The 70,990-nt window shown below is 38.1% G+C and overlaps 9 protein-coding genes across 12 annotated transcripts; 3 read left to right on the forward strand and 6 right to left on the reverse strand.

Moving 5' to 3' along the window:
- Positions 1–1,473: 1,473 nt before the first annotated feature.
- Positions 1,474–6,814, forward strand: LOC107792884 (uncharacterized). The gene is made up of 3 exons (XM_016615134.2): positions 1,474–2,290; positions 3,416–3,989; positions 6,455–6,814. Exons 1-3 carry the CDS (start codon positions 1,623–1,625, stop codon positions 6,599–6,601), a joined length of 1,389 nt encoding a protein of 462 aa, XP_016470620.1. The 5' UTR covers positions 1,474–1,622; the 3' UTR covers positions 6,602–6,814.
- A 1,284-nt stretch (positions 6,815–8,098) lies between these two features.
- LOC107792868 (RING-H2 finger protein ATL22-like) lies at positions 8,099–9,648 on the reverse strand. Its single transcript, XM_016615116.2, has 2 exons — positions 9,105–9,648; positions 8,099–8,703 (listed from the first exon to the last, which is right to left on the reverse strand). The coding sequence occupies exons 1-2, from the start codon at positions 9,601–9,603 to the stop codon at positions 8,282–8,284; spliced, it is 921 nt and encodes a 306-aa protein (XP_016470602.1). The 5' UTR covers positions 9,604–9,648; the 3' UTR covers positions 8,099–8,281.
- A 1,299-nt stretch (positions 9,649–10,947) lies between these two features.
- On the reverse strand, positions 10,948–11,388 carry LOC107792832 (RING-H2 finger protein ATL20-like). Its single transcript, XM_016615079.1, has one exon. The coding sequence runs from the start codon at positions 11,386–11,388 to the stop codon at positions 10,948–10,950; it is 441 nt and encodes a 146-aa protein (XP_016470565.1).
- Positions 11,389–20,088: 8,700 nt separating this feature from the next.
- LOC142173634 (uncharacterized) lies at positions 20,089–20,496 on the forward strand. The gene has a single exon (XM_075239260.1). It carries the CDS (start codon positions 20,089–20,091, stop codon positions 20,494–20,496), a length of 408 nt encoding a protein of 135 aa, XP_075095361.1.
- Positions 20,497–25,793: 5,297 nt separating this feature from the next.
- Positions 25,794–28,330, reverse strand: LOC107792876 (putative RING-H2 finger protein ATL21A). Its single transcript, XM_016615127.2, has 2 exons — positions 27,604–28,330; positions 25,794–26,308 (listed from the first exon to the last, which is right to left on the reverse strand). The coding sequence occupies exons 1-2, from the start codon at positions 28,295–28,297 to the stop codon at positions 25,872–25,874; spliced, it is 1,131 nt and encodes a 376-aa protein (XP_016470613.1). The 5' UTR covers positions 28,298–28,330; the 3' UTR covers positions 25,794–25,871.
- A 1,370-nt stretch (positions 28,331–29,700) lies between these two features.
- On the reverse strand, positions 29,701–32,221 carry LOC107792914 (putative RING-H2 finger protein ATL21A). The gene is made up of 2 exons (XM_016615175.2): positions 31,325–32,221; positions 29,701–30,275 (listed from the first exon to the last, which is right to left on the reverse strand). The coding sequence occupies exons 1-2, from the start codon at positions 32,013–32,015 to the stop codon at positions 29,821–29,823; spliced, it is 1,146 nt and encodes a 381-aa protein (XP_016470661.1). The 5' UTR covers positions 32,016–32,221; the 3' UTR covers positions 29,701–29,820.
- Positions 32,222–32,401: 180 nt separating this feature from the next.
- Positions 32,402–35,836, reverse strand: LOC107792838 (putative F-box protein At3g61730). The gene is made up of 8 exons (XM_016615091.2): positions 35,726–35,836; positions 34,219–34,418; positions 34,072–34,116; positions 33,782–33,946; positions 33,659–33,706; positions 33,200–33,370; positions 32,807–32,914; positions 32,402–32,717 (listed from the first exon to the last, which is right to left on the reverse strand). The coding sequence occupies exons 1-8, from the start codon at positions 35,812–35,814 to the stop codon at positions 32,635–32,637; spliced, it is 909 nt and encodes a 302-aa protein (XP_016470577.2). The 5' UTR covers positions 35,815–35,836; the 3' UTR covers positions 32,402–32,634.
- Positions 35,837–37,158: 1,322 nt separating this feature from the next.
- Positions 37,159–37,686, forward strand: LOC107792858 (putative B3 domain-containing protein At3g49610). Its single transcript, XM_016615110.1, has one exon. It carries the CDS (start codon positions 37,159–37,161, stop codon positions 37,684–37,686), a length of 528 nt encoding a protein of 175 aa, XP_016470596.1.
- Positions 37,687–38,441: 755 nt separating this feature from the next.
- On the reverse strand, positions 38,442–48,980 carry LOC107792888 (histone-lysine N-methyltransferase ATX4). Of its 4 annotated transcripts, none has more exons than XM_075238387.1 (23): positions 47,449–48,980; positions 47,174–47,229; positions 46,901–47,099; positions 46,463–46,591; positions 46,204–46,272; positions 46,033–46,101; positions 45,833–45,924; positions 45,596–45,685; positions 45,003–45,138; positions 44,278–44,365; positions 44,090–44,189; positions 43,854–43,978; positions 43,619–43,764; positions 43,294–43,398; positions 42,089–42,153; positions 41,618–41,837; positions 40,637–40,723; positions 40,483–40,539; positions 40,067–40,156; positions 39,877–39,963; positions 39,461–39,535; positions 39,192–39,292; positions 38,442–38,759 (listed from the first exon to the last, which is right to left on the reverse strand). In XM_075238387.1, the coding sequence occupies exons 1-23, from the start codon at positions 48,295–48,297 to the stop codon at positions 38,669–38,671; spliced, it is 3,126 nt and encodes a 1,041-aa protein (XP_075094488.1). In that variant the 5' UTR covers positions 48,298–48,980; the 3' UTR covers positions 38,442–38,668. The 4 variants fall into 4 exon arrangements, with proteins under 4 accessions (XP_075094488.1, XP_016470646.2, XP_016470654.2 ...); XM_016615160.2 differs by having other exon boundaries at positions 45,596–45,697; XM_016615168.2 differs by having other exon boundaries at positions 46,463–46,594.
- Positions 48,981–70,990: the final 22,010 nt, after the last annotated feature.

The following is a 70,990-nucleotide window of genomic DNA, read 5'->3' on the forward strand; positions in this document are numbered from 1 at the left end:
AACAGTTACAAAACAAAAACTTCAGCAAAAACTGTAACAGTCTTGGCATGGCTCTTAGAATGCTAAAGTTCAGCAAATACAAAATAAAACTCCAGCTCCTAGAATGCTGAAAGTTCACCAATTACAAAACAAAAACATCAGCATAAACTCGAAGTTCAGTAAACACAAAAACAAAAACTTCAGGACTATAATGTTAAAGTTCAACAGTTACAAAACAAAAACTTCAGCAAAAACTCGAAGTTCAACAAACACAAAATAAAACTTCAGCTCCTAGAAATGCTGAAGTTACAAATACAGACCACAAATTCAACTCCAAATAATGCTGAAGTTCATAAAATAATATAACAAAAATACAAAACACAAAACAAAACTTCAGCTCCTAGAATTAAGTTATCATTGAAGTATTATAAACTTCACACTTTAATAGCATCACCTATTTTACTCTCAAAATTGTTAAAAATATCAAAGTATCCAAAAATCACTAAAGAATTTATAGAATTTTCATCAAAAACACAAACACACGTTCAAAAAATCTAAAAACACAATCGTAAAAGTAAAACCTAGAAAACTAATGCACTAATCAAAGTTAATGCAGTGTACATATGATTAAACGTAATGTTATTGGGGAACAAACAGTTGAAAAATCAAGAAGAATCGAAAACCGTTTGATTTCAGAGGGAAACAAATCAAAAAATGCGAAGAACGGGAGAAGAGAGACAGAGACAGTAGAATGGCGTATATTTGGAGAGAAAGTAGTCTTTTAATAAAGAAGGGCAAAATCGTCTTTTTAAAAGATTTTTAACAAAAAAAAATAGGTACGGATGCAAACAGAAAAACAAAGCGGGTACATGTTAAAAAGGGGGCGACCAAATAGGGCGCCCCATGCAATGTTTACTAAAATATCTCATGTGTACAATATCTAAAGTTTAGTTTGCGAATTCAGGATTTCCTGTAAAATGAAGATATGTTAAGGTACTAGCAATAATGTTATGACATGAGAGTATAGATGAAATAAAATTGGTCAAAAATACTACTTTAAGGCATCATATTAAACGATTGATATTCGATACACGAAAAATATATAAAATTTATGTATTTTATATATATATATATATATATATATATATATATATATATATATATATATATTTATTTATTTTTAGTTAGTACCAGAAATTATTTATATTCGATACACGAAAAATATATAAAATTTATGTATTTTTTATATAATATATATATATATATATATATATATATATATATCTTTTAGAAGATTATTTTAGCGGATTTACAATGTCATTTTCTAATAAAATTACTAGTAGTATTTTACGGGAGGGAATGAATTGAGCCGAAAACGAGAAAATGAGACATCTTGGGCTTGTATAAAGGCCCAAACTTTGATGTACACTAATAAGAACCGACCCGGCTTCAAGTTATCCATAGTTTTTCTTTTTCTTTTTTTCCCTCGAAGTTATAACGAATTCGAGCTCTCCTATATATATTTTCCAGATATTTGGAATTCCCTCTTTCCTCAATCCCAATCCCAATCGCCCATCGGTTTAAAGCACGTTCCGGCGAACAAGCACAAAAGGGAAACTACCGATCAATCAATTAAACCGGCGATGGAGATGAAGGAAGGGTCTGTAATTCATCAAGTCCTCGTTAAACTTCTCGATGGGAAGCACAAAACCCTAAATTTCAGTACCCCATCCATCTCGACCCTAACCCTAAAGCAGAAAATCCAAGCCCTAACTTCAATCCCTTGTCACCTTCAGCTCCTGCTCCTTTCCAATTCATTCTACCCCCTACATGACGACCGCCAAACTCTAAATCTCTTTAACGGGTCTAATTTTCCAGTGGTGGTGAATTTGTTGGTGCGCCTGAGGGGAGGTAAAGGAGGATTCGGGTCATTGCTGAGAGGAGCGGCGACGAAGGCAGGGCAGAAGAAGACGAATAATTTCGACGCGTGCAGGGACATGAGTGGACGAAGGCTAAGGCATGTGAATGCGGAGAAGAGGCTGGAAGAGTGGAGGGCTGAAGCGGAGGAGAGGAAGTTGGAGAAGATGGCGGAGGATTTCCTTAAGAAAAATGCCAAGAAAGCAGCGAAAAAGGGTAATAAGAGTGGAGATAGTAACACGGATAAGTATGTGCAGAAGTATAGGGAGGATTCTGCTAAGTGTATGGAGGAAGTAGAGAGGTCTGTTAGGGAATCGCTTAAGGGGTTTGTTTCATCTAAAAGGAAAGGTGCTGCTGAGCTCAATGAATCTGATCCCAAGAAGCTCAAGATATTGTAAGGCCTGTCACTTTTCACTTGTTGCATTCATTTTTGCTCCATTTTGTTCAAGAACAACTATTTTGTTTGAAAGACTAAATATTTAGTATTGGAATGAAACCAGAGTGGATATTGAGGATTAGTAGCTGATGCCAACTACTTTGGGATTTTTTAGGTTTTGCTTTAGTGTTGTGTTGAATTGAGTTGCTATTTGGAAAGCCATTATCTTAGGTTGAACAGCTGAATATCATCTATAATTTTTCAGTGTCTGAAATGTATTTCAGTTTAATTTGGATGTGAGCACATGAACGCGTGCTTTGAGTTTTTCAAAGTGAAGTAGTTTTAAAAGGTAATACTCTTATGTTTAGTATGTTTTTGACTGATTTTGTATAGTTCTCCCCTTTTTATAGAGTTGTATTGCCTCAAGGCCACCTTCGACAACCATTGAAACTTGGTCAACAAGTGGAACACATTAGCTGATGGGCAATCAGGGACAGGGAAGGGTACAGTGGCGGAGCCAGAATTTTCACCAAGGGGTGTCAAAATATAAAAAATTAGATACATCGAAAAGTTTAGGGGAGTAACATATAGTAAATATACAGAAAACAAAAAAGAATTATCTAGCAATACAATGTAATTTTCCGGCGACCTTGATTGAATGTGGCTCCGCCACTGGAAGGGTAATGATTCATTCTTAAGATCAGCGTTCTAAGACCAAATAATCTGGCAGAAAGGAGGGAAAGCACTGTTTTCCTGGTTTTCCTGTTTCTTTCTTTCTTTCTTTTATTTATTTATTTATTTACTTATTTGGATAAAGGATGCTGGTTCTCTATAGTTGGACCATAAGAATCCTTAGCTAGATCTATTCAGTTTGTTCTTAGAAAGTGGTGCGCTTGAGTAATCAGTGTTCTGTATAATGATGTATTTATAAACACTCATAATTTTACGTGTTACCTGCCTGGTAGAAAACACATTAATTTATAAAATGGAAATGATTGAATGCTAGTTGGAGAGAATCACGCTTTTTCATGATGATTTTCCACTTTTTATACACATTTTGTATGCGGAAAATTCCCATTTTATTCAATAAAATTAGTACCTTGTAAAAGGGAATAATAACTTAAAGCTTGTGATTTTTGGTAGGTTGGGTAAGAGGATAATGGGCGACAGTGATAGCGAGGATCTAGATGATGATGACAGTGACAAAGACGAGGAAGAGAATGACAAATCCATTGTCATCGATAATGAGAATAATTCAGACTACAATGGAGAAGCAGAGGGAAGTTTGGATTCTGTGATTGGCAGGAAAGTTGATGGTGTTGCATCTGAGAGCGGCTCCGAGGAAGAAAAGGATACTCCTCTGAAGAATTCTGAATCTGGTAAAGATGTCAGTGTAGTTTCAGTTCAGCATGAAGGTGAAAGTCCGTCCTCACTCACTCCGGACAATCAAGAAAGACCTGGACAGAATTGTGTTGCCTCTATTGTTGGCACTGATATTGCATCTGCAACTGAAAGTATTCAAACAGAAAAGGAAGTTTCTGGTAGTTCTGAGCCAATTGTTGTGGAAGCTAGCTCTGGTGAGAAAGAAAATGATGTTGCTGAAGCCAGCGATAGTTTAAGCCCTAAACCAGTTCCTCTGGAAGATGCAACATCAAAGGATTCAGACTTGAAAAAGCCTTTCAATTTTGAGGAATTTAGTTCAGCAGCAGAACTGGAGGTATGTATGCAGATTCTCTGATATTGTTATGATATAGTAGACATCATATGATTCCATTACGTAGAACATGTGTGTGGTTCATCTGTCATTACATACATATCCTTTAGGCTGTCCCCTGCTTGCTACCAATTTGTTCTTAAACTAGCTGGTTTTTTATCACATTGAAAATAACATAGAGCTTGAGCTTCTCTTATTTGTGGACGTCCTATGGGTGACCCGCTCTCTGTTTTAGATAGCTAAAAATTCTCTAATGACCGCACAGTGTGGGTAACTGTTTTCTTGTTTACATTAGCCTAGCTGATGGGAGTAATACATAGGATTGAGTCTCAAACCTTTTACTGCAGGCTGCGCTGCAGGCCAACTTGAGACAATTGGGATAGAAATCTTTGAGAGAGTTGCTAAACATCTCTGTTAGATAGTTATGTGTAAATAGTCTTAGTCCCATATGTAGTAGGAATAGAATATGTCCTAGTCTCATATGTAGTAGGAGTAGAATATGTATTATATATAGGGCTGATTGTATCATTGTTAAAAAAATAGATTTTTCTCCCGTGCATTCTCACATGGTATCAAAGCTTCAGTGAGAAAATTATTGTTGTGCGTCATTCCAACGACATCCGGGAAGAAAGATCTCATCGCCATGCAATTTTCCGGCAACTTCGTCTTGTTCCCAGGGTTTATCACTGCTACAGTGATACTATGCATATATCAGTACCCCATTAGATCCGAAACCCTTGTGCGACCAAACCCCAGAAATTCCAGTCTCATCGGAACAGAAAAGTCAGTCACTCTTTCCAATTGACGACTCAAGATTGTTTGCGATCTCTCCTCATTGGTAAGTGTTGTGCGAAACCAACACTACCATCTTGTTCGGAAAAGTCAGGCGACAAAACCCCAGTCAATTGCTCCGGCAGAAAGCCACTCGTGCGCCTCCATGCGCCGTTGGAACTAGGGTTCCGACAGCTACAGTAACTTTTCCGGCACGTGTGAGCCATTCCGGCCACTTTTTGACAATACTTCTTCAGGACAACTTACTTGTCCCGTGATTCCAAGCCTACCCATATAAATTACATCAATTCTGACAACTTCTATTTTTTCTGCGTGAACAGTGCACTTTTTCCGGCTTGAACAGTAATTTCCGGAAAAGTTTCTGTTTTCTGGTGGTGTTTTAGAACCTATTTTGTAGTGTGGAATTAGGCTTAGTCTCACTATTTTCAAATTTTTCTGGCGTCCTTTCGGCCAACTTTTGTTTATCAGCAACCACTTGGTTTTGTTGCTCAGGGGAATTCTATTAGCCTTGTATGTCGAATGATCAGCTTGCAGATATTTTCAGCAAGTTCCTCAATTGTCCTCGTATTAGTTACATATGTAACAAGTTCTGTACATATGATTGATTTGTATGCACCGGCTTGAGGGGAGTGTTAGTTAGTTATGTGTAAATGAATAGAATATGTCCTAGTCCCAACATGTAGTAGGAGTAAAATATGTCCTAGTTCTATATGTAGTAGGAGTAGAATATGTATTATATATATATGGCTCATTGTATCATTTAAAAAAATAGATTTTTCTCCCGTGCATTCTCGCAATCTCATATGTCATGGTCCATCCTCTTTGTTATTACCTTTTAGATGTTAGCTGAATCAGTGACATCGCTCTTCAGTGACTATTATATACTTTGTTAGGACTCAATTGGATGTTAAAAAGGTTGCCGGGAAAATGTGTTCCTGAGAAAATTGCAGTAAAATCAGAAAAAGAGAAGGGAAGTTATTCTCTAGAATTCTTTGTTTGAAAGGAACTGAGTGTTAAATGATAAGAAGACCATTTTCACTTGCCACAAAAAACAAAAACAAAAAGGAGGGACTATTTTCCTTTTTTCTCATTTGTAGGACTTTGGAGGAAATCTTACGTGGGGGAATGTTTTAAGCGCTTTTCTAACAACTTTATTTCTATCAAAATGAATAAGAAATTGTACGTAATAATTATCTTCCGGTACTTTGCTGCTGTTTTCCACCCAATTGGATGCTACCTATGTCACTATGTGCCTTATTGCAAGTAAGTTTGTGTTTTAACTTTTAAGGGGAATAAGGTTGTGCGGATGTTGGGTGTCTGTTGTTTTGGGCAACTCGTGTTTTAAGGCATTGCTTGGTTTCTGACTTTCTGCCGTGAGTCTTTACTTAGACAAGAGTATGGAGGTGTCTGACACTAAGCATGTCCTATCAGTCTGACTTGAAGAGTGCAAGGGTTATCTGTTGTTTGACATGAATGCATTTGGCATATAATTAGTTGCTATATTAATGGAAAGTGTATCAAGAATTTGGTCATTGGAGATATTCTATTATCTGTATGGTTGCCTCATCACCAGTGATGCTTGTCTTGGTGTTAAATTGTAAACGTAGCAGTCGTGTTGCTCTCATTTATAGTTTTATTGTACCTTATTAATGTTTTTTTATTTGGTTTTATGTTAGGCCGTCGGTATGGAGAGGTTAAAATCAGAACTTCAAGTGCGTGGGTTGAAGTGTGGGGGCACTCTGCAAGAACGTGCAGCCAGGCTTTTCCTACTCAAAACCACACCTACGGAGATGCTTCCAAAGAAGTTGCTCGCTAAGAAATAATTGTGTGCTCGTTTGTTTTGCTTTTGAGGAGCTGGTTGTAACTTGTAAACCCAAATGTTTAAGGAAAGTGTCAGCTTTTTCTCTGTTAGACGTACCATGTAGAATTGTAGATATGAGTGTATTTACTGGGTTCCAGAACATGTTCCGAGAATGATGAATAGTAGTTCGCATTTTCAGAGTTATAAAAGGTTACTAATGTTGATTTTGTTTTGATATTTGTGAATTCAATGCCGTATTGCATGACTGCATGATTCGTTTTTACTAATACCAGAAGCTAACCAGTACTGTTTTTTAATACGAATACTACTATTAAAGCTACATTAAGTAGGCGTTTGGACATGAATTCCAAAAAAAAAAAATCAAATTTGGAATTTCATTAAAATTTGAATTGAAGATGAAATTGTGTTTGGTTATAATTTTTACAACATATTTGGAATGTCTTTTTTTCAACATATTTTGCAACTAAACACTAGTAAGTAATAACCTTCCCATTTTCAATTGAAAAATTTTCAAATTTGAAAATGCATTTTCAAGTGAGATTGGAAAAATTGTAAGATTTTGATAAACAAACATTGTTTTCAAAAAAAAATTGAAAAAAGGAATTATGTCCAAACGGGCCGTAAGAATCATGATAAGTTACGGTCTCCTATTGATAGTCTTTGGTTACATTCACAATTTTTCTTGTCCATCTTTAGAAAAGGTTTTTTTCCTCATTCGTTTGGAAATGGAAGTATTAACTAAAAACTTTGGAATAGATATTAAAAGGATACACAACCTAGGCAAATGCAATCATTGAAACAAAATCATTGTGATAAGATGTACGCAGGCAAGTTAGTTACATCAATTTCTCACTTGTCCATAGCTCTCATTACATTCATTAAAGTGGTAGTTAATATTGAAGTTATAGAGTTGTTAAGGCACTCAATATTGGAGAACCAGCTCTTCACTAGCTCCTGAGGACACCTAAGGAATGTGTAGATTTGGTAGTTTAAAGGTTGAAATGGTGAAGAGAAGTTGCTGATGTTTAAAAACCTTCTCGGAAGTCAATTTGGAGCATCATATAGTTGTAATCTTGAAGTGGTTGATTTCGCGCACAAAAAACTCTCCTGAAGCAGGGAGATGAAGAGCTGCTGCCGTGCTTTGGATTATCACACCAAAATCACCATAAAAGAAGTATACATTAATGCACTTCAAATCCAAATAAACTGGGTTGGTTTTTACTTATATGAATCCGTTGTATTCATTTTTCTTTACTGTTTTTCATAGTTCGACTATTTTTACACCCCTCCCCTTTTCCCTTCCTGTCTTCTTAAAGGCAGGGGTAAGGTCTGCTTACACTCTACCCTTCCCAAACTCCACTTGTGGGATTACACTGGGTGGTTGTTGTTGTTGATGACTATTTTTACACTAATCATCTGTCTATTACAAATCCCTTTACTCTAAAGTCTAAACTAGGGGCCAGGTATATGTTGTGAATCTAATATAGACAGAGTTCAGTATACATCAAATATGCTCTCACGTTTATCGAAACGCATCAATTAGAGAGAAAAGCTCACAACTTGGAGCGGACTGCAGGATTTGGGCTCAATAGTTCAGAGTAACTACCATATATATATATATATACACACATATATATGATTCGAGCTGAAAGCACTGAAGCTAAAGCAGAAGAGCACAAGATCATGAATGAAGAGAATTTCTACAAACAGGACAAGTGCTATTCATTTTCAACCATTTATCAACACATTCAGCATGGAAACAATGTTCACATTCAGGTATGCATCTCAGTGTTTCCCCAGCATTGTACTCAGCTAAGCATATTGAGCAAGTTACAGCATTAATTCCCGGAAGGCGCCGGCTTTCACCAAAAACCACTTTCGGGTAGGACTGAACCGTGGATTCATCAAGCCCTGCTATCACAATCATTGGCATTGGTGCTAACCTTGCCATAGCGGCTGCAGCAGCAGCGGCCGTCACTTGGCGGTGATGCCTTAGTTCGAGAAAAATTCGACATGTTACGCAGATTAAACAGAGGAGGGATGGTAGAATGAGGGACACACCCACGAAAATGATCAAGATTGCTTCTGAACGTGAAGTCCTATCTGTCAATTCATGAAATTGATCATATCCATGGTAAAATATATAATTAGTTATCACATAATTCAATATCAACTACATGTATACAAATTTTATATGTGTCTCTGTGTGTGTGTGTGTGAAAAATAGAAAAGCTAAGCACTAACGTTAGCCTAAACCTTACGACTTTTCATCTAATTGACATTTCGTATACGCAAATGCGTTAGCTGTGATATCTACACAACGCACATCAAAACATTTAGCTACGTTCTAGGCACTTGCACTTACGGTAGTAAAAAAAAACTTACATAGTTAGATCACTTAAGAGGTAATTGAAGGTAATTTTATATAATAAACATTGATTAGTGAGTTGAAATAAATAGGAGTACTAAATAACATGTTGTAAAAAGTCAAAAACTTCATTCACCTGTTCTTGGGACATTGAGATGGGTGGTTTCTCCACTTGTTGTCATGTTACTATCTCTATATTTGTCAAGATGAACATCCCATGATAGTCTAAGATCTCCATGAAAGCCAGATAACAAGAAGAAGGTGTAGTTCTGAGAAGAAGAAGCCGAAATCGGAGAAGAAGGAAGGTGAAAATGTAGGAGCTTTCTTGGAAGACAATTAGAGGGATGTTGGAGTTTTAGTTCTTTATTGGTGTAGTTGATTTCTAGTATAAGAAAATCTCCTGAAAAAGGAATATTGAGTAGTGCATTGCCTTGATCAGTACACCTTAAGGAAAAGCAATTGTTATAACCTGGATTTTGATCTTGATGTTTTTGGGATTGTAGTTGGAAAGGGTATCTAATGGTGATATTCCCACAAATGGAAATGTTTGAAGAGAAATATGTTGTAGAACCACTAAGGGCAAAATGATGGAGAAAAAGAAAGAAGAAGAGACTCAGAGTGCCCATAGGTCTCATCTATGAAGATTTTGACTTTTTGGTGAAGAGAGAAGGAATTAAGTTCACTAGTGATTTAACATTGTATATCTATAAAATAAAATAAAAAACATAGTATATCTCTCTAAAATATTATGTTTGGTCTTTTCATGGGTCATTAGGTAGAATCAAGAAAGATAAAATTCTTGATTATCTAAACTTACGTGCAAAGCATAAAGTGAAAAGACATGTCTCGTATAACTGAATATTTTTTGCCCCTTCAGCTACAATTAAGTATCAAGCTATGCAAGAAAAAGAAAGAATCAAGCTTATCATTTTGCAGAAGAGGAGGAGACTTTTGGCAATTTATTGTTTAAAGTAGGAAAATCAACTAAGAGTATATAATTTGAAGAAATGCAAGGGTCACTGTCCCTTTGAGCTTCAAGAAAAAACTCTACATTATCAAACTTAGCGAAGAATTAAAAAAAAAAGGAACAAAAAGACACTCCTAAAACCTGGCCTGATACATAATACATTGAGTGAGTCAGAGGGTAAATTAATTATTTCCGGCTTGAAAATGACTAATACTTGATTTTTCTTTCTTTTTCAAAGTTAACAAGTTGGAAAGGTTCAACTCAATAATAATAAAGAAACAGGTTACTGAGATGTGAACTAGCAAACACTATTATCTATCGGGACTGCACATATTAATATTTGATTAGAGTTGAAGAAACTAAAGCTAATAGAAGCATAATATGGATCACTGATTAACATCTGCTTTACAATATGATCCAACTATTAATGTTGGCTTTGCACTTGGAACTCTCGGGCTTGCTAAAGCTTGATTCTTTCAATCCTAACACATAACATTAAGGGGTAGCAAAACAAGAGGCGGTTAAGGCATTTAAGAATTTAGTCCAAATATAAAGTTATCCAATTAATATAAGTAATATATTCCTTCTAATATCGAGGACTATATTTACGGTTAACTTATGGTTTTTCGCTTTTTTCTACTTCTCATCTACTAGACGTGCATTTCCCAAAGATCAAAACTGATTATGCTCACAACTAATGTGGCAAAAAAGTCAACTGCTAACACTAATTCTGGTATCCTTCTCTGCCGTCATTAATCAATTGCATAGACACCTTGAACCAAGAGTATCATTCGTCAAACTTTGTCGGAAATTTTAATTAAAATTATTCTATCTTCCTAAACAAAAATACTCCAATATGTATACCATAGACGAAACTATTGAAAATAACAAAAAAGTAAACATCAATTTGGAACAGAAAATAAGCTTTAGAATTCCCACTGATCCAAGTTTATGTACAAGGCGAATTATGAGTTATAACAATATACCCGATATTAAAGAAAAATGTGATGAGCTACAAATTGGGGACGAGGTTATCATTATGCATTTTGGAGAAGAGGAGAGACTTTCGGCAAACAGGGCAAGTAGTATTCATCTTCAACCACTTATCAACACAATCAAGATGGAAGCAATGTTGGCATTCAGGCATACACTTTGCTATTTCTCCTGCTAAGTACTCAGCCAAACATATAGGGCAACTTGATTCGTTCTTACAAGCCGGAAGAAGTCGCCGGCTTTCACCAATAACTATTTTTGTGTATGACTGAATCGTAAACTCATCAAGACCGCCGCCGGTGCCGGCTTCCGCCGCTGATTCGCCGGCGGTTTGTCGATGTTGCCGGTGAATGCCTTCCGCGCGAAAACGAAATACTATACAGAGTACTAACAATATGGAGGGTACAACAAGACATAGCGTAACTATTAGGACGAAGAGGATTAATTGATGAGTTGCCATTGATTCTGGAATATTCAGCTAAATCGCATCCTTATATATATATATGTATTACCAGCCAGATCATCAATATACCATGTATTATATAAGTCAACTAGTTATGATCATGTACTAGTTGTTAAAAGTTTTTAGTTCTGTGCAATGCTAGCAATATTATATCATCCAATTGAGATTCTTTTATTGTGGTGTGACGCTTATTGTAATATAGATAATAATTGGAAAGTCAATTTTACCCCTGCCACATTTTTTTTATTTAAGTCTTTGAGATTTGACAATTACAGAGAACTCCCTCCTCCTGCCCCACCCTCCACCCCCCTCTCTCTCCCTCCCCCCACTTTTTTTTCTTTTAATTTTATGGAACTATTTAACAACAGTTAATCAGTCTGATGCAAAATTGGGACGAGAGTTTAATCTTGAAGTCGGAGAATCACAAATTAAATCGTAGACTATAGATTTCCATCTAAAATAAAGAAGTTTAACTTAAACATAAAGAAAAATTAGTTTGTTTCGTAGATTATACTTCATGGAAGAATGTTGTATTGGGTAAAATATGTTACGACAAGTGGCCACCAAAGAAGGGAACACGTGGAATTAAAGTCGGGAGGACAGAAAATCGGGCACATCTACCTCGTGTGTCACCGAGAAAGGCAAGTCTATAAAGGCATTAAGCATGATGCGTCCGGTAGCATTTAATGAAGAATATTCCACAGCATTAAAGAGTAACGGCTCATTACAGGAATTTAGGCATTTATGTTTACCGTTAGGTTTCCATTACCGCACTTCAATAATTGTCATTAGTGGTGGGCCCAACCATTACACTCACTGAGCTATAAATAATAGGCTCAACGATCATTGTAGGATAATTTTCCAGACATCAAAGAATTCTTCTAATACAGCGTCTTGATACTATTTTTCTAGCTTGTTGTTCTTATCATCATCGTGCACGAAAACACTATCCACGGGCCCTCCATATCTATCGTTTTATCTACATTTGAGCTAAGTATCTTGCATATAAATTGACTGATTCATTATCTTATGGGATCAAATTGATTCACTTGTCTAGAAACCACGTACAAATTCAACTGTATCATTTTTCGGGTAAACAGTTTGGCGCCCACCGTGGAGCCTAGACAGTCGTGTGGTTAAGTTGATCCTTATCTCTTTCACTCACAAGCTTTGATCGTTCTTGTCTTAGCAAGATCACAAAGAATGGCAATCAATACCATTAACAACACTCACAATCCTGAGGTTCAAGGGGAACACCCCCATTTTGAAGACTCAATCAGCGACACTCGCAATGAGGGGGAAGATGCCACGCCGGTGTATGACGGGCGGTACCCCAGACAAGTACGGGAAGCGACTCCAGATGATGCTGACCAGGGGCACGTAGCAGACACGGTAAGGATCCTGCAAGAGCAACAGGCAATCATCTTAGGTCACCTCACGCGGTAGGATCAGGTTATGACGGAGTTAAAACAAGCGCTATCGGGCGCTTCAAATAATGCAAACAGGCGAGATCCATTTCCTCCAGTTGTTCCTATGTACCAAACAACGCAGAGAATCGACAACAACACTCCCAGGGGCGAAGTTGGCTCCGACGGGGCTGGGGGGAGCAGATCTGGACTTAACAGCGACAATGACCTATTCAAGGAAGAACTTTTGCGGTTCATAAAGGAAGTCAATGCCCACATGGATCAGATCACGGGCGCACCGCCGATATTGAAGGGTCCGAACTCGAAGAAGTATATTCAACTACCGTACAAATCGAGTGTAGTCCCGGAAGTAATCCCTAAGCGGTTTAGAATACCTGAAGTGCCGAAATACGATGGAACTTCAGATCCACAAGAACACATCACCACCTACACAACAGCGGTGAAAGAAAACGATCTGGCTCCTCACGAAATTGAATCTGTATTATTAAAGAAATTTGGTGAGACTCTCACGAGAGGAGCCTTGACATGGTACTCATTACTACCCGAGCACTCCATAGATTCCTTCGAGATACTCACAGATTCATTCATCAAGGCCCATGACCAGAAAGGTACAAGCCCGAAAGGCCGACATATTCAGGATTACGCAGGGAGAGTCCGAATTGTTACGAAGGTTCGTTAGTCGATTCCAGAAGGAAAGGATGTTGTTACCGGTTGTTCCGTATAAATGGGCAGCTGAAGCGTTCACTAAGTGTTTAAACCTAAAGCGTTCGAATGCTTCCCGGAAGCTGAAGGAATGTCTGCTCGAGTTTCAAGTGACAACTTGGGCGGATGTCCACAACCGGTACGAGTCAAAGATAAGGACTGAAGATGATCAGGTTGACTTCCCCTCATCAGCAAAAGGACATAAGAAGAACAAAGATAAAGTGAAAGACGATGCCGACTAAGATAGACGAGTTTCAAGGGGCCGTTTTCTACCCTACGAGCGGACGAAAGGTCGCGACAGGAGCTTCCAGTCGGTTGACAAGTTTGTCAATACCATGAGAACCGATCGCAGGCGGAATAACAGACCACTGCAGGATAGGGAGATCCCAGGGTCACGCTATCCAAAGTTATCAGAATATAATTTCAATGTCGGTGCGGTGGAATTAGTGTCGGCATGAGAGATATCAAAGAGGTGCGGTTCTCGAGACCGATGAGGTCTGATCCCCATTAGAGGGACACAAACTTATGCTGTGAATATCATGGCACTAACGGTTACCGGACTGGGAACTACCTGCACCTCCGTGAAGAAGTGGCAATGCTATTCAAAAATGATCACCTCAGCGAATTCTTGAGTGACCGAGCCAAGAACAACTATGGCCGGGACAGGGGAGACATGCAAACCTCGAAAGCAGGAGAGGAACCTCTGCGCCAAACGATCAACATGATCTTCGAAGGGAACGAAATTAATGGGATCACCTTCTCAGCCGCAAAGAAGACAAAAGTGTCGATGACCTATAGCAAGAGGTTCCGGGAAGATGATATCACGTTCATGGACGAAGACGCGGATGGATTACTACTGACGCCCAACGACGCACTGATAATTTCTTTGAATGTGTTAAATTTCAAAATTAAACGTATTTTAGTGGATCCAGGAAGTTCCGCCAATATCATACAATGGAGAGTTCTGGATCAAGCTAAACTCACAGGGAGCATTGTCCCGGCAACAAAACTCATTGCTGGTTTCAATCTCGCAAGCGTGACAACCCGAGGGGAAATTTTACTGCTTACTGATGTCGAAGGCGTAACAAAGATAGCTCTCTCGAAGTAGTAGATAGAGATATGGGCTATAATATCATCCTCTGGAGGCCATGGCTGCACGAGATGAAAGTTGTGCCTTCGACGTACCACCAACTGCTCAAGTTCCCAACACCCAAGGGGATCAAGCAGATAAGAGGTGATCAACCGGCGGTAAGAGAGATGAATATGATCTCAGTTTCCCACACTAAGGGAAAGGAACCTACGGCATAGCAGTTATCGGAACCGGCTTTCACCCTCGAACCAGAGGGAATCCTCCCGGAGACAGCGGAATCGAAGCAACATCAGGTACTAAGGTATTTCCAAGTACCGGAAGAAACTAACGAAACGAAGTCCACTGTAGAAGAACTGGAGCAAATTGCATTGTTTGAAAAATTCCTAGAAAGGAAGTTCTATTTGGGAACAGTACTGCACCCAGAGCTCAGGTCAGATTTTATTGAATTCCTTAAAATTAACGCTGATTGTTTTGCATGGTCGCACGAGGATATGTGTCACGCCCCAAAACCGAGGAACACGACCGGCGCTCAACTGAGTGAACCCGACCGAGCAAGCCTGTTAGATTTCCTTCTATCCAAACTCATCTACGAATGGAGATAATACATATTTTCATTAATTAGACAAAAAGGTATTCACGTCTACAATACCAATTCATTTCCAATAGTTTCATCATTTTTAAAGTCTCAAGTGGACAAATAATACAACCACATCATAACATATTTTGTCTTTTCCAGCACCAATACACAACCCGCACTGTGTCTACGGAGCCTCTATAGATAAAAAAGAGTAAAATGATAATGCCGGCAACAAGGCCCCGGCTATACCTTAAACAGAATACACAAAGTACAAAATATTCATGACCCCGGGATGAAGTGGGGCTCACCAAGTCAGCTGGGAAGAAGGTGTACTGCTATCATTGATCAATATCTCCTGCTATGGAACCACCTGCATCCATTTAAAGATACAGTGTCCCCGGAAAAAGGGACGTTAGTACTGTCGAATAGCACTAGTATGTATAACTAAACACCCTCTCAATAGAATGACAAATAATACGAATAAGATTATCATAATATCAATGAAAGCCTTAATCAATATCAAACCTCAATTTAGGATCAAGACAGTGTTCAAATTAATTTCCATATCTCACATTGGGAGATTTTTAGTATCGATATACCATTGTCCATAATACCATTATTCACAATACCATTACCACCGTACTCTCAGTACGGAGTCCGATCATGACCCGATCGGCTAGGCTATCTCATTAGAGACATCAACGATAATTACTCTCAATTTCAATACCACCGTCTTTAACACGGAGTCTGATCATGACCCGATCGTCTAGACTATCCATTAGGGACATCGACTACAATCACAATTTTCAAATATAATTTCCAACACAATAACCACCATGTGTGTGGTATAGTGTCCGATCACGACCCGACTGGCTAGGTTGTCTTATTTGAGACATCAAACTTTTTATATCAATCATCCCATTTCATATTACTTTCACATCTTTTCATTTCGTTGGCACTAATGGCGATAATTATAAGATCATTCTTGGCACGTTGGCCATAATTAGTATTTCATGCTTACCTTTTCGATTTCAAATATCATCATCATCAACAACAACAACAACAAATACAATTCAAATTAAGGTGTGTGGTACACATGTGAGCAATTTAGAGTCTAAGGCATATAGAGATATTGCACAAAATTTGGCATAATAGTTTTCGTTTGAACTTGACTTGAAGTCGAAACATTATTAATGCACAACCCATATTTTAATACATCCTCAATTGATAACATAACATGAATAAAGCATTTGAGATACTTGTCGAATATATATATCTTTCAACCCAATCTTACTCAGAATAGCTAATTTTATAATGAACCACTCGGGACTTACATATTATTTTTCATGAATATCGTGTGATTCAATTCTAAGAGAAGAGTTTAGCCAACATACTTCAATTGAGCTTCCTTAAACTCTAAAATGTTCCAAAATTCTTAGCAGCTTCAATCTATTGTAGAAATTTAACAAATTGAATCAAAATTAGGAAGATGATCATGGTTCTAGCTCATTTGAGCATTTTATCAAACACTAGGTATGCACAAGGTTTCAAGATCCTTTTATGGAGGATTCCATCATCCCACAACCCAAGCTTTACCATGCTTAGTTCAACAATCTTCCTACACCCCTTGATATCACATGCATGTAAAATAATCAACTACATGCCCAAAAATTATCTTGCTAATTACCCATTTTCAAATAATTTCGAAATTAGGGTTTAGGGTGTAGAATCTTACCTCTAGGATGAAGACCTAGTGAGCTTCCCTTCTTAATCTTCCAAAACTTGAGCAAGAATTGAAGAACAATTATTGAAGAACACCTTCTCACTCTAGGGCATTCTCTCTCACTCTAAAATATCAGATTATCTCTCAAAAATGGCCAAAGAGTGTATTTAATGAAATAGGGTCGGATTTTAAAAACCCAAAAATAAAGCTTTGGAACAGGTTTTGCGGTCGCATATGTGACCGCATAATGGTTATGCGGAACGCATATCAGTCGCATAATTGGTGTCCAAAACGTCCAAAAATCTGCATGTGTATGCGGTCACTATGCGGTCCGCATAACTATTCTGCGGTCGTATAGTGCACCGCATAACAGTTATGCGGTCGCATAATCGACCGCATAATTGCTTCCAACTGGACCAATTAACTGCCTCCCTCTGCGGCCATTATGCGGTCCGCATAGTGATTCTGTGATCGCATAATGGACCGCAGAATTGCACTTTTTAGCCAAAAATTTTTTTTTACTTTTCGGTGCATTGTTCAACCCAAAAAGTCTGAGCCACGGCTCGCAGGCTCGCCGCAAAGAATTTATAAAATCCTCAAACACGTAAGCCCAACTCGGCACCATGAAACATTATTTTCTTTTGCAATTTTTTTCGGGCTTTGCACTTAAGTACTTTCAAAATTTTCCGTAGCGAGGAATAAATTCGTCAGAGAAGAGGTAACTCGTCTACTTAAGATTGGTTCAATCCGGGAGGTAAGATATCCGGACTGGCTAGCTAATGTAGTAGTAGTTCCTAAGAAGAAACTAAGAAGAACAATAAATTCCGCATATGCGTAGATTATAAAGACCTTAATAAGGCATGCCCGAAGGACTCGTTCCCATTGCCAAATATCGATCAAATGATCGATGCTACGGCAGGGCACGAGTCAATGAGTTTCCTCGATGCCTATTTCGGGTACAATTAGATCAAGATGAACCCAGAAGACCGGGAAAAGACTACATTTATAACAAATTTTGGTACATATTGTTACAACATAATGCCCTTCGGACTAAAAAAACGTTGGAGCCACTTACCAGCGACTCGTAAATAAGATGTTCGAAAAATAAATAGGAAAAACTATGGAAGTATATATAGACGATATGCTCGTTAAGTCTCTGGATACAGGTAACCACTTGAGGCATCTTCAAGAAACGTTTGACACACTGAGGTAACATAATATGAAGATTAACCCCGAGAAGTGTGCATTTAGGGTCAGATCAGGTAAATTCTTAGGATTTTTGGTCTTATAGAGAGGAATTGAGGTAAATCCCGACAAAATCAAGGCCATAGAGGACATCCCTGATCAACTATCCAACGTAAAGGAAGTACAGAGACTCACGGGTAGATTAGTGGCTTTGAGCATGTTCATTTCCCGATCATCAGAAAAGTGTCATCGCTTCTTCGCACTGCTCAAAAAGAAAATTAATTTCGAATGGACGTTGGAGTGTCAACAAGCCTTGAAGGAATTAAAGGAATACTTGTCAAGCACTACATTGCTCTCAAAGCCAAAAGAAGAAGAAACTTTACTGGTCTACCTGGCGATCTCAGAAGTTGCGGTAAGCGTAGTCTTAGTCTGGGAGGATAAAGGTACGCAATCCCCCATTTATTACGTTAGCAAAATTTTAACGCGAGCAGAAACTTGCTACCCACATTTGGAAAAACTAACCTTAGCTCTCGTGGTCGCCGCTCGGAAGCTGAGGCCCTACTTCTAATGCCACCCAATAGTCGTGGTAACTATATTTTCTTTGAGGAATATACTCCATAAACCCGGGCTCTCAGGTAGATTGGCTAAATGGGTCATTCAAATGAGCGAATTCGACATAGAGTATAAGCCAAGGACAGCGATTAAATCACAAGTTCTGGCTGACTTCGTGGCCGATTTCAGCCTGGGACTATTACCCTTGGATGCCAAAGAGGCAATAATATTATCAGAACCGACATTAGGAGTCTGGACCTTATTCACAGATGGAGCTTCAAACGTGAAAGGGTCCGGGCTCGAGATAGTCTTGATCACACCTTCGGGGGAAACCTTAAGGTAAGCTATCAGAACGATTCCTTTAACTAACAATGAAGCAGAGTGCGAAGCTTTGATTGCAGGGCTCGAATTGGCCCGGGGGCTCGACTCTGAAGCCGTCAAAATCAAATATGATTCGCAGCTAGTGGTAAATTAGGTCTATGGAATATTTGACACCAAAGATGAGCGAATGCAGCAATACATGGTGAAGGTTCAAGCCTTATTATCATGATACCGAGAGTGATCAATAACCCACATCCCGAGGGAAGAAAACGCGGAAGCAGATGCATTAGCAAATCTAGGCTCACCAACAGAAATCTGAAGACTGAAATCAGGTACGGTAGTACAACTGATGAACTCAGCCTTGGGCACAGATGGTTGCTATGAGGTGAATTCGGCCAATCTGGTCTACGACTGGAGAAACGAGATAATTGATTACCTCGAGCACGGAAAACTGCCCAAAGAACTCAAAGCATCAAGAGCATTGCGCACAAAAGTCGCGCGATACACCTTCGACAAAGGCCAATTGTACAAAAAATCATTCCAAGGCCCGCTGGCCCGATGCTTAGGAGCATTAGAAGCCAGCTACGTCATGAGAGAAATCCACGAAGGAATATGCGGCAACCACTCGGGCGCAGGTTCTTTGGTGGTGAAATTAGTCCGGACAGTGTATTATTGACCTAGTATGGAACTAGATGCCAAGGACTTTGTGCGAAAATGCGATAAGTGACAGCGCCATGCACCACTAATACATCAACCAGCGGAACCACTACATTCAATTCTGTCCCCATGGTTGTTCATAAAATGGGGAATGGACATCGTCGGCCTGCTACCACCGGCTCCTGGAAAGGTAAGGTTTCTTCTAATTTTAACTGACTATTTTTTCAAATGGGTGGAAGCAGGTCCTTATCAAAATATCAGAGAACGCGAAGTGGTCAACTTCTTATGGGAAAACATAATTTGCAGGTTCGGAATACCAAAAGAGATTGCATGTGACAACGGGCCACAATTTATCGGCACAAAGGTCACAAAATTCCTCTAAGATTTGAAGATAAAAAGGATTACCTCTTCACTTTACCATCCAAACGCAAACGGCCAAGCGGAGTCAACAAACAAAATAATTATGCAAAACCTAAAGAAAAGGTTAGAAGCAGCAAAAGGCCATTGGCCCGAAGAATTACCTGGAGTGTTATGGGCCTACCGAACAACAGCCAAGTCAATCACAGGAGAAACCCATTTTTCCCTTATGTACGGCGCACAAGCTTTGATACCGGTGGAAATAGGGGAACCAACCTTAAGGTATTTGCAAGCAGACGAAGAGACAAATAATGAGGCAATGCTAATCAACTTAGAACTGCTCGAGGAATGCAGGGACTTGGCACATGTCAGAATGGCAGCCCAAAAGCAGAGGATAGAGCGGTATTACAATCAAAGAACCAACTTGCGTTATTTCAAAGTGGGAGACTTGGCCTTGAGGAAGGTGACTAAGAATACCCGAGAACTCAACGCTGGAAAATTAGCCTCTATATGAAAGGCCCTTACCGGGTTTCAGCTATCACCGGTAAAGGGTCATAAGAGTTGGAAAACCGCAACGGAGACAAGTTTCCCAACAACTGGAACATGACTCATCTCAAAAAATATTACTGCTGACAAGCAACAGTCAAACGAAAATCAAGGTTTTTAATGAGGCAACAACCATGAGCATACTACAAAAACAACAGTAATAAGATCTTTGATGACAAGGCAAACAAACAAGTCTACACTCGGAGACGATATGGTAATCTTTGCTTCGGTAGCAATTTCCCATCGGGAAGTTAAGTTTGCTACCGAACAAAGGTTACACAATCGTTTACGAGCACATAACACTAGAGGATTGTTAGGTATTCTTTCGCTCAACAGCATGAATTCCTAAGGGGAAAGCAAAATATGTTACCGAGCGAAGGGTTGACGTAGCAATTCATCGGTGGAACATTCGAAGATACAAGACTTCCAGTGTTCCAACTCGCATTCCTCGCATTAGAACATTGGGGGGATAATGATATGATTACAAGGCAACACCGAATGCCACGTCAACCGGGAACGAAAATCCGGCAAGGCAACACTGAATTCCACTTCAACCGGGAACGAAAATCCGGTAAGGCAACACTGAATGCCACACATCATCAGGACCGGGGACTGCACAACTAGCCCCGAAGAAACAAGTTATACAAGATAGCCACAACTCATGGCAGCTTCTTTTCTACATATCAAAATGCCTATGTAAACTATGAAAAAGAAGGAATGAAATGAAATCATTTTCCTTTTATCTTGTTTCTTGTCTACACGATGAACTAATTTTGTCATTTGAAAGTTAAACAAGTACTTCAAATATTAGTGTCGTAATGAATAGGAGACGTCCTCTTCAAGAGCACCGTAAATATAAGAGGGCCCTCTCTTATAAAAATCCTCTTATTAAAGGGTTAGTTGCAGAAGAATATATCCTCGGAACTAAAAATACTATCAGAGAAAAATACACCTGAAGCCACATATAAAAAAGACGCAGAAACCAAACTTGCGCAAAATACTTATTGAAACCCTCATGCAAAAGGTATAATTCTTGGAGACAGAAGTGCATCGAAGAAAATGCATCTGAAACCACATACAGGAAAATATGCACAGACATTCAAGCAAAAGAAAGACTCGATCAAACATTTGAGCAAAAATATGTCTTCATTTACAAGAATGTTCCAAAAGAAATATAAAACAAGGAAAGAAAAAGCTAAGCTACAGCATCACTGGAATCGGGAGGAAGAGAAGTATCCATATCCCCGGGAGCAGTAGCCAGTTCAACCGATGGCTCAACATCTTCCCTAGCGTGATCTTTAGCATCATCGCCTTCCGATTCCTCTTCAGTATCCGAAATCTCGGAACCAGAATCAGAAGAACCTAGAGCATCAGACCGCGCTGGGAGGCCTTTCTTAGCAGCCAACTCAAGCTCGCGTGCCTTAGAATTTCGGCATCAATATCAAAAATGCCAGCTTTGGCTCCTTCCAAGGTCTGTCTCATCATGTTGTACATGGCGTAGGTTTTTTCAACAACGAGGGAAGTCTCTCGGTGCCTGAGTTCTTCTTTGAGTTGAGTGATCTTGGCAGAAAGATTATCCCAGGCAGACCTAGCAGATCAGAGGCTGACATCGAGATCATAGACAGTTGAACTATAGAGCCTGTTGTGCTCGATAGTTTTCTTATACTTCTCCTCCAACTGGTCATGCCGCGCGCCAGCAGCAGCAAGCTCTTTGGCCTTAGAATTCAAGGTTGCTTCTAGAATAGTTATCATTTCAGTAGCAGCAGCCTCACGATCGTTGGCAGTAAGAAAGGCATTGTGGACTTCAGCCCATTTAGCCTTAACTTCATCAAAACCGGCCCTCAGTGGCCCAACTTCTTGGCTAAGGGTCACCACTTCCTGCTCACTTTGCTACAAACGGGCTTCCAAAACATTGGCCTCAGTGGCCCTGGTTTCCAGTTCCGAAAGGCAGAGAACAGTTTGGTCCCATTCTGCCAAAAGTTAATCCCGTTCAGAAGAGAGTTCCTCCTTCTCTCGGATTAAACTTTGTAGACCCTCAGAAGCAAGAAAATTGGCCTGCGAGATAAGAAGAAGTAAAGCTTAAAATGCACTCATTCAGAAGCTGAAAAATAGCAGAAAAAGAAAGAAAGATACCGCTGCGGCATTATGCATGGCATTGTTCAACAAACACTCTCCCGAGAGTGTCTGAATCTTTTCCCAATCCTTCTCCGAAGACAATGGCTTCAGATAATTTGCAAGCTTCACCGGCCGGGAAAGAAGGTTGCACCTGGTAGAGACCGAAAGGGTAACATTCCTCCTCCTCTGAGGATCTTCGGAAGGGGCAGCATAATTTTGCCCCAAATTCCCATGAACGGGGGACTGTGGGAGAGGGACGCCTTCAACACGGTCAGGTGCGGCCAATGGAGGTGATATTGTTGGGGGAAGCGTGGATGAAGATGGAAATGATGTAGCAGCAGCTGGTAGTGCAGAAGTGGGTGATAAAGTAGGTAAGGGAGAAGAACGGGAAACATCTGCATCGAAGGCAGCACTGGTCGTTGGGTGATCACCAACCAAGGACGGCAAGGACCCGGTAGTTTGCCTCGTAGTACCGGGCACAGCAATTGGGGCCCGAGAACGAGAGTTGGCATTTTTCACCAAATCAAACTCTCCCCAAAGTGCCGAGATATCATCCTCGGCGGGTGTGACTGCATCAACAGGTTGAGCATCCTGTTGAGAGGATAAGGATCATTGTCTTCTATAAATAGAAGCTCCCTCATCACTAGCTTCTTCATCATCAATCACTACGGTATCTATGACCGTCCCGGATGGAGGACCGGCCAACGTTGCTACCTGGGATGATTCGGGGGCATCAACCTTTGCCCTATTACTCTTCTCCCCGGTCGCAGAGGAACACCTTCTTTTTGGTTGCTTGTTCTCTGGTCGGGGACTCCATGAAGAAATATTTGTGCCCGGAGTAGACCCGGAGGCACCCGTTTGAGCAAGCGCCTCCTGGAGCAGCCTCGCCGCATCAACAGGGTCGGCCAAAACATCCTCTTCAGGGATCTCGAATGAGCTCGGGGGTAGACCTAATTTGATAAACAAATCCGGAGATTCAGCCAAATTCCGCATATACAAAAACTAAAGCGAAGCAAATTATAGTTACCATGATTTTTGGCCTTCCACCCGTATTTGATGGACAGTTCTTTCCACAAGAGGATTTCGGGCGTGGTAACGTCCAAGATCATTTGAACCCACCGATCCAAACCTTCTACTATCGGTGGGACCCATCGGGTCGCTATAACATACAGGAGCTAAATGATTAATACAGGTGTGGAAAAGCATTTAGGAGGAGGATATTGAATGAAACTTACGAGAGCGGTTCCAAGCAACCGGAAAGGATGAAGTTGTTGTCAGAATAATGTTACCAGAGGCAATTGCAACGAACCGCTCCATCCATCCTCGGTCGTTGTCATCATCCATGCTCGATATTAAAGCATGGTGACCACGCTTGCAGAGATTTATCATCCCCCCACGGAAGACTTTGGGGGAATAAAAATTCATCATATGAGCTAATGATAGCTCTTCTTTGGTTTCCATACACAGGCACCGAAGACAGGCGACCGTCCTCCACACAAAAGGACTTACTTGCGCCAAACACACCTGATAATGGAGACAAAATTCCGCTATCACAATATCAGGTTATCCATTCAAAGAAAATGCACCCAAAGTAAAAGGGTACGTATAAAAATATGTGAAACCCTCTCTGGGAAGGGTCACCCGCTCTGATAGATCAGGAGCGATAATGTCCAAATCTTGGCAGTAGCAGTCTTCCTTCACAGTAGGGATACTGGAAGGACGAATGGAGGATGAGTACCTGCTAACCGTCCATGTACGAGGGCTATCAATGGGAAATTTCTCCTCCAAATCCTTCAAAGTACTAAGCCTTATAGGGATTATGGAACTTACTGTTGGAGGAACGGAATCCTCGTTCTTAATCTTGCTCTTCGAAGAACCAGCGCGTTTAGATGAAGAAGCCATTGGAGAAGAGAAAGAAAAAGTTCTGTGTCGAGAGAAAATTAGAGAAGAGATGAAGAACAGGAATGCAGTTTAAAAGCTCAATCGACTGGTGAGACCCGAAGGAAAAAAGAGTTGATACATATAGGTGAAATTTTGGGCGGCTAAAATACTTGGCCCCAATTACCTCGATAATCGGGAAAAGGCGTGCTAAATCATAGGAGGGCGCGTGTTCAAGGCATTAAATGTGGAGGGACAGGCGTCTAATCAACCGTCAGTAACCTTCAAAAGGAATTTTAGTAATTTTCACCAAAAGAAGATTCTCACCAACTTTTCGGTAACACGAAGTTATGTCACCGAAAAGTAGGGGGACTACCTGTATTGGGTAAAATATGTTACGATATGTGGCCACCAAAGAAGGGTGCACGTGGAATCGAAGTCGGGAGGACAGAAAACCGGGCACATCTACCCCGTGTGTCACCGAGAAAGGAAAGTTTATAAAGGCATTAAGCACGATGCGTCCGGTAGCATTTAATAAAGAATATTCCACAATATTAAAGAGTAATGGCTCATTACAGAAATTTAGTCATTTATGTTTACCGATAGATTTTCATTACCGCACTTCAATAATTGTCATTAGTGGTGGGCCCAACCATTACACCCACTGAACTATAAATAATAGGCTCAACGATCATTGTAGGACAATTTTCCAGACATCAAAGAATTCTTCTAATACAGCGTCTTGATACTATTTTTCTAGCTTGTTGTTCTTATCATCATCGTACCCGGAAACTCTATCCCCGGGCTCTCCATATCTATCGTTTTATCTATATTTGAGCTAAGTATCTTGCATCCAAATTGATTGATTCATTATCTTAAGGGATCAAATTGATTCACTTGTCTAGAAACCACGTACAAATTCAACTGTACCATTTTCCGGGTAAATAAATTTATCTGTATCTACCACTTGAAATGTATCTACTACTTGAAACTACAAGGCAGCTCTCTCGAAAGATAAATGCGCTAGTAAACTGTAGCGAAACAAATAATAACACAAGGATTTAACGAAGTTTGGCTAAGTCTAATCCTCGTGATAGAATCCTCGTGATAGAAGCAGAGAAATATTTTCCTTATGAATGAGAAGAAAAACACACACACAAAAACAAAACAAAACAAAAAAAAAAAAGTTTTACATTCAATGAGCATATGTACATGTTTGAATTGAGATATACAATTTTAATTTTAGAATGGAACGTGTAAAACAAACAAAGAGAAAAAGGTTTGAAGAGAAAAATGCATATAAATATAAAGACAAGACTCGAGATGTGGGAAATTAGAACGTGTTATATATTAAGAATTAACATGAGCAGGAGAAGGAGTATTTCTACAAACAGGACAAGTACCATTGATCTTTAACCATTCATCAATGCATTCAGCATGAAAGCAATGTTCACACTCAGGTATGCATCTCACTGTCTCTTTTGGATGGTACTCTGCCAAACATATTGGACAAGTTCCATGATTTGGCCCTGGAACTCTCCGACTTTCTCCTAGCACAACTTTTGTGTAGGATTCGATCGTCGAATCGTCGAGGCCGGTGGTTGTTTCCGGTTGTGGTGCTACGGCTGCTGTACCGGCCGCAGTGTTCTGGACTGCAGCCGCCGCTCGGCGGCTGTATCGGCTTTGCTCAAAGCAGATGTAACATGTCACACCAAGTGAACATGTGATGGCTGGTATCACTAAAGATAGTGCAATAATTCGGAAAATTTGTATGCCTCGTGTATGGCCTGCAAGTAAAATTATGATAATGTTAAGGCCAAAAAAATAAAATAAAATAGACTTTTTTACTTACTAATCTTAGTTAATATTGCTAACAATACCTGATGTATTTTGAACGCAATGAATGTGACACACTCGCTATCTTTAACTCAAGTTATACATATACTTGAATTTTTGAACAATACATAATTATGGAGTATTAAGTTTGAACCCATTTTCATAAAGAACTAATGTGTGCAGCGATAATTGTACCCAAAAGCTTAAAATTTAGATCAGATTCTCTCAGCTAAAGTAATATTAATCCAAATCAATTTCAATAATTCTGAATTTATCAACTATCAAGTTGTTAAAATTAAAACCTGCAAGGTTTAGAATTGCATACATCATTTTCTGCACGATCTCAGCCGATAGTAAAGTTGGTGAAATAATAATACATAAACGCTTAAATATTAGTCTTATTCCTCCATTAGTTTGACATTTGAGTACTATATATGTTAAAGGTTTTAATTAAAGAGGGCCACTTGACCCAATCAAGGTCAAAATGTGCTTAGCCGCATTTGTTTTTATCCATTAAATACTCTTAGCTAACCCTGGTTATTTGTAAATTATAATCACTTCGAAGTTTAACTGAAGAAAGAGTATTACGGTAAATTGAGGATCAGTCTAACTATAATGAGTCTTCTTAATACTACAACAGAATAATGATTACGAAGGATTGCTCAGTGTCCTATCTATATTTAAGTAGCGTCATGAACAATAGGTTAACCATCGACCAGTACTCCGCCTTTTGTTGGATGTGCAAATAAAGTTTCATATTAGAAGTCGTCAAGAAAAAGAAGTTACATATAAGGTGTGTGCATGTTTTTAGGGAGATTTACATAAATAGACAGCCGGTTTCATGGTTTACTTTCCTAACATATAACATATATATTATACATTAATTATATACGGTTATACATATATTATACATGTATTATACATATTATTTTTAGTTTCAGCGGTTAGATGGACGGCTTTTAGGTTAATTCTTCATTTTTTTAATAGCCACCTTTTAGGGAACACGGTGTGGCATGCTGCTGCACGCGGACTTGGCATAAAGTGAACAATATATAGTTAAGAGTAGTTTTTTTTTTTAAATTTAGCCCAACAGCCTGAGCTATTCAAGAACAACAAACTTAATTTTTATAACCAACTTCAACCAATTATTAAGATTCGGGCATAGTTGATTGATACTCTCAGCAAATTTTGGCTGAAAATATTGAAGGAGAAATGGGAGGAGACTGTAAATGGAAAAGTTATTTACCTGTTCCAGGAGCATCAAAGCATTGAATTTCTCCAGTAGTTGCATTTTTAAACCCACAAAGATCTTGTTGTGCTTCACAATCTTGGCAGTTGGGTTCATTCCATGTTAACACAAGATCGAGATTAAGATCAGTTGAAAAAACTGACTCATATTCAGAAGTCCATGAAACAGGAAGAGACAAAGTGCTATTTACACTGCAGTTATATAAACTTGTCATTTCTTTTGCAAAACTCCTTGAAGAAGTAGCTAAAGTGGAGGTGGTAGAATTACTTAGACAACCAATAACATTGAACTGAGACTTGATCAAATCTGTAGAACAAGCCAAGAAAGTATAGTTCCTATAAAAAACCGCCTTGAAAGGAGAAGAAGAAGAAGATTGAAAATCAACAAGCCGTTTTGGAAGGCAATTAGATGGATCATAGAGTTGGATTTCTTGTGCAACGTAGTCAATATCACGTACATAGAAATTTCCTGCACCTGCTACATTTACAATTGCTCTGCCTTGACTGTTGCATGTAAGATTGAAACCAGGATAGCTACAGTGCTGAAGATTTATTGTCCCTTGTAATCCAAAAGGAAATCGTATATCAAAGTGGTTGATTCCACACATGGAATCTTGGCAATCATATCTTGCAATTGCATAGACAGATGAAAAGAGCAGAAAACAAACAAAGAAAACTTGCAAATTGCCCATATGTTTCAAGAATCAATCTCGCTACGGATACGACAGGCGGCTTATATTAGAAATTGCAAAGGCATAGACAATTCCATTAATTTATTAGTTGTTCCAAAAGTCAAAAGTTTGAGTTGCTGTTCATGCCAAAGATGTTATGACCCTGTTCAACAGCAAATATAAAATCCAACTTATACAATAGAGTGACAGAGGATGTGACACTGTAGACTAACGCTAGAGTTAAAAAGAAAAGGTGAATACAAATTCTTAGGGACACGTATAAGCCTGAATAAGCAGAACAGATACAAATAATTCATAATAATAGATTGATTGAATGATTATTAGCAAATAGAAAAGATTTTAACTGCTCCATTTCCTTGAAGCACGTATTTGTTAACTCATAGCAAGTAAATGCTTTAAAGTTCCATTAGTTTATCTTTAAGTTGCTTCAATGGGAGTACAAGAAAGCACAAACCATAAGGAGATCAGACTATAGAATATGAATTTTGGCTGTGACTAATGTGAATGGTATTAATAATATACACAAAACGAGAATGGCTTGGCAACAGTATTATATTACATTTGTTTGAATTTGCTAGGTATAACTTGGAGTCCATTACTTAAATGGTCACTCAACTATCCGAAATTATCTAGTAAAGTCATCTTTCTTTCGTTTGTAACAGAAAAGTCACTTAACTATGCATATAGCACTCAGAAGGTCACTCAACCAGATTTCTCAAATTTTTAATTGTCAAATACCTATTTTACCCTCCAAATTATCAACTTATGTCTTCTTTTTCTTTTTTTTTACTTTTTTAATATTATGAATTTTTTCTCTTTTTAATCTACATTATGGACTTACCTATAGAACAAATAAATTTTATTTATAAAATAAAACAAATAGTTTTCTAGCATATATAATGTTGGAATAATGATATAATTGAGTATAATATTTAAGAATATATAATATATATTATAAAAAAACTTTTGGTGTCATTATTTGTGGAATAATAAACTCTGACTTCGTAGAGAGAAAGATTAAACTTGCCATTATCTAGTAAAATTATAAGAGCTGCCCAATATGTTCTGATTGACACAATTTCACCATTCTTCTCGGACTTCATGGCAGGGAATTTTATGTGAAGACCTGTCATCCTAAATATTGCAGGGGATCGAGTGGTGGAAGCAGCCACTAATGTTTGCATTAGGTATAGGCTGTCAACATCACATCCTTGGGTGTCGCCCTTCCCCAGACCGTGCGTGAACACGGGATGTTTTATACACCAGGCTCACCTGCAATCCTAAATATAATAACTAGTTCAAAAGAGCAGAGTAGGGAAAGAAAGGAAAGGGTGATTTGAAAGGTGTGTAATTTGGGATTAATTGAAAACTTAATTGTGTGTATATGTATGTGTGTAAGGATCTGAGGAGAACTAGCTAAACTTCTTCAGAAGTAAAGAAACGTTCTGTAAGCATATGTACAACTTTGAGTGGGGACTTACAACATTGATTTCGAAATGCCAAATGTAAACAAACTACATGTGTTATGAAGAATTAACATGAGCAGGAGAAGGATTGTTTCTGCAAACAGGACAAGTACCATTAATCTTTAACCACTCATCAATGCATTCAGTATGAAAGCAATGTTGACACTCAGGTATGCTCTTTACTATCTCTTTAGGATTGTACTCTGCCAAGCATATTGGGCAAGTCATATGATTTGGCCCCGGAACTCTCCTGCTCTCTCCAAGGACTACTTTTGTGTAGGACTCGATTGTCGAATCGTCCAGGCCGGCAGTCGCTGCCGGTTGTGGTGCTACGGTTGTTCTGTTGGTGGCGTTCTGGATTGCAGCAGCGGTGTTCCGAACTGCAGCCATGGCGCGGCTGTATCGGCTATAATCCAAGCAGATGTAACATGATACACCCATTGCACATGTGATAGCTGGAATAAGTAAGGTTAATGCAATAAATTTGAAAATTTCTAGACCCCGGTTGCTGCCTGCAAATGAAATGGTAACTTTAGGCAAAACTGTTGGCATATTTTATTTTATTTTATTTTTTTGTTCGAATTTGATACTCAAATTATCAGAACCAACTTTTAGTGAGCTTGTCATTGCACCCGTAAGTATAAAACTCAAAATTGGATTACATATATTGCAAGGTGTTGAGTCATATAATATTTCATATTGGATGTAAAATGTTATCCAAAAATAATACTCTATATTTTATATGTCAAGTTAAATCGTTATTTTCTTTCACAAGCCAGTGGTACAATCCAAATCAATTCATTAACTATCAGTTCATTGAGTTGTTGCGATCTATACGGAAGTGATAAAATGACATACATGATACATTTTCATCTTCTGCACGATCTCAATCAATCACGATTGGCAAGTTGGGGAATAACTTTAGCCACTTAAATAGAAGTCAGCTTTTCCATAAGGATTGACATCTGACTACTATATTAAAATAAAACGGGGGCAGCTTGGCCTTTCAAATTTGCCAAATGCACTTATTAACGTTGGTGGTGAATACATAAATGGGCGAGATAGTCAATACAAGATTCATATAACATCATGATTAGTACTATAGTTTATTTCCGCATTATTCAACACTTGCCTTATAAACCGACTCTACTCCAAAAGCTCACCTAAAGCTATCCTTTTCTGTTCCCTTAGAATATCCTACTAAATCAAAAATCAAAAGTCCTTTAACCCCCTTGATTGTTTTCTTCGAATACTCTCACCTATCCTTTAGCTCCTCCTATGTGATTGCCTAGTATAGTTTGTCCTAAGCTAGATATTTTTAGAAAAGAGAGAGAGAGTGATAACCAATAATTTGGTATCAGAGAGAGAGAAAGAAGTTACATTAGGTTGATGGCTGATATAGAGGTAATTTAACTATGACCAATCCAGAGATACAAGGTCTCGTATAGTAACCCAACAAGATTGAGATTGAGGCGTAATCTATTGATTGATTCTACTCCTAGCTACCCAAACGGAAAATACAGAAGAAGAAACGAAAGGAGACTCTAGAAAAAATATTTACCTGTCCCAGGACTATCAAAGCATTGAATTTCTCCGCTAGTGGCATTCTTGAACCCACAAACACCTTGTTTTGCTTCACACTCTTGGCAGTTTGGTTCATTCCACGTTAACACAAGATCGTTATTAAGGTCAGTTGAAATATCTGATTCGTATTGAGAAGTCCAAGAAACAGGAACAGACGAAGTGTTCATTATGCTACAGTTATACAAACTTGTCATTTGGCTTGCAAGACTCGTTGAAGAAGTAGCTAAAGTAGAAGTGGTGGAATTGCTTAAACAATCAATGACATTGAACTGAAACAAAACCGAACTCGTTGAACAAGTCAAGAAAGTATATTTCCTATGGGAAACAGCTTTGAAAGGTGAAGAAGGAGAAGAAGAAGTGTTGAAATTCAACAGCCGTTTTGGGAGGCAATTAGATGGATCGTAGAGTTGTATCTCTTGGGTGAGGTAGTCGATATCACGTACATAAAAATCTCCTGCACCTGGAAGACTTAGAATTGCTCTGCCTTGATTGCTACATCTAAGAGTGAAACCAGGATAGCCACTGTTCTGAAGGTTCTGGCCTTCTAATGCAAAAGGGAATCGTATGTCAAAGTGGTTGTTCCCACAAATGAAATCCGGGTAATCATGTCTTGCATAAATAGTTGAACAAAGCAGACAAGAGAAAATGATAAACTTCAGATTGCCCATGTATTTCAAAAAGTCAATTTGGATAGGGAGAAACTGCCATCAGAAATATATAGCAGTTTGCTCATGTATATCAAAGAATCAAACCGCTATCAGTAATAGCCAATAGCAAAGCATAGAGAATTCCATTAACTTATTACGTTGTTTCAAAAGTCATAAGTTCAAGTTCGTTGACACGCCAAAGATGTTATAAAATCCAAGTTGTACGATGTATAAACAGATAAGATGATGTTAACAGTTCAACTTCCTTTAAAATACTGCCTTTGGGAACTCAGAACAAGTTAAAGCTTAAAAATTCCATTTATTTATTATTAGGTCGCTTCTGTTAGAGGACAAGAAAGAATAAGCCATAAAAAAAGTTCAGGCTGCAGATTACGAATTTTGCCTGTGCTAATTTGGCGAGTAAGTAATACTTTTACAAACAAGAATCATTTGCTAACAAATAGTATATATATTCTTTTAATTTGCTAGGTATACTTGGTGGGTTACAACTTACAACCCATCTGAAACTTGTCGATAGTGGGCTGCTTGTTGTATTTATGGAGTTATAGCTGATATTTGCTGGAAAAATGAACTATGGTTTTGTAGACAGTAAGATTAGACTTGGCAGAATTTGACAAAATCACAGGAGCTGCTCACATATTCTCATTGAAACAATTTCACCATTCTTCCCGGACTTCATGGTATGGAATTTTATGTGAAGACCTGCCACCACAATGTAACAGTAAGTACTGAGTGAGAGATAAGGGACAGTTTGTCACTCATGAAAGCTGCAGAAACCAGGGAAAATATACCTTCATTCTCTTGCAAATTTGTGTTGACTGCAACTGCATAAGGGGCTATCATAGCTTTTGGTTGCCAATCCTTGGGCTTTCCTACCCATGACTTGAGATTAAGGACAGCTGAACATGCATTTATAAATCACACAGGATAAAATCAAATTTCATATCAGGAATAAGTCTCAGTCTAAGTTCTTTATACGAGGAGTTGTCTGCAATGATTTCTTGTGACTATGAATTATCTATGTTCTGAAAATTTGATGAACTCTTGTACTAATGCATGAAGAACCCAAGAAGGTCCCAGCATGAAGATTCTATATTTTGGAAGTTCGATTTTTGAAATTGATGGTGTTGGAAAAACTAACAGTAACTTATAACTATGTCACTGATTTGAACTGTTGAACTTACCAGAAGTTGAGCAGTCCTTGAGATGTTTGATATCAAATATACCTGCAGATGCTCCATCAGCTTGCTTCTTCACATCGTGGGAACCCAGTAATTCATAGTCCCAGCTTCCATCCTGGTATCCTTCACTTAGGAACAGTTCAATATGTCTTGCATCTAATACCTGCATTGTTCCTGCGATAACACATGATCCAAATCTTTAAGCAGCTTTGGTATCACTTCAGATAGATAGGACAAACAATCGAAGGAATTAATCCTGGGGTGGAGTCCCTAGGTGAATTGGGCAAAACCAAAAAGTACTTAGTGTGGAATAGTTTAATTTGCACTAATATAAAGTGGCGAGTGACGACCATTCAATTTGCTGCAGATTTAGTGGAAAACCTCCATAACTGATTAAGCTCTTGAAGGACACTAACCTTGTCCTTCCTTTCTAAATATTAACTGAATACACAATCAGCTTACCATCACATGTGTTGAGGTCACAGACTGGACAACGAACAAGCTGCAAATCTGGAAAAACCAATGAACAGAGGGGTTTAAAAGTCATGATGATAAGAAATTATATTGCACAATCACGAATTTTACCAGAAATCCAGATTCCACTCTTGATATTTCTGACCACACAGCACCCATTTGACTCCAACATCTTCTCTGTTGTCTTCCCCTTATGGATTTTCAAGGGAAGGATCAAATTATTTGTCAGGAGTGCATTTTGCGAGTCAAAGGAAAATGCTCCAATGCGCATCCAGTCTGATCATTTTGTTCAAATAAATTAAAGGGGTCAACAACCATTGACAGAAATCGTCAGCACAGCCGTGCTTAGTGTTAATACCAAAATCCACCATATAAAAGCAAAACTGCAGGAGAGGTCATACCAATATGCTTCTCCTGCTGGCGGAACTTGTAAGAGTGGCATCCATCTGCAACGAATAAATTAATTTGTTATAGTACAGAACAAGACACTTTTGATGTCATTTCTCAATTAAGTTGTCAAACTCACTGTAAACCGAGAAACTACTTACTAAAGGCTGTTGCATATAAGTTGATCCATTTGAAAGATACTTTTCCAGGATCAGGAACCTGGAGGTCTCGCAAGCATGCATATTTCCATATGTTGTCCTCCATAATGATACGACGGAACCACTTGCTAGTTGCCGAAAGCATCACCAAAGATTTTCCATCCAAGAACTTAGCTATCTCTGTCCACAGGTCCTCTTCGTACCTTATGGAATTCAAATAGGCATAAACTCGGTTTCAACATTCAAGAGTAACTTGATAACTACCATATGATACACAACAAAATATAATCTCAGTAGTGTTCATGATCATGCAGATGATATTAATTAAACAAAGCAGCTAATATTCTAGAGTTCATAGCATTGACTTCTGCGATATAACAAACCATTTGATTCTGTATTACAGAGGCTAAACTGACGTCAAAAGTAGGATAGCCATAAGAAATTCCCTTGAACTTGTACATTCAAAACCTTACGGTTATCCACGAACCAGAATACTTCTAAACTCATTCCTGAACTCATAAACTAAAACGAAGCGCTTTTCGAAGCTAAAATTTGGATCAAAGAGCATTCAAATGCAAAGCCTCAATCGATGAATGCATTGACAGTTGCAGCACAACATGGATCGCAATATGCAGAGCAACTGAATTTTGCTCAGAATTTTAACATGTTTAGCTATTGAATCCATGGAACCTAGAGCATTGAACTGATTGAGAAATCAGAAAGCCTTAATTTCAAATGTATTCTCAATCGTTTCTTATCTTCTAGATACATAAAATAGAAATACGCCGCAACAGAAAGAGTCTAATGATGTTGATTTTAATAGCAGTATATCATACTGTAGAAATATGCAGCGTCAGAGAGATCGAATCGCCTTCTTACAGAAACAATATATTCGATTGCAGGCGTAATATAGCAGTTATCAAAATGTAGCTAATATTAATAAATGAATTGATTTCCAAGTCAAATTTGTGGATCAGAGAGCATTGAACTGTTCGATCAATAATATGCATTCAACAGTTGCGTCATAACACACGTCGCAATAAGCAGAGCAGCTGAATTTTAGCTCAAAATTCAATTTGGTCCGTGTTCAAATTCATATATCATAGAGCATCAAATTGATTGAGACTATTGGAGTAATACAGTATCTCATTGCCTTCTCACAGAAGCAATTGAACGACTACAGGAGAAATTTCGGCTATCAAATTTTAACTAATATTCAAAGATAAATTACTTCTCGCTCAATTATTTCGATCAGAGAGTATTGAACTGCAAAATCTCAATCAATAAGAATTTGACAGTTGCCGCATTACAGGCATCAGTATAAGCGGAGCAGCTGAACTTAAGCACAAAATTCAATTCGTTTCGCTTTTGAATTCACATAACTTAGTGCACTAAACTGATATAAAAATCACAAAAGCTTCGGCGTCAAAATTCTTTTCCAATCGGATTACCTGTTTTCTAGATATACACAATACAAATTTGAAGAGAGAGAGAGAGAGAGAGAGAGAACCAGGAGAAGATGGCGTGAGGAGTGAGATGTGAAACTCGAGGAGATACGCAGCAACAGAGCGTTCTGGTTCTTCTCATTCGTTTACCCATGGTGGGTTCTGTATCTCTTAGATTTGAAATGACTCTGCTTAGTTTGAACTGAAGGCCTATTAGCTATTTATAGGCGCGCCAACACTAGAATTCAAACTACAGCCGCTTTCTTTGCATGAGGGAGGACACTGGAGCTTCATCAGTACTCTGGGCTTCAGGCCCATCGAACACGGATCTAGCCCTTTTCTCTTTAATTGTAGGAAAAACGACTGTGTATAGCCGCTGTAAAAATAATTGCCGAAAAATATATAAAATTTGTATATTTTTTGTATATATATACATTCTGTATGTTATATACAAAAATATATAAATTTTATACACTTTTTCGGCTATCATATGTAAATAGTTTTTTGCGCGGACTAAAAGTGATAATACCCCTGTATAGCCGCTGTAAAAATAATAGCCGAAAAAATATATAAAATTTATATATTTTTTTGTATATATATACATTCTGTATGCTATATACAAAAATTATATAAATTTTATACACTTTTTCGGCTACCAGATGTAAATAATTTCTGGCGTTGGCTAAAAGTGATAATAACCCTTATATGCCTCTGCCTATTAGGTTCTCATTACTCGTCAAAATAGCATGGGCTAGCCAGTTTTCGACTGATAATTGAAAAATAGCTAGCGTGTGTAAAGTCGTTAAAAAATAACCACTATCTTATGCAGAGATAAAATCTAGACAAAAATACTCTTACCAAATACGAAAAAAATCCAGCATAATATACTGCATTATAAAACTCTTGCAAACTTCAAAGACACCTTGTACGCGAATTCCAACATATTATGCTGGAGTGTAACTTGAAAGAGTTCAAACTCCAGTGAATTGTGATGAAATTCACATACAAGATATTTTGAACTCCAACACATTATGCTGAAATTACCTATGTAAAAAGTTTGAAATCGAATATATTATGCTAAATTTTTTTTCCGGATTTTAACTTAAGATATTTTTATCCAAATATTATTACCGCATGAAAAACTGGCTAAATTACGATTAGTTTTTAAAAAGTAGCTAAGCAAATCATGCTAATTTTGAATTTCTCCCCCATTACTCTGGTGCTTGCCTCACTAGGCCTGAAGCCCATGTTTTGGGAACCTTATAGGTACTTGTGTAATTTCAATCCAATAAGTATTATTTTCTGGAAAATTTCTTCTATTTTCTTTAGTTACGAATTTTTAATATACCTTTCCTAATTCTTATATGCATGGGATTGTTGCTAACGGTACGGTAGACATACAAAATAACTTTTCCGAATCCAGCTCAAATAGGAAAAAGCATAACCCCTTCTATATATAACATGCAAAGTTTACACTTCCAACAACATCAATTGAGCCATGACTAGAATAAAACTCTTTGGGAAAGAAATTGAAGTGGAGGAGGAGCCGAAGACCATAAAGCTATTTGGAATACGCATTTTCCCATGCAACGTTGAACCCGAACAAGAACAAGAGAATTTGCCTCCAACAAATATGTATCGGGCTATTCGACTTGCCGGAGGGAGTCGACTGGTTTACATCGGAAGGAAGAAGGCAGAAGAATCAGACATCAACCCAGAATTGAGCAGGTTCTTAATTCCGGGTACATTCGACAAAGAACTACTCAAGAACTTGAGTGGAGAGGAGAGAATCAAGTTAGAGGACAATAATAAAGATAAAAGTTTTAAGGTGAAAGTAATGGATCAAGAGGGTAACTTTCATGAGATGAAGTTCACCAGATGGCAGAGCTTGAAGAGATTTGTGCTTAACAAAGGATGGAACAATCTTGTGGTAGCTAACAATCTTCAAAAGGGAGATACAGTTGATCTCTGGCACTTCCGAATTCATTTGCAGTTGTGTTTTGCTATAAATATCATTAAGAACTAGGATTTCCATGTAGAATTTTTTCCCTTTTGCCTTTTGCCTTTTTCATCGTAATTTTATCTTTAAGATAGTAAATATTATTTTGAGAAGATAGTATTCTTGATGCCTAATTCATAATTATGAACAGTTTTTACAAGTATGATCATAGTACCCTAATTTTAAAAACAAAACTTATTCATAAGCTATTTATTAGTTCTTGCCGACTCCAAGTCCCTTTTTTTATTTATGATCATCTTTGGAGGGAATAAATGTACATGAGATGACGCTGAAATTCACCCTTAATCGTTATTATGCATACACAAAGGATTCAATTTATTTCCTTTCCACATGTAATCTAGAATGAAAGAGAGAACATTTCAATCAAATATCAAATACCCAAACAGGGGGAAAATCCCACAAAAAAAAAGGTAGAGCACATTCGCATTGCGTTGCAAAATATTACAAAATAATATAACTTCATAGTCATTTAAACTAGTTGAGGGAAAAGCTAGTGCCATTTTATAAACAAAAAAACTGATATTCTGGAAAGAATTAAATATAATAATAGGTCAAACTGAATAAGACAAATAGCATAACTTTCTCCTGAAATATAGAGCTGAAGATTCAGAACTCACAATAGAATAACTTTCTCCTGAAATATAGAGCTGCAGATTCAAAACTCACAATAGAATAACTTTCTCCCGGAATATAGAGCTGAAGATTCAAAACTCACAATGCAATTAGCCCTCTTCTGCCAAATAAATCAAATAGCATAACAGTTATTCAACAATTTTTTCCTTTTTCCTTTTGTGAGAAGAAAGAAGCTTTCACGATATGAAGAGTGTAAAATGCCAGCTAAATAGCTGGTGTATACATCTAATTTACAACTTAAAATTAATTCAATTGGAGTAAGAATGACAAAACTCTTGGCTGTTAAAAAAAAAAAAGATTTGTTGTATTCATGTCAGCACGTCACTGTACGAATAAATCCTGTACATCAGCTACACTAGTTCATAAACTTCCGGCAATTCGGAGCTCCACATAGGCAGGGCACTTTAAGATCATCATGCTCATCAGGATCAAACAAATAATCATACCTGTTAAACAAGATTAAGCACAATACAGTTTATTTTTCAGAAGAGAGAAACTTCAAGACTACGAGCCCGTTTGGACATAAGAAATTTTTCACTTTTTTCCGAAATCAACATTTGGTCATAAATTTTCCAATTTTCACTTAGAAGATGCATTTTGGAATTTTTCGAAAATTTGAAAAATTTGAAAAAGCTGTTTTTCAAAATTTTCACTCAGATCACTCACAAAACTTCAAAAACAACCCAAAATTATATTCATGTCCAAACACAACTCTACTTTTCAAATACCATTTTAACTTGAAAAATTTTTTCACTTTTTTTTGGAATTTTACAATTCTTATGTCCAAACGCCCACTACAAATTGGAAAGCACAATTTGAAACCAAATGAACGAACAGATGATCCACAGATGAAGAGAAAAAACAAGAAGCGGTCATACGTCAACTCATCACCAGCTGAGACATTGCTTTTGGCTATAAGAACTATCCGGCTCTCCTCTTCACCCAGACTCATGATCCTCGCATAGCAATTGGGCATGCACTACATGAGATAGCACAAAAAGGCTTAAACCAAAAGTAAACAAGTACGCAATCTGTATCTGAATTAAAATGCCAGCAAAAAGGCATGTCTACGGTAGAGATGTGAAACCAAGTATCCCAGAGAGTATAATAAAGTCAAACAGCAGTTTGACAATGAACAACAGCCTACCGAATGATTGATTAAACGTCCAATATTCCCTTTATTTGTGGCATCAATTACCACTTCCTCGCTTACTTTAAACAGCTGCATGGAGTAAGAACATGTGTTAGAATTAATGACTGAGGCAAACAACCCAAATAAGCAACAGATCTAACTTAGAGATTGTTGGTTTTATTGGCTTGACAGTTTATGCATCTTCATTCCCCTTATCCTTTTGACTGGAGTACAGATAATAGGATAGCGGGGACAAAATAAGACTGTCTTTAGCACTTTAGCATCTTATGAAGGATGAAACCAATGATTCCTGCTAAAATCTAAGCCTATTTTAAAACTAGTGTAGTAGATTAGGCTCATCTTTACATGTTCAAGACAACCATGGCCTAGGCACATGTACGCATCACCTCACATAAATTAATGAAACTCACATAACAATCTTTTCCCTCCAGCCGATATCGTGCCTCCCTTAGATCAGCAACACTACGCCTCACCTGTTCCCCACGATACTCAAGGACCTAAAGAAGCAGCCAAAGACAATGGATCACTTAAATATCTAGATTAAAACCTTCATAGGAATAATTAAAAAATTACTTATAATGTTCCACTCATGAAAAGTACCATTTCTCCTTCTTGAATGCTTCGCCGTGCAAAGAGGCCCCATCCATGTATTCCAGATTTACCGAAACAAACTCTACGGCTTTCTGTCGTCTGATTTAAACAAATAGAAAGTAAGTTTGGTTTCAAATGTATTTGCAGTTTAGAAGCATGTGTTGCAAACTCTACTCTCAGCAATTGTTTGCCTTTAGTCTGATAAATATCTTGCCGCAGTTATAGTTGATTAATTAATGACAGTAAGAAGTAATACTTATGTTTTTGTGTAGTACAAAAGATTAGGGTGATGAACGGGCTTAGCCAACAGGTATCATGCAACTAGGAAAACAAGTTTGCTAGTTTAAGTAATTGCATATTAACTAGAGATAATATTGCAAAGAATAAGCAATCAGTCCTTGTGGCATAAAGAGAAGATTGTTTGCCTGTAGATGGATCAGCCGTTCTTTGAGTGTTGAAAAAGCCTTCACATCTCCAGCCAACTGCAAACATAAAAATAGGAGAAGGAAAAACTATACAATTAGATGGTGTTACAACACAAGAAGGATTCTAAAACACAAGAAGAAACATATTACATACTTCTTGTGAGTTTAAGCAATCTATTGCTTCTAAAGAATGATGCCTTGGCCCCATCAGTCGATGGAATAGTGCCACTTGTCCAGCCCTCTAGACGAAATAAAAGTAAATTAGAGGCGAGAAAAAGAAAAACAAGAAATTTTGCTCATAAAAATAAATCAATAATTGTGATGGAGAAAATACCAATTCAAATTGAATGGATTTAAAATAATGTTACGACATGGATCGGGATTAAAAAAATTCCAGAGAAATTAGATGCAAAAGATACAAAAGGGTGGAAAATAATAAAATTAATGGATCGCTTCCCTGCAATTTCTGTGCTCATCTTGCTAGCATCTCCAAGCCATGCACTTGCTGTTAGCCATTTCATTTGTTATGATAAGGTTCCTCTAAGGCTTAGAGATTTCTAATTTTGACATGCATGACTTGTTATAAGCCATGTTACATGGAATGGCATAGAAGTATTGGGTACTAGGCTTCTAATGAAATAAATTGAACCCAGGTTTTGGGTCTTTGAAGATAAATTAAGCAAATGATACAGCGCTCTTGATGTGTGTCATCAATTTAACAAGTTTCATCAGAAAGGCATGCAAAAAAATTCACAACTAGCATATGACAGAAGATTTTGGTGTGGCAAACATGGATTTTCTAGTGTTGTAAGAGCCTGATAGGGTGTGGCTCTATTGAACAGTTAATACAACTAGACAGCACTCTGTTAGCAGCGAGGACAGCAGTTTTGCTCTGTTACTTCCAATTTGAACTCCTCATCATTCATAGAGGAATCTTATCCTCAACTTGGCAATCGTTCCTCAGTAATTTCTTTTATTACCAAGGAATAAAGGTTGGTAGCTTTATGATGTCGCAACCCAACACACGTGGAAAAAAAATATCATAAAAGGATATTCGCAGAACTAAACAGAATAATGTGCAAAAGGTAAGTATGTATTTTCACACCACATCTAAAAATATAAAAGAGCATAATACCTTATTGCTAGATCTCTGAAAGATACGACACCTTGCAGCAGAGAATGGCTCAAAGCTACTGGTCCCAGCATCAGATGCCTCAGGGAATTCAAGAGCCTTAGATGAGATGAGCCTTCTACCTCTCAAACTATGTTCTTGGCTTTGTCTTTCAACCAAACTTTTTGTAGAAAACACTCCAAACGGAGTCCGCATGACCAAGACATTATCTGTATCTGGGGCCCTGAAATTAAAGCATACCACATATTAGGTAAACATCAAAACCATGGAAATAATGAACAATGTAGAAATTGCTTCCCAACAATTAATAGGAAAGCTTAACGGTATCAATCTTGAGCTGTTCAATGTCAAAGTTTAGGTAGAGAGATTTAATAGAAAAAGAGAATTGTTTATATGCCGTAGGTGTTATTAATCTAAAAAGATATAAAACAAAGCAAGAAGCAAAAGATAAAGAATAAGAGGATATTATGTTACCTGTGAAACGCGCAATATGATAACCATCTTGTTATCTGTACACCATTCTTCTCTGAGCAGTTCAACTGAGATTCAAAATTTCGAATTGTCAAAGCAAGTAATTACTTCCAATTAAAAAAAAAAAATTGCCATATACAAACAGACTTTCTTGTTGATAAGTAAATGTCTATCTACATATAAACATTATTACACACACGACAAACATTATATAGTCATAGAACGCTTAGTTCAAGTGCCTTACCAATCACGTGGAGGGAGAAGAAACACATAGTGCATTCAAAAGATTCAATTAAAGCAGTTCCAGAGCATAACATTTATGTACTAAAGGAAAGGGAAGCAGGGACAGAAACTGGGCACTACAACTTTCAGCACTTAAGTCCTAGCATATATGCATCATTAGCAATGGCATACTTAAGCAATTCTAGGCAAAAGAAGGGAGCTTTATGAGCAAGTCAGCAAGATAAGAAATTTTGTTGATTTTTTCTCTTCGTTTTTCACCAAGGGGTGACATAACAATCGAAGAGTTGGATTAACAACCTTGAGAGCCAAGGTTTTAAGGGCACTCAAGGGTGTGGCCTAATGGTCGATGAAGTGAATTGAGAACCATGAGGTCTCAGGTTCAAATAACAATGGTCTCCAAAAAGCACTAGGTGATTTCTTCACATCTATCCAAGTATTGGTGGATAGAATTACCTGGTACATGTTGGTGGTACCTGTCGGTGGTGGGAGGTAGCAGGTACCCATTGGAATTAGTCGAAGTGCACGTAAGTTGGACTAGACACCACGGTTATCTAAAAAATAAAACAAGGTTTTAACTCTAGCAGAGGTAAGGAAAGTGGCAAATACTCAGTGGACAAGTCAAAGTGCGCGCAGCAAGACAGGATACTACAGTTATCACAAGAAAAAAAGGTTTCAAAAGAAACTAAATTATAGACCTTGCCAATCACAAAACTTTGTTCATCCCCTTACAAGGTAAGAAATAAAAAGCTGTCTAGATGTTAGCATTCCCATATTGGCCAAGCAACTGTGAACATGTGAGCGTGAAATTTGATCCATCAGTGAGGACAACCATTCCAAGCCTGAGTTTTGGTGAATGATATTTGAAGTTTACACTAAACTATCACATTCTCTTCCTTCTACTACTGAATGCATCTCTCATAGAGATTATCATAGTGGAACAACATATACAACGAGGAAAAGCTTACTTCCATATGATATCCAGCCCTCAAAGCACACATAGCATGAAAATTGGTGGCACATTTGCAGCATTGAGTGCATGATCCATGAACTTGTTTGCAGATCACACATGCCTGCAGATTTATTTATAACCAAGGGTTTTTAGCCACCAGTAACTATATATTTTGACAGAAAAAGAAAATTACTTATTGCATCAAACAAATCAGCAGCAGACTCAATTGAGAAATCCAAGAATGTCCAAGGACCAAACAAATGAATACAAAGATACCACTAAATATATTTTTTGAGATGGGAAAGATACCACTAAATATTTGGATCCAGAAACCAAATTACCTTCAAAAAAGTGTTCGGAGGAATTCTAAGAAGCCCAACGGCAGGCTCCATTTTATCAGCATTATGGAAAGCAACTTCTGGCCGAAACCATGCACATGTGACGTGAACCCACAGGGAGTCAATATCAGTTGGCTTTAGCGCACCACCTGCAAAAGCATCATTTAACAAATCCAGATTTGAAAACCATTGATGAGAAATATGTTACGAAAAATGCTGGGTATACAATATGACTTGCCTTTGACTGGACAAAGACAACATTCTCTTTCAATTTCAGGGGTCTCACATGCTCGGCAGACCCATGAAGCAAAATCCTGAAGATTGCTAACTCCATAGCATTCCTGATGTACGGCTATTTGACACCTGAATCTTCGGCATTAGTTACACTAGAAAATGATATCTCGCCAACAAGATCAAAGTAACATATTCATCCAATATATTTGTTTCTTCTAAACAGTTGATTTACAGGAATACCTATTGCATATGATTATTTTATTATAGTCCCAATCCTCAACCCATCTACAAATAGCACATCTCTCTGTAGTCCACTTTGCATGAACAGGTTCATACTTCTCTGCCACAAAAGGACATATATGAGTTCTTGGCTCAACAAAATACACACAAAAATAGGCGCTCACAACTGAAACTCCAATACAGCATACCTCTTAAAAATGCAAACAGCTGCTGGTGATCTAACTTCTGATAGGTAAACTTCTGATAGGTAAAGTTATAAGCATTATGATCTGAAAGCTGCAGCATCAATACTACTATCTCAGATAAAGAAAATAAAACAAACCTATTCCAGATATTAACGAACAGAAGAAGAATCACTACTATTTATTGGCAGTGAGGAGGCAAGATCCTCTTAAAGTGAATATTCCTTCACCCATCCACCCACCAACAAATAATATCATATATCACCCCTTCACGTCAAAAAGAAAACACGGGAAAGCAAAGGAAATGAAAGGTTCATATCCAAAATGATGTCACGTACGATCTCGAGGAAAAAAAACTGAAATGAATACCCACAAAAAGCAACGTTGAGGCGATGATAGCATGTTTATTAACTACCAAAGATCCATCTAAAACCCTAACAAAAATGTGAAGGATGATCTACGTAAGGTATACTGCACCGATCAAAATAAATATATAATAAATAAATAAAGCTAATTGTAAAATAAAAACAAATATCAGTCATTTCTTTGTTATCCATTTTTGCAGTCTTTTACTGCCCAACAACATAAAATCTTTGTGAAGCTGACACAAAAAAATAAACCATTGAGGAACAGTTGCAAGAGAACCCTTTTAAGATTAGTGACAGAATGCAATGGAATAGATAGAGTAAATTACAACATCAGAGAAGATGATATATGAATTAGAAACAAACCAATTGATCCAGTGTTATCATTGAGCCCTTCACTTTCACGCTGCACTTCCATTTCTTTGCTCGGCAACCAGTATGTCTCTCCCACTCACTAAGTGTTAGCTTCCTTGTTCCACAAGAACCACACTTGCATTGAACTCTGAAAAAAATGAAGGAAGTACACTAGAGCACTTCATATCTAAAGCAGATAGGTATGCAGTAATCAAGCATTAGAAGTGTCCTATATATTTTGCAGCAGACCAGTTGATTCACAAGAGTGTTCTCATCTTCAAACAAGTTTTCACATTTGATACCAACGGCAAGTATTTTTTCTCATGTAGTAGTATATTTCTTTTTGGTGTATTAAATGCCAAAAACTGTTCATGAATTATGTTTCTGACACAAGAGTACTCTCAAAATAGAAGAAAGATTGGCTGTCAAACACACAGCAGACAGTTGACCTTAGCACTCCACAAAGAGCAATCCAGATGGTTAGATTTTCTTTCCTTTTTTTTTTTCCAATCCACATGATTAGTTCGGTTCCAGAACAAATTCAAGAATTTTCATGACAAAGCCTTTTCTACCCCCATTCTCTCTCCAGAATTTTAAGAACTTACAAGTGTAGATCAGGATAATAAATCCCTTCGACGCCAGTGCATACGACAGTAATCTTGTCAGGCATCAAACTTCCATTGCTCTCTTTTAATCTGTTTGAAATACTTAAACAGTTTCAAGAAGAAAATGTTACAGTCCGCACACTAGAACAAGGAAAAGACCAGCCAAAGAAAAATGCAGCTTGTTGGTTTGATAGGATACAATAACCAAAGTGGCAAAGTGCAACTTAAACAAGATACCTCGCTTTTGCCCCCCGCTGCTCTGAGACCGACGCTTTTTTGTTAGAATTTGCTTTGCACTCAGGGCAAAAGTAATCAGTGTTCTGTAGATTCTGCAAAAGGTTGGTATATATGATAAATCTCCCAAAACCTTAACTAGAATCAAGTAAAGAAAATGGAAGAAAGACAGTACTTTAAAATGAATATGAAAATGGACATACCTTTAAAACATTGCTGGAAATATCTGCACACTCCACATGCACCCAAACATCACAACCATCGCAACACACCTAATAAGAATATCACATGAAAAAAGGTCCATAGTTTGTTCTAGTTTGCCAGCCAAAGATTCAAAGGAACCAAAGACCAAAATCAAAACACAAAAATCTCACCCAGTCCCCACCATCTGAATGATGCCAAATATTCTTGCATATGCCACAATATTGCTTTGATTTCCTCAACTGAACAGCATAAAAATCTTCAGAAAGTGGGGGATTGAAAAGAAGTACAGCATTATATAGATTCTCATAGAAAAAAAAAATACAACAGTATCAATTGAACAGCATAAATAAAGAATTTCAGGATTCGCTCTTCCGCAAGGAAATACATATGAATACAATGAAATGCATAGTAAAAGATTTTGCAGATGACCTTAACACAATGCCCACAGAAAAACTGGGCCTTGGACATTGTATCTTTAACTTTCTTCATGGTTCGAAATGGAAAAATCAAATAACAGCTGTCACATCGTCGAGTGTCTTTCCTCTTATCATATCCATCCTGCTAAAGAATTAATCAGAAGTCATCAAAATGGAACCACTGGAGATTCTTCAAATCATTATGGCAGTGAAGGTTATATTTCAAAACGCAAATGCTCCAGCAACAAAAAATTGAACACTTTTGACTAAAAGTAAAAGGACAGTTTTGGTTCTTTTTTAATAAAAGTAAGAAGATTACTATAAACCTAAAGAATAAAACTCAAGAGAATAGCATAAAGCTGATAACAGGCTAGATTAAGGCCTACGTCAGAAAATATTCAATTTCAGATCCATTTCCTCGCTTAAACATAAAGGACGTTTGAAAACTTGCCTGGTCAGAGAAACATAAGTCCAGCTCCTGATTCGATCCAGTGGCCTCTTCAATTCCACTGTCATTAGTTGCTGGAGATGTCTCCTGTTCCATCTCAGGGCGTTTATCAGAGTAACCATGTTCAGCTAGAATTGCCTCTTCTATTGCCATGTGAAAATCACTTGGTCTGCTGCCATACAACTTAGTCTGCCCCTGAAATCTGGACAAAGAAATGATGAAAATACAAGTACCCAGAAGTACCAGAAGTTAATTGATAAATGGATCATCACATACCTGTCCACATACTCTTGGAAAGGAAAGATCATTCCAGCTTTGACCCACCCATAATCCTACAAACAACAATAGCTTTAAAGTCTCTAATCAAATAACTATAGCTAAGTATATAAGTACTCAATATACCAAGGCATAACTGCTCACTTAATATTGCTGAGTTTTACAACAACAAAAAAAATAAGACAGATTACCCTTCTGCCTATATACCAATTGTATAATCTCCGCAGCAGACTAAAAAAAACTCTTATTACTACTAATCAAGAAAGAGAGATTACCCTTAGCCCACTTTTGGAGTAGCCATAAAACATCACACAGAGCGTGCCTGGAACACAAGCCCTTAGAACAGCCTCAGGTGCTTGCCATAACGGGTCAATCACCACAGCAGGCCAAGCAGGGTAATTCTTTCCACATTTTGCCCACACTATGTCTCCCAAAACAAAATCTCCCGGCTCAAAGAAATCCTTCTTCTTTCCAACCTTCTCCTTCATATAATTACTATCCTCCCTTGCAAAGCCCCTCCTCGCCCGCGACTCACACCCACCACTCTCCATCAGAGCTGAAGAACCACCACCTTCACATACTGACGTCACAGAACTTCTAGAACAATCTTTACTCTGCATATAACCAAATTGTCTATCCTCAAATTTTACAGAACTAGGCAAATGCTGCATTCGTTGATTATACCCTTCAGACTTGAACCTTTTCTTGTGAGGCAGAACTGCTCCTTCATCTTTCTCACTCAAGCACAACAGCTCTTGTTCTTCTGGGTTTTGTTCTTTCTTCCACGAAGGCAAAACAGAGTCATTGAACTTTGAAGGAAGCACTTGAATGCGGCCACGAGAAGACTTCAAAAGTGGAGGCTTATTATGGTTATGAACCTCAAAAGCTTTTTCCAAGCTTCTCGAAGCTCCAGCTAAAGCGAAGCTTGATTCCACTTCACCCGCGTAACTCAAAGCTTCTCTACAAAACGAATCCACCAAACTAGTGCGGTAATCTTCTAATTCCTTTATAGGCACTGTGAACAGCTCTTCAGTTTTCAATTTCTCATCCTCCTCGGTTTTGCACCGCTTGAGTTTCGGCATTTCCACTTTCACCGTCCGTTTCACAAACATCTTTCTCCTCATCAAAATTCGGTTACGTGGGGATGTACTCCTCGCACGCGAAGTTGTACGTTAGGAAAATCCTCAACCATCCCAAAACCAAAACCCTAATTTTCAAATCGAAACAACAAATCCTTCGAACTCAAATCCCCAATTCTGCGAATCTCAAATCCAATTCAAAACCCGAGACTCACGTCAATTGCTCCAAAAACTCACCACTTCAACGAATCAATCAGTTACAGAAACACAATCGAAACAACATCGACAACTTTCCAAATTTACTTATCCCAAAGAGCGAGACCACGTAAGGACAAAAAATAGGAAGAATTCTATAATCGGTGAAATTGAAGAAAACAAACGAAATGTTTCAACAAAATCAAGTTAAAATCGAAATTTGAAGCTTCTGAATTGATGAGAATCGGATGTATCTGAAATTTGTGAGTTACGGAAAACAAAATTTCGTAGATGTACCGATGAAATTGGAGATATATATGTTCAGAAGGGATATATGTCTGTGAAGTAGCAAAACTAAGGTATATTTTTGTTCTTTTTCCCTATAAAAAATTAAAAACAGTAAATTAAAAAGAATATATTAAATTCTCCTCAAAGAATTGGAAGCTTTGGCTCCAAGATTGTTGCGAAATTCGAAACATGAAGGGAAAATTGGGAGGGAGACGAGGGTATCGTGGACGCGCGAAAGGAAAAATGTTAGTCGAAATTTCTGTAGGGGTAAAATAGACTTTGCATTTGATGAAACCGTGATCGAGGAATTTGAACGGCATGGATCTCATGAGGTTTTCCACGTGTCTATTTTCTATTAGATTATGGTTTTTTGGGGTTCATGGCCAAAAAGTACCAAAAGAGCAGTTGTGATGTTATGTGACGTGTAACGCCCGCTTTGTTTGGGATTCGGAATCCAAAATGATTCTTTTGGACAAGTGTGACGAAAATGTGTTTTAAAAAAAGAGTAATATTTTTATATATAGCGCTCTTTTAAAGAGCGTTATGCTTTAACGGAGTTTTGGCTGTTAAAGTATAGCGCTCTTTAAAAGAGCACGCTCTTTTAAACCACGCTATATACACAGCGCGGTATATAACCGCGTTATACCTATTTTGTGGGCCCACCAATAAGTCTCATGCGTTTAACTGACATAACAATAATTCAAATGGGTATAGCGCTCTTTAAAAGAGCGCTATACCTAAAAAAAATCAGTCCACCGAGCTAGACATTGTCTTATTTAAAGGCGTTAGCATTTTACAAAAATCCATTTAAAAATATTCCTAACTCTCGTTCAAATTTTTCTTCATGTTAAATTCTCAAGCATTTTTTCATAATGTCTGAAGAGCGAAAAATAAAGGTTTCGTTATATTGGGGGGTGAGGTTGTGGTGGCGAATAACTCCGTGAGCTATAGTTTATCTCCACAGTGTCATGTTACGTTGCCACTTACAATGGAGTACGATAGATTGGTATCGTTGTTATGTAATAAAATGAGTGTGAGGAAACGTTCGGTGAACCTTAAAGTAACCGGAAGATATCCGTATTCCGTCACTCCGCAAGGGGTTGCTTGTTACGCTGAGTTTAACATCGACGATGATGAAACTTTGAGGGATTTTTTGAGGACTCCGATTGAATACCGGGAATATAAAAATGTTGGAAATGTACGTCAAGGTCGAAGACGTTCGCAATAATGAGGTTGCGCATAGTAGGGATAACCCTCAGTCATCAGGTGATTATTCTGGAGCAGTTTTTGCCGAACAGGTTCCGGATGAAAGAGTTTGCCGTGATTTAAACTTATCACCACGGGCGAATGAGGAGCGGGGAAATAATTTCTCTCCTGCTTTACATAATCTACAAGAGGAGTGGTAAACTTTAATTTTCCTTAGTGTTACGATGTATATATTTGTTGTATTGAATTTGTATTAACACTCATATATTCCACAGGAGGTACCGGCCATGTTACAACCCATGTTTTCGTACGTACGAGTATGTCGTAAGTCAATTGATATAAGCTCAGAAATGAAATCATATTTGAAAAGTTTACAAAGTAAGTTAATCATATTACCTAGGAGGTTACAAATATTGAAGATCATGAACAACAAGTACAAAGATGGTTGGAAGGTTCAGAAGCTAAAGGAATTGAAAAATAAATAATGTTCCGTCGAAAGTCGACAAATTGGAATGTTATAACATGTACTTTTGGAGTGAGACTGGGGTGTTTAAATTGATAAGCAGGTTATGTTATGAGTTATGTTAGACGTATGATAGTCGTGTGTTGTTTTGAAGTCAAGCGAATGGTGGAACAAAAGTCGATGAAAGTCATCACAAGTTACGTTCATGAGTTTTACTGAAACTTTTGGGTCAAATATAACTGCCATTTTCTCCCAATATACGTTGAGTTTTGGGGTTTTCCACCTATCAAATTAAATATCTATGAGTCTATTTTCCAACGCATTAAACCGTTTATCAATACGATATCGGAGTAGAGAGATATGGGTATTTTTTCGAGACTGCGCAGAGTGTCACCTACTTGCTTAAACGAGAATCCAACAATGGGCCTCTTCGGATCGTCCAAAAATGGGCCAGTTCGGGTCGTTCAAAGAGGCATTTTTAAAGGCCTATCCCCTTCATATATTAGGATTATAATATGGTAAAATAACCAGACTTAATCTCTGCAAATCTCCTCCCAAAAATTTTCCCCAAACCCCAATTGATTTTCTCTCCCTTTCAAGTTCTAATTGGAGGTAAAGCCTAGAGTTTGAAATACCAAGATATGAGCCGAGTTATCCAACAAATAAGGTAAGTTTACTGCTCTCTTTCATCCATTTTTCTACTGTATATGCATAGAAATTCAGGATGTTGGGCTGGTTGTTCATCGTAACAATTTCGGGTTGTTGACACTACTACGGTGGTCGTTTTGTGTATGAAGAGATTGGGGTGTGTTGGGCTGTTTTGTAGTATTGTGTGGTGTGCATAAGGTTGGAAACTAATGTATATATGTTGTTATTGTTGTTTTTGGTGTTGTGGTGTTATCTTGAATTTGGAGGAAGTAAGGATTATAGGGGAGATGCTGTCCGTTTTAATACAAAATAAGCTTGTCGTTCGTTGTGCGTTAGTTGTACCTTTCGTAACTTAATGATAGTATTATTATCGTTGTTGTAGATTAAGGTGAGAAGAGGCGAGTTCAAGTTGATGATTGGAAAGATTGTGATAAGGTATGTTAAGGCTAAGTCTTTCTTCATTTTGGCATGATCCCGTAACTACATGAGTTTGATAACGAGGCATAAAGAGAAGTTTGTATTCCTGAATTTATTCACATTATCCTAGTCTCAGAAGTTACAGTATTTTCCCTTATCGGGACTTCATATTCAGTTTAGTATTATCTTCTTTCAGCTATGTATATATATATATATATATATATATATATATATATATATATATATATATATATATATATATATATATATATATATATATATATATATATATATATATATATATATATATATATATATATATATATATATATATATATATATATATATATATATATATATATATATACTGTGGTCGAGCGCCTATGAGCGAGCCCAGAATGGCCGAGATACAGAGCCTAGTATGGCCGAGCGCCTATGAGCGAGCCTACTATGGCAGGGCAGTTACACATACCGAGCCTTATAGGGCCGGACAACTATTTTACATACTATATGGAGAGAGTTGAGTCAGTATCAACAGGTAAGCATATCTTTAGATTATTTTTGACTCCCAGTTACATTCAGTTATTATATCATCAGTTCAGTTTCAGCTTTCAGTTATTCTGTTGCCTTACATACTCAGTACATTATTTGTACTAACGTCCCTTTGCTGGGAACATTGCATTTCATGCATGCAGGTCCTGATAGACAGCTGGATAGACCTTCCCAGTAGACAGAGCCAAATATCAGCTTGGTTGGTAAGCTCCACTTCCCCGGAGTTACCAGGTCTAGACCTTGGAGTCCGTTTTATATATATACAGGTTTGATGGGTAGGTCGAGGCCCTGTCCCGACCATGATACAGTTCAGGTAGGTCGAGGCCCTATCCCGACCATGATACAGTTCAACTATCTCTAGAGGCTTGTAGACAAGTTCTGTATAGTTTGTATAACACTATATGAGTTTTTGGGTATGTTTACCCCTTAGATGAGACAGACGATATTTTCAGATGATTCAGAATATGGCCTCATCGGCCTAGGTTGAGGGTTATTCCTCTAGAGTTCACAGTTACAGAGTGGTACGCTCGGGCCGAGTATGGTACCGGGTGCCAGCCACGCCCCTTCAGGTTTGGGGCGTGACAAACTTGGTATCAGAGCAGTTCTATCCTAGGGAGTCTACAAGTCGTGTCTTATAGAGTCTTGTTTATGGGTGTGTTGTGCACCACACTTATAAGCAGGAGGCTACAAGGTATTTAGGAGTCTGTTACCCTTCATTCAAATCCAAATCGTGCTATAGAGCTGAGTTATAAGAGTTCGAGCCAAAGCTTATGTTTGCTAATGATGTAGCGATGCTTTCAATTAAAAAAATTATAGCTAGCTAAAGGTCTAATACAACAGCAGGTAAAAGCATTAGTAGAGAGAGAATTCTTGACTATGTGGCCCTGTTTGAGACCCTATTAGATTGTGCTTACCATATGTGCGAATTTCCCATTTACCCTTAGACGGGAATATCTAACATACCCCGTGAATAGCAGGCCATGGGAGTATCAGAAGGTAAAAGTATAAGTTTCAACATGTAACAGAAACAAGGTGAAGAAGGGTACGAGGTACCTAGTTAATGAAGACTGTCCGAATTTCCATGCCAGGCAGAGAAATAAAAGGATTCTAAGTTACCTTCAACAGAAATAGAGGTATGTACAATTGGCCACACCCATCTCAGTTATTCCCTATGGGAGCTAACATATATAGTTTAAGAGAAGGATGGGATATCAAGATCCAGCTTGGGTTAGAGTAACCCGAAATGGTGGATTGAGCCAGGGGAGCTAAAAGTGAAACAATATTTTGTTGAAGTTTTCAGAATAATGCGATAAACAGAAGCATTGGCAGGAGAATAAGAAGAGAGTAAATGAAGTATTATGAGTAAGATGTGATAAATGGGTGATAACAGTAAATCAAAATATGATATGATGACAGAGTCTATAGTCAAGTGAAGGAAAAAAATAAGAGGTGACATGTCTTGAGACAATAAAAGAGTATAGGCTAAAAGTCATATCCTCATTTCGAGAAATGAGTTGGTGCATCCAACATGATTACCAAAACAAAAATATTTAGACCCCGGAGTAATAGAAATCAGCATGGGCTAGTGAACAAGATAAATTGACCATCAATTAGGGATCGAATAAGGTAATGATAGTCGACATCAAGAGAATTTCAAAGATCACGTTCCAGCAATAATACAATCGACAACAGAAGAATAACCTTTATAGGTCACTCAGGAAGACGCTTCCCTAAAGCAAGCACTTTGAGCAAAGTTAAGCTTAAGGGACTAAGTATTCCAGTTACACTAGGTATCTGATGCCGTCGTGTGTAACATATTCAATTATCCTTGGTACATAAGGGTTACTGCAAGGCGAGTAAGTGTCAATAAAGACATCAAAAGACGTCGAAGATGAAGAGGTAAAATATGTATAAGTAAGTCTTCATAGCATTAAATGTTAATACTTCCCTAAAAGAGGAAAGATGGTGTAATATGGTATTAAGTCGGAGTTAAGTGGTTCAGGTAACTATGGAATAGTAAAGGAAGAATGCAGTAAATGGCAAAAGGAATGATATTTTATTTATTCAGATCCTACAGACATGATACGAGTCCAGAACATTATGCAAGCACGACGTCGGGGAGAGGCAGCAAGGGTTCCCACACCAGATGTTATTGATAAATAAGTGCGAATGAACACTTGATACATTAGGAGACAATGCAAAAGTTAAGTTAAGACAGAAGACATAATCCAAGAGAGGTTACCCAGAATGTACAATATGAGCATGGACTGACGAGTAGTTAGTAGTTCATTCAGGAATTCAGGAAGAGACTAGTCATGGCTAGACAAGAGGTCTTAGATAAATCAGTAGATCATGCAAGATAAATGAAGTGAAACCCAACATAGGAAATTCGGTCTCGTAGATACGACATCGTAATCCTTGAGGAATATTCTGATAGGAGTTGGGCAGTAAAAGGTACCATATAAGTGTTATGGAAATAAAAGAGAGAGTGCCACTGAGGAGATAATAAAAATTTGAGTGCAGAAGTAACCCTACGAGCATAAGGGCGCAGAGATAAGTAACTAAGGATAATATTGGTGAGTCAGTACATCAAATCTTTCGTCGGGTATACGATGTAAAAAGCTCCCAGCTTTACAAGAGTCAGAGGGTCTTTCCTAAGTGCTACAACGAAAGACTAGCTGAGAAAATAATGAAGAAGGCTTCAACATAAGCATAGTGACCTAAAGAAGAAATGATCTTGTAACGACAGTCTCACTACAATATTGTATACACTCCATAAGAAAGTGGCACCTATCGTGGCTAATGAACGGGAAGTAAAAATCAAAAGAAATATTTGAGATCATATGAGTTGCACGAAATTCCAATAGGTGTTGGCACTAGGATAAGCCAAGTATTCATGCAATAAGTGGCAAAACGACCAGGAGAAGTAATTGCGCACTTTTAAAGAAAACTGAGAAGGCACGAAAGGAATTATTAAATCAATGACCCAGAGTTAATTATGTTATGACCGCACTTAACATTTCAGAGTATTATCCATGCAGCATATATGTTGACATTCTTACAGCTATAGGAGACGCCGGTATAAAGTTAAAACAAAAAGAATTGAGTCCACCTCACAGACAAAGGCTTGAATTGTTAGAAGATTATATTATGGATGTTCCATGGCGCCCACCAAAGGAGAAAGTAATAATACCCTGAGCAGCAGATCGGAAGATAGCTTAAGCCTACTTAAAGGCTGGGAGATAAGAGGAAACTAACGAGTTACCTCAGGTAAGTGAATCGGGAGTCTGATTATTAGACCAATATAATTATAGTAATCATGATTCTGAACATTGCAAAATCACTCGTAAGATTAGAGTTACAAGAAAGATAGTACAACGGCCATATTCTATAATGGCTTTACAATAAAGCCAGATTTTTAAAAAAGTACCAGTCTCATAAGGAGTAAGTATGAAACTCCCACCGGATTGTGTACGCACTAGAGGTGCAAGTTTATAGTAGAGCTTCAAGTTGTGGATGTGAATTCTACCTATGTGAAAGGGAGGTTATGAAAGAGACAGAAGATACAATGCGAGATTAAAAGCTAAGTAAGGTAAAGGTTAAGAAGGTACGAGATGCTCAAGTTTAGAAGGTTGTGAATAGTCCATACATCAGATAGAGGGCTAAAAGCGCTGTGATTCAGTATCCACAAATGATAGTGGTGTTGTCAGTGACATATCTTCTAGCCTATAGTTTCCAAGTACTGAGAGGTCTAGTTAAGAGAGTAAAGAAGAGTTAGAGACGATTTGATGTCCCGCTTGAAGTTCCAGAATAACATAAGGAAATGTATGGTGCTAGAAAGTTAAAGGAAGGTTATGAGTACTATAAATAGATATGTGTAGGTCGCAAGCTAAAGTATGGTAGAGCAACAATATTATTGAGAAGGTGACGAGAATAGGTAAGGCCTCAAAATTAAGCCCATCAAAACAAGAGAGCTGATGGTTTCCATAAGTTTTAAAAAAAAACTCAGTATAGCCTGAATGAACTCAGAGGAGTCTAAGACTATGCGCAATTTGAAAAGATAAAATATTGCACTGGTAGTAGAATAATGGTGTAATTGTGATATATAAGAGGATAACGTTAAGATCATTGATTGGTTAATGATTCAAATAGAAGGGATCTCATGAATTGCACGAGATTAGAATACCCCTCATAAGATGAATCACGTTGGGATGCGATGAAATACAGTTATTGAAGTATAGTATCGTCCCTAGATGGATCAAGCAAATAACTTCAGATGTTTCCTGATGAGACGTGATCCATGAGGACAATGTATATCATAAGAGATTTTAATTTATCAGTGGTAGATTATAGATCAACATTAAGGTGAATCAACAATAGGCAGATAAAAGTTCCAAAGTATGAGATAATATTAGGCCGTCATTCTTAAGATGAACAGTAATGAGGAATAATTAAATGACTTAGATTTATACATATAGGATAAGCAGCGAGAGGGTAACCTAGAGTTGGGTAGCAAACCTCGACAATAATAAAACGAAGTAAGTGTGATGGTGTAGTATAACCTACCTAGATGTAGTAAATCCATAAGGATATATTTAGAAGGCTACGAAACAAGATATCGCAACAGTCGTAAGTTTGACAAAATACCGAGCAAAGAAATTCACTACACCTATATACACCGGGAGGAACAACTTGTCATATTTCTATATATGTTCCCAAAGCGAGGCCTGGAGATTGGCTAAAAGATGGAGGAAAAGGAACAGAAGAGTCGCATAGGCGCACATACAAGGACAAAGTCGTACAGGCTGCATGACAAAATGTCGCAATAATTACGAGGTTGGAAGGATTCAGACCAAAATTTGTGGTGTCAGAAAGAGGCCTAAAAGGGGGAATGCCCTGGCCTATGGATTTATTCATAGAACAGTTGCCTAGATGGAAAGGCCAGCAATAAAATATTTATGAGAGCTATATGTTATGAGACTGATAAGTGCACCAGTCAACATTCGAGGACGAATGTTCCAAAGGGGGGAATGATGTTACAACCCATGTTTTCGTACGTAGGAGTACGTCATAAGTCAATTGATGTAAGCTCAGAAATGAAATCATATTTGAAAAGTTTACAAAGTAAGTTAATCATATTACCTCGGAGGTTACAAATATTGAAGATCATGAACAACGAGTACAAAGATGGTTGGAAGGTTCATAAGCTAAAAGAATTGAAAAATAAATAATATTTCGTCGAAAGTCGACAAATTGGGAATGTTATAACATGTACTTTTGGAGTGAGACCGGGGTGTTTAAATTGATAGGGAGGTTATGTTATGAGTTATGTTAGTCGTATGATAGTCGTGTGTTGTTTTGAAGTCAAGCGAGTGGTGGAACAAAAGTCGATGAAAGTCATAACAAGTTACGTTCATGAGTTTTACTGAAACTTTGGGTAAAATATAACTGGCATTTTCTCCTAATATACGTAGAGTTTTGGGGTTTTCCACCCATCAAATTAAAGATCTATGAGTCTATTTTCCAACGCATTAAACCGTTTATCAATACGATATCGGAGTAGAGATATATGGGCATTTTTTCGAGACTGCGCAGACTGTCACCTACTTGCTTAAACGAGAATCCAACAATGGGCCTCTTCGGGTCGTCCAAAAGTGGGCCAGTTCGGGTCATTCAAAGAGGCATTTTTAAAGGCCTATCCCCTTCATATATTAGGATTATAATAGGGTAAAATAACCAGACTTAATCTCTGCAAAACTCCTCCCAGAAATTTCCCCTAAACCCCAATTGATTTTCTCTCCATTTCAAGTTCTAATTGGAGGTAAAGCCTAGAGTTTGAAGAACCAAGATATGAGCCGAGTTATCCAACAAATAAGGTAAGTTTACTGCTCTCTTTCATCCATTTTTTTCTTCTGTATATGCATAGTAAGTCGTTCTATATTTGTAAGAACTCACGGGACAGTGATCGAAAGCCGTGAGTTTGAGTTATTCATTTGTAGCGGACTATTTTTGTGGACTGTTTTTTGGTGCTGTTGGGAAGCGTGTTTTACTACTATTTTGTGGATTTTTAGAGGAGGAAGGGTGTGGAGAAATACCATATAAATGCAGTATGTTGGGCTGGTCTTTCATCGTAACATTTTCGGGTTGTTGACACTACTACGGTGGTCGTTTTGTGTGCGAAGAGATTGGGGTATGTTGGGCTGTTTTGTAGTATTGTGTGGTGTGCATAAGGTTGGAAACTAATGCATATATGTTGTTATTGTTGTTTTTGGTGTTGTGGTGTTATCTTGAATTTGGAGGAAGTAAGGATTATAGGGGAGATGCTGTCCGATTTAATACAAAATAAGCTTGTCGTTCGTTGTGCGTTAGTTGTACCTTTCGTAACTTAATGATAGTATTATTATCGTTGTTGTAGATTAAGGTGAGAAGGGGCGAGTTCAAGTTGGTGATTGGAAAGATTGTGATAAGGTATGTTAAGGCTAAGTCTTTCTTCATTTTGGCATGATCCCGTAACTACATGAGTTTGATAACGAGGCATAAAGAGAAGTTTGTATTCCTGAATTTATTCACATTATCCTAGTCTCAGAAGTTACAGTATTCTCCCTTATCGGGACTTCATATTCAGTTTAGTATTATCTTCTTTCAGCTATATATACAGTATTACAGTATTTTCACCACCATCGAGCTATAATTTTATTCAGTCAAGAGAGCAGAGGGTCTATATATATATGCAGTATTACACTATTTTCACCACCATCGAGCTATAATCGGTGGGAAGGCCCCTATTGGGCAACCTCTGATCAGATGGTAAGTTATATATACCGAAACTACTGTGGCCGAGCGCCTATGAGTGAGCCCAGAATGGCCGAGATATAGAGCCTAGTATGGCCGAGCGCCTATGAGCGAGCCTACTACGGCAGGGCAGTTACACATACCGAGCCTTATAGGGCCGGACAACTATTTTACATACTCTATGGAGAGAGTTGAGTCAGTATCAACAGGTAAGCATATCTTCAGATTATTTTTGACTCCCAGTTACATTCAGTTATTATATCATCAGTTCAGTTTTAGCTTTCAGTTATTCTGTTGCCTTACATACTCAGTACATTATTTATACTGACGTCCCTTTGCTGGGGACGCTGCATTTCATGCCTGCAGGTCCTGATAGACAACTGGATAGACCTTCCTAGTATACAGAGCCAAATATCAGCTTGGTTAGTAAGCTCCACTTCCCCGGAGTTACCAGGTCTAGACCTTGGAGTCCGTTTTATATATATACAGGTTTGATGGGTAGGTCGAGGCCCTGTCCCGACCATGATACAGTTCAACTATCTATAGAGGCTTGTAGACAAGTCCTGTATACACACACACACACACACACACACACACACACACACACACACACACACACACACACACACACACACACACACACACACACATATATATATATATATATATATATATATATATATATATATATATATATATATATATATATATATAAGACATACAATATTTTCAGATGATTCAGAATATGGCTTCATCGGCCTAGGTTGAGGGTTATTCCTCTAGAGTTTACAGTTACAGAGTGGTACGCTCGGGCCGAGTATGGTACCAGGTGCCGGCCATGCCCCTTCAGGTTTGGGGCGTGACAGGCCAGATATGACTTTTACAAGTTATGAACCCACACCCAATTGGAATATGCGTAGTTCTGGTGTGTTGGATCATGGTGATCCATCCGGGAGTCATCACCAACATGATAATTTCCATCAAGGAATGTCAACACGTTACGACTTGTAAGTGAAGTGATACAGCTATATGAAAAGTATTTATTAATTTCAGTAGCTTATTATTTTGTTGTTTGTGCAGTGAAAACGATCAAGTTGAACCATCTGTCCTCACTCAATTACCCGAAGATGACATATTAAATCGAGATCTGGTAGATGCATAGAGTAAGGAAGAGAACAGTGATTATGACAACAATGCCGATAATTTCGGAGATGACACACCCTTATCTCGTGAGGATGGTGACGAGGAGGAAGAGAATGAAGGACCTGATTTGACGAGGGAGTATGCTCCACCCCCCGTTAGACCAAGAGTGTACGAGTCCCCAGTGCCGTTTCATTCAAGGAATATTCCCTACCTTGATAACTTGCCAAGTATGTCGGATGTGGATACTCTCACAAGGGATTTTGATGAAATTCGGACGGCAATGTGGGATGATTCTAGACCAACGGTGCTGGCAAAGGGCATGCTTTTTTTTCCTGATAAAGTGCGCCTAAGTAGGGGCAGCGAAAATGTACAGCGTAAAAGAGTATCGTGAGATGACGGTATGAGAGTCAAGTCCAGATGTATACAAGGTTGTTTGTCGCAGATGGTTTACGGGTTGTCATTGGATGTTGCGTGCGAGTAAGAAGAACACAGGTCTGTGGAAAGTGGGTAAATATATTCCCACTCACAGATGTGAAATGGACACATTCAATGGGAATCACTACAACTTGGATATTGACTTGATTTCTCTTGTCCTTATTCCACACCTTGAAGCGTCCATAAGGTATAAAATCAAAGAGTGCACTACATCAGTCCACCAGGAATATGGTCATACCATTATCAAAAGAAAGGCATTTCTCGGGCGCAAACGTGCGTTTGAAATTGTTTATGGTAACTGGGATAAGTCATTTGCAGCTCTACCCAAGTACATGGCCGCACTGCAACACTTTAACCCGGGATTGTTGTTGAATGGAAGCTTGAGCGTATTCCGGGAAAATTAGAATATATATTCAATTACGTGTTCTGGACATTTAAACCAGCAATTGATGGTTTTCCGCATTGCCGGCCAGTAATATCCATAGACGACACTCATGTCTATGGAAAGTATGATATCAAGCTGTTGATAGCCGTTGCAGTAGATGCTAATGGACAAATATTTCCTCTAGCGTTTGCTATTTGTGCCAATGAAAGCCAAGAGACGTGGACGTTGTTTTTGAACCATTTGAAAGAGCACGTCGTCAAACAGTGTTCCGGCATTTATCTAATATCTGATCGGCATGGTGGTATCTTAATGTCACGACCCCAAATTCCCTCCGTAGGATGTCGTGATGACACCTAGTCTCTAAGACTAGGTAAGCCTATCAATGAAGAATAATAATAAATATCTGAAATAAATAAACTACAATTCAAACAATTTCAACTCCCAAAACCCGGTAGAAATAAGTCACAAGCTTCTAAGAATTTATTCTTAATGTCTCTATATGTCAAGGTCTAGATAAAATATAAGGAAGCAACATAAAATGATAGAAGGGGACTCCGGAGTCTGCGGACGCTGGCAGATATACCTCGAAGTCTCCGTGCGCAGGTAACTCAATGACGTCTAGGCTGGTAAAATGTACCTGGATCTGCACAAAAAGATGTGCAGAAGCGTAGTATGAGTACACCACAGCGGTACCCAGTAAGTGCCAAGCCTAACCTCGGTAGAGTAGTGACGAGGTCAGGTGAGGCCCTACTGGAATATAATAATGTCATGGTAAAATATTTATCAATGTAGTAAAATAAAATGACATCGAAAATGAATCAAATAGTATGTCACATTTAATGACACCAAATAATTGCAAATAATATCTCGTGGAAATCAAAACAGAATTTCCTTCAACTTTATGAAAATCACAATAATAATCAAAGGCAACTACGGCCATAAATCAATATCAACAAGGGCACTCCCGAGGTACCGCCTCGTAGTCCCAAATCATAAATAAATTAACAATATCTTATTTCCTTATATCACCGCGGGAGCCTTCACAATTTATTTAAAGAAAACATTTTTTCCCGAAATAGCATCCCGCGTTTTAGCCACCCTTATCACAACGCATGACTTCTAGTAGTTCCCCTACTAGCCACGCGTATCAAGCCACCCTTATCTCACCGCATGCGTTTCAACACCCAGACCTTATACCACCGCATGCGTATCAATATCACAATATATCACAATTTGCACCTCAAGTGCTCAAATAATTTAACTTGCCAAAATAATTCAGCAACAATATTTTTCCACAATAAAGAGCTCACGGCTCATGCCAAAATAAATCATCAATAATAGTTTTCCACAATAAAGAGCTCACAGCTCATGTCAAAATAATTCATCAATAATATTTTTCCACAATAAAGAGCTCACGGCTCATGTTAAAATAATTCATCAATAATATTCTTCCACAATAAAGAGCTCACGGCTCATGTTAAAATAATTCATCAATAATATTCTTCCACAATAAAGAGCTCACGGCTCATGTCAAAATAATTTATCAATAATATTCTTCCACAATAAAGAGCTCACGGCTCCCTCACAATGAGTATAAAAATATTCAGGAGTAAATAATATAGGAAAATAATATTTCAAAATCTTTACTACGTTCCTTCAATATCAAGTTTAAAAATGTCAAATACTTCATATTAATAATATTTAATTTAAATAAAATCAACCTTAAAATAATGCACAGAATAAAAGAAACCAAGTTTCAACTAAACAGGTAAAATAATTAGTAAGAAAAGATCAAACAAATTTGAAGTATATATCTCACATCAATGATGAAGAATATAATAAGATAAAATAATTTAATAAATGCGCAACAGTGATCTATACAATTTAAAAATATAATCTTTCGCAATTTAACCCGTGTACACACTCGTCACCTCGTGCACATGACTTTCAACACATTTCAATAATCACATCAATACTAATCCTAGGGGAAATTTTCCCCACACAAGGTTAGACAAGTCACTTACCTCGACTTGCTCCAATTTAACCAAGTATTATGCTTTTTTCTCGATTTTCCGACTCCGATCGACTCGTATCTAGTCATAATTAATTCGATACAGTCAACAAAAATTATAGTAATCAATTTCATAAGAAAATATTACATTTTCATTAAAATCCAAAATTAGCTCAAAATTTGCCCGTGGGACCCACATCTCGGAATCCGGCGAAACTTATAAAATCCGATAACCCATTCAATTACGAGTCCACCCATACCAATTTTACCAAAATCCGATAAAAACTCGACCTCCAAATCTTAAATTTTCGTTTTTGGAAGATTTTGCAAAAATCTTGATTTTTCTTCCATAAATTCACGGATTCATGATGTAATTGAGTATGGAATCATGAAATATAATCAATATAGGATAAGGAACACTTACCCCAATGTTTTCCCTTGAAAATCGCCCAAAAATCGCCCAAGAACCGTGCTCCAAAAATCCAAAATGAAATGAATGAAATGAGCATTTTTGGTCCTTAAGTTTCTGCCAATCCGTCACTAAAAGTCCATTTTCGTCACTAAAAGTCCACCAGAAATAGCTCTACCAGTCTTACTTCAATTGATCATAACTTTATGTATAAATGTCCAAATGATAAATGGTTTAACTTTCTGGAAACTAGAATCCACCGAATACAACTTTCATGTTTTGCAATTATTCCGATTCCTTATGCATTGCGAGATATAAGCTCCCAAAGTTGGCTGCATGCATCAAAATTTCTGGCAAAATTTCTCTACCAGCTTTCATTCAATCCGTCATAACTTTCTGTACAAATGTCCAAATAATGCATAGTTTAACTTTCTGGAACTTATAATCATACGACTACAACTTTCATGTTTTCCACATTTTCTGATTCCTTATGAATTGCGAGATATAAGCTTCCAAAGTCAGCTCTGCGATTGCACCGGTTGCTGTCCAAAAACAGCTTCTGCAGCAGAAAAATTCCAGCAGTTCCTTTTTGTCCGAAATCCATTACGTTAACCTTCCGAAATCCACCCGAGGCCCTCGGGACCTTAACCAAATATACCAACATATCCCAAAATATAATATGAACTTAGTTGAGGCTTCAAACCATGCCAAACAACGACGAAATTACGAATCGCGCATCGAATCGAATTATGAGTTTTCAATTCTTCCAACTTCTATATTTTGCGCCGAAACATATCAAATCAATTCCGATTGACCTCACATTTTGCACACAAGTCATAAATGACATAACTGAGTTATGAAAATTTTCAGAATCGAATTTCGACCCCGATATCAAAAAGTCAACCCCTCGGTCAAACTTCCCAAAAATTTAACTTTCGGCATTTCAAGCCTAATTCTACTACGGACTTCCAAATAAAATTTCGATCACGCTCCTAAGTCCAAAATCACCATACGGAGCTGTTGGAATCATCAAAATTCTATTCTGGGGTCATTTGCACATAATTTGACATCCGGTCACTATTTGAACTTAAACTTTTAATTTTTCATCAAAATTCCATATCTCGGGCTAGGGACCTCGGAATTTGATTCCGGGCATATGCCTAAGTCCCAAATCACGATACGGACCTACCAAAATTATCAAAATACTGATCCGAGTCCGTTTGCTCAAAATATTGACCAAAGTCAACTCAGTTGAGTTTTAAAGCTCTAATTCACATTTTAATTCATTTTTCACCTGAAAACTTTCCGAAAAATTTTTACGGACTGCACACTCAAGTCGAGTAATGGTAAATAGTGCTTAGATCACATAATTAATCATTAAATTTAAAGATGACATTTTGGGTCATCACATTCTCCACCTCTAAAACAAACGTTAGTCCTCGAACGGAGTTAGAAAAAGTACATAAGCTGGTGAATAAGTGTGGATAACATATGCGCATATCATGCTCGGTCTCCCAAGTCGCCTCCTCGACCGGATGACCCCTCCACTGAACCTTCCCGGAAGCAATGTTCTTTGACCTCAGCTTTCGAACATGCCTATCCAAAATAGCCATTGGTTCCTCAACATAAGATAGATTCTTGTCCAACTGAACCGAACTGAAGTCTAGCACATGAGACGGATCCCCGTGATATTTTCGAAGCATAGAAACATGGAATACCGGATGACCAGTAAAGAGACTAGGTGGTAGTGTAAGTTTGTAAGCCACCTCTCCAACTCTCTCAAGAATCTCAAAAGGCCCAATATACCTAGGGCTCAAATTGTCCTTCTTCCCGAACCTTATCACACCCTTCATAGACGAAACCCGGAGCAATACCCGCTCACCAACCATGAATGCAACATCATGAACCTTCCGATTCGCATAACTTTTCTGTCTAGATTGGGCTGTACGAAGTCAATCCTGAATCAACTTAACCTTTTCTAAGGCATCCTGAACCAAGTCTGTACCTAAAAGTCTAGCCTCGCCTGGTTCGAACCAACCCACTGGAGACCGGCATCACCTACCATACAAGGCCTCATACGGAGCCATCTGGATGCTTGACTGGTAACTGTTGTTGTAAGCAAACTCCGCAAGTGGTAAGAACTGATCCCAAGCACCCCCAAAATCTATCACACACGCACGAAGCATATCCTCCAGTATCTGAATAGTGCATTCGGACTGCCCGTCCATCTGAGGGTGAAATGTTGTACTCAACTCTACCCGGGTACCCAACTCACGCTGTACTGCCCTCCAAAACCGTGAGGTAAACTGTGTACCCCGGTCAGAGATGATAGATACTGGTATACCGTGAAGTCTGACAATCTCGCGAATATATACCTGAGCCAACTGCTCTGAAGAGTAAGTAGTAATCATAGGAATGAAATGAGCTGATTTGGTCAGCCTATCCACAATCACCCAAACTGCGTCCAACTTCCGCTGAGTCCGTGGGAGCCCAACAACGAAATCCATAGTGATCCTCTCCCATTTCCATTCTGGAATCACTAACTTCTGAAGCAATCCACTAGGTCGTTGATGCTCATATCTCACTTGTTGACAATTTAGACACCGAGCTACATACTCCACTATGTCTTTCTTCATCTTCCTCCACCAGTAATATTGCCTCAAGTCCTGCTACATCTTCGTAGCACCCGGATGTATGGAGTACCGTGAATTATCAGCCTCCTGGAGAATCAATTCACGAAAACCATCTACATTAGGCACACATAGCCTACCCTGCATCCGTAATACATATTCATCTCCAATAGTGACTTCCTTGGTATCGCCGTGCTGAACTGTGTCCTTAAGGACAAACAGATGGGGGTCATCATACTGATGTTCCCTGATACGATCATAAAGTGAAGACTGGAAAACCACGCAAGCCAAAATCCGACTCGGCTCGGAAACATCCAATCTAACAAACTGGTTGGCCAAGGCCTGAACATCCATGGCTAAAGGCCTCTCTGCTACCGGTAAATATGTTAAGCTACCCAAACTCTCCGCCTTACGACTCAAGTCATCGGCCACCACATTGGCCTTCCCCGGATGATAGAGAATGGTGATATCATAATCCTTAAGCAACTCTAACCATCTCCGCTGCCGCAAATTAAGATCCTTCTGTTTAAACAGATGCTGTAGACTCTGGTGATCAGTGTAGATTTCACAATGGACACCGTACAAATAATGCCGCCAAATTTTTAAGGCATGAACAATAGCTGCTAACTCCAGGTCATGTACAGGATAATTCTTTTCATGCACCTTTAACTGTCTGGACGCGTAAGCAATCACCCTACCGTCTCGCATCAACACTGCGCCGAGACCAATACGTGACGCATCACAATACACAGTATAAGATCCTGTACCTATAGGTAATACCAATACTGGGGCTGTAGTCAAAGCTGTCTTGAGCTTTTGGAAGCTTTCCTCACATTCCTCGGTCCATCTGAATGGAGCACCCTTCTGGGTCAATCTGGTCTTAATAGTTGTTCATAATCAATTACCGAATCATCAATTAACTTCATGTTAACGAAAATCTCATTTTAAACTTTCACAATACTGATAACGAGACACGAGGCATGAAGACCTCAAACTTATTTACCCAAATTAACGAGTCACATTTAACGCTACCTAGGCGGGCACCTACCTCGTAGGTTAAAAATTAATAATTACCACATGAATTTGACAACTATGCACAGAGAATTTCATATAAGAATTTTCAAATAAACCTAACAGGCATGACTCCCTATTAGTACTATAGTACAAATTTAATTTCACAAGGGAGAACTTAAACACAAGAATTTTTCTCACAAGGATCTCGTCCTTATATAACTTCCACCACAGCTCGTAGCCCGGTTTAAACATATCAATTTATAAAAAAATGTGAGGATTTCGTCCTCAGTTCTGAATCACAAGTAATATGCACATCGTGCCAATTGAAAATTTCTATTTTCTCCTTTTAAATAATTTCGGTTACACCAAATCACAACACATAATGAACCTCATACCGATAGGGCATATAATTCATAATTTGCAATTAATTATTCAGAATTTACATCAAAATTTACCGAAATGAGTAACAAAAAGCCACATTTAGCCTCGCAGCTCTTATTAGTGACCAATACGAAATGATAGGTGTAGTTATCTCCATAAAATCTCCCAACAGGGGTAAACACATAAGTAAATTATAGAATTATGAAGCTCACTCATAAGTGAAGCACAATAGGAAGACTCGTTTCGATATTGAGAATCGAATCAACTTAAGGAAATCATTCCTTTATATTATATCAAAGTCGTACCTGTAACGACATCAACTGATGTAGCGACCTCCGCCATACCATAAAAGAAATATATCAATGGCTGGGTCTTCACCTCTAGGACGCCTTTTACCCGTCTGTCCTCCACCCCTAACTGGTCGTGTGGGTGGTGTAGTAAGTGCATTGGGGCACGTAGCCTGAGTGATTTAATGAAATAAGTCTCTCCCAAGTTTGGGAAATTTTTCTCCTGATGTTCCAGTATCACCGTATTCATAATAACCCCTTTGCGGGTTAGGCTGCTCATATTGAGTTTGTGCCAGATAACTGGAATAACCATTGTAGGAACTCATGTCGGTGGTACATTAAAAGAACTTACTAGAGCACCCCGAGTAATCCGATGTGTGGACTGGGCTGGACGACTGCCTGAGCCAAGTGGGCGGTGTTGCATTGGCTGGTCTGCCCTCTTCATAGGCTTACCACGAACACTGGTGGAGAATTATCTCTCCTAAGGAAAATTTCTTCTTTTGTTATGCTGACTCAACACTGTTGAGCTGACCCATTTCTTAACATACTCTTTGATTCTTCTTTGGGGTAACCCTTACCCCTATTTATACACAACGATCACAAAAGTAGAGCTCCATACAGACAAATCTTGGCACGAACCACATAGTCCATAATCTTGTTAACAACTATACTTACTCCGAAGCACTCCAAAATTCGCAACAGTGACGTCCACGCTGAGTAGACCTTCTATAAATTTAGAGTTGTTTCTATAATTCCTTTGGTATTGAAGTATAGGATTATTAAGGAGGCGGACATACCGTAAGTCCCAACCTTATCCTCTACAAAATCTCAGGTCTTAAACATATGTAAATTTTAGGGAACCTTTCAGCACCACATATATACATTTCAGGCCAAAATTGATATAATACATGACCCCGCAATCCACCCATTGGTAGTGGACTGCGTGAAGTCATAGGTCACAACGTCCGATGATCCACAATAATAACCTTCACAGCTCGTATAAATCAACCAGACGCCAATGTCTGTTGCACCCCGCATATGATTCTCTAGGTGATCTCTCAATACGTCCGCATCTTCAATCGGAACCACACGTTGAGGCAATATTTGAGCATCTCTGGCTCCCTCATAGTCCATCACAGCATCGACGAACCATCGATGCACAACTGATACCAAGTGCGCAATGTTATACACGAGTGGATACAAAGGAATATAAGATATATGTTTCAAGCTAAATCAATGTCGCACGATAAAGAGTCAAAGAAGTGAATATTTCCTAACAGTTCCATAGCCTCTCGAAGATAAGTACAGACATCTCCGTACCGATCCGCAAGACTCTACTAAACCTGCTTGTGACTCATAACACCTATGAACCTAGTGCTCTGATACCAACTTGTCACGACCCCAAATTCCCTCCGTAGGAGGTCGTGATGACACCTAGTCTCTAAGACTAGGTAAGCCTATCAATGAAGAATAATAATAAATATCTGAAATAAATAAACTACAATTCAAACAATTTCAACTCCCAAAACCCGGTAGAAATAAGTCACAAGCTTCTAAGAATTTATTCTTAATGTCTCTATATGTCAAGGTCTAGATAAAATATAAGGAAGCAACATAAAATGATAGAAGGGGACTCCGGAGTCTGCGGACGCTGGCAGATATACCTCGAAGTCTCCGTGCGCAGGTAACTCAATGACGTCTAGGCTGGTAAAATGTACCTGGATCTGCACAAAAAGATGTGCAGAAGCGTAGTATGAGTACACCACAGCGGTACCCAGTAAGTGCCAAGCCTAACCTCGGTAGAGTAGTGACGAGGTCAGGTGAGGCCTTACTGGAATATAATAATGTCATGGTAAAATATTTATCAATGTAGTAAAATAAAATGACATCAAAAATGAATCAAATAGTATGTCACATTTAATGACACCAAATAATTGCAAATAATATCTCGTGGAAATCAAAACAGAATTTCCTTCAACTTTATGAAAATCACAATAATAATCAAAGGCAACTACGGCCATAAATCAATATCAACAAGGGCACTCCCGAGGTACCGCCTCGTAGTCCCAAATCATAAATAAATTAACAATATCTTATTTCCTTATATCACCGCGGGAGCCTTCACAATTTATTTAAAGAAAACATTTTTTCCCGAAATAGCATCCCGCGTTTTAGCCACCCTTATCACAACGCATGACTTCTAGTAGTTCCCCTACTAGCCACGCGTATCAAGCCACCCTTATCTCACCGCATGCGTTTCAACACCCAGACCTTATACCACCGCATGCGTATCAATATCACAATATATCACAATTTGCACCTCAAGTGCTCAAATAATTTAACTTGCCAAAATAATTCAGCAACAATATTTTTCCACAATAAAGAGCTCACGGCTCATGCCAAAATAAATCATCAATAATAGTTTTCCACAATAAAGAGCTCACAGCTCATGTCAAAATAATTCATCAATAATATTTTTCCACAATAAAGAGCTCACGGCTCATGTTAAAATAATTCATCAATAATATTCTTCCACAATAAAGAGCTCACGACTCATGTCAAAATAATTTATCAATAATATTCTTCCACAATAAAGAGCTCACGGCTCCCTCACAATGAGTATAAAAATATTCAGGAGTAAATAATATAGGAAAATAATATTTCAAAATCTTTACTACGTTCCTTCAATATCATGTTTAAAAATGTCAAATACTTCATATTAATAATATTTAATTTAAATAAAATCAACCTTCAAATAATGCACAGAATAAAAGAAACCAAGTTTCAACTAAACAGGTAAAACAATTAGTAAGAAAAGATCAAACAAATTTGAAGTATATATCTCACATCAATGATGAAGAATATAACAAGATAAAATAATTTAATAAATGCGCAACAGTGATCTATACAATTTAAAAATATAATCTTTCGCAATTTAACCCGTGTACACACTCGTCACCTCGTGCACACGACTTTCAACACATTTTAATAATCACATCAATACCAATCCTAGGGGAAATTTCCCCCACACAAGGTTAGACAAGTCACTTACCTCGACTTGCTCCAATTTAACCAAGTATTATGCTTTTTCCTCGATTTTCCGACTCCGATCGACTCGTATCTAGTCATAATTAATTCGATACAGTCAACAAAAATTATAGTAATTAATTTCATAAGAAAATATTACATTTTCATTAAAATCCAAAATTAGCTCAAAATTTGCCCGTGGGGCCCACATCTCGAAATCCGACGAAACTTATAAAATCCGACAAGCCATTCAATTACGAGTCCACCCATACCAATTTTACCATAATCCGATAAAAACTCGACCTCCAAATCTTAAATTTTCGTATTTGGAAGATTTTGCAAATTTTTTGATTTTTCTTCCATAAATTCACGGATTCATGATGTAATTGAGTATGGAATCATGAAACATAATCAATATAGGATAAGGAACACTTACCCCAATGTTTTCCCTTGAA

The sequence above is a fragment of the Nicotiana tabacum genome, chromosome 19 (genome assembly GCF_000715075.1).
Source record: "Nicotiana tabacum cultivar K326 chromosome 19, ASM71507v2, whole genome shotgun sequence".
In the NCBI taxonomy this organism is placed as follows: Eukaryota; Viridiplantae; Streptophyta; class Magnoliopsida; order Solanales; family Solanaceae; genus Nicotiana; species Nicotiana tabacum.

Bases quoted from the DNA above. Each gene is read 5' to 3' on its own strand.
- LOC107792884 (XM_016615134.2), top strand. From the start codon at position 1,623: ATGGAGATGAAGGAAGGGTCTGTAATTCATCAAGTCCTCGTTAAACTT. The intron at 2,291-3,415 runs GTAAGGCCTGTC...GATTTTTGGTAG, and splicing joins CCCAAGAAGCTCAAGATATT to GTTGGGTAAGAGGATAATGG. The intron at 3,990-6,454 runs GTATGTATGCAG...GTTTTATGTTAG, and splicing joins GTTCAGCAGCAGAACTGGAG to GCCGTCGGTATGGAGAGGTT.
- LOC107792868 (XM_016615116.2), bottom strand. From the start codon at position 9,603: ATGAGACCTATGGGCACTCTGAGTCTCTTCTTCTTTCTTTTTCTCCAT. The intron at 8,704-9,104 runs GTGAATGAAGTT...ATGAATTGACAG, and splicing joins TCTCAATGTCCCAAGAACAG to ATAGGACTTCACGTTCAGAA.
- LOC107792832 (XM_016615079.1), bottom strand. From the start codon at position 11,388: ATGGCAACTCATCAATTAATCCTCTTCGTCCTAATAGTTACGCTATGT.
- LOC142173634 (XM_075239260.1), top strand. From the start codon at position 20,089: ATGCAAAACCTAAAGAAAAGGTTAGAAGCAGCAAAAGGCCATTGGCCC.
- LOC107792876 (XM_016615127.2), bottom strand. From the start codon at position 28,297: ATGGGCAATTTGCAAGTTTTCTTTGTTTGTTTTCTGCTCTTTTCATCT. The intron at 26,309-27,603 runs GTAAATAACTTT...TTTTACTTGCAG, and splicing joins CTTTGATGCTCCTGGAACAG to GCCATACACGAGGCATACAA.
- LOC107792914 (XM_016615175.2), bottom strand. From the start codon at position 32,015: ATGGGCAATCTGAAGTTTATCATTTTCTCTTGTCTGCTTTGTTCAACT. The intron at 30,276-31,324 runs GTAAATATTTTT...TTTCATTTGCAG, and splicing joins CTTTGATAGTCCTGGGACAG to GCAGCAACCGGGGTCTAGAA.
- LOC107792838 (XM_016615091.2), bottom strand. From the start codon at position 35,814: ATGGGTAAACGAATGAGAAGAACCAGAACGCTCTGTTGCTGCGTATCT. The intron at 33,947-34,071 runs GTATGACCTCTC...CAAAATGATCAG, and splicing joins CCAGCAGGAGAAGCATATTG to ACTGGATGCGCATTGGAGCA. The intron at 32,915-33,199 runs GTAAGTTCAACA...ATGCATGTTCAG, and splicing joins CAAGGACTGCTCAACTTCTG to CTGTCCTTAATCTCAAGTCA.
- LOC107792858 (XM_016615110.1), top strand. From the start codon at position 37,159: ATGACTAGAATAAAACTCTTTGGGAAAGAAATTGAAGTGGAGGAGGAG.
- LOC107792888 (XM_016615146.2), bottom strand. From the start codon at position 48,297: ATGAGGAGAAAGATGTTTGTGAAACGGACGGTGAAAGTGGAAATGCCG. The intron at 41,838-42,088 runs GTAACATAATAT...CTTTAATTTCAG, and splicing joins TCATATTGCGCGTTTCACAG to GGCCCCAGATACAGATAATG. The intron at 40,540-40,636 runs GTATGTAATATG...TTATGTTTGCAG, and splicing joins ATTGCTTAAACTCACAAGAA to TTGGCTGGAGATGTGAAGGC.